The 72,089-nt window shown below is 32.7% G+C and overlaps 1 protein-coding gene across 1 annotated transcript; it reads left to right on the plus strand.

Moving 5' to 3' along the window:
• Window positions 1-17,255: 17,255 nt before the first annotated feature.
• LOC127878819 (uncharacterized) lies at window positions 17,256-39,899 on the plus strand. Its single transcript, XM_052425345.1, has 4 exons — window positions 17,256-17,302; window positions 19,221-21,775; window positions 39,386-39,546; window positions 39,591-39,899. The coding sequence occupies exons 1-4, from the start codon at window positions 17,256-17,258 to the stop codon at window positions 39,897-39,899; spliced, it is 3,072 nt and encodes a 1,023-aa protein (XP_052281305.1).
• Window positions 39,900-72,089: the final 32,190 nt, after the last annotated feature.

A 72,089-nucleotide genomic window follows, 5' to 3' on the forward strand; every position in this document is an offset into this window, starting at 1 on the left:
CTTAGTCGGTATAAGGTAACTTAACGTGAACCTTATAATAATAGCAAAATTTGGATTATGCCAATTTCGTAAACAATTGACGTCTTTTTATTGACACTTTAATTCTTTGTTCCTTAAAACAATTAGATTGCTCATTATTTCCTGATAAGTTGTGTTCAGTCATAGCAGACAACGTGTACATGCTCAACAATCTAGAGAACCAGAACATCAGGAATAAAGTAATTGTACATTATGAAAAGTCCCCCTCCCAAACGTCAGCATTTATATGTGACATAGCTGTGCGTTACATGGAACGTGTGTGTCAATTTAACCACTGAATATAAAAACAAAGCGAACCTTAACAATGCAGTATTTATCAACGACTGCATACCGAAAAATATGTTAAATATCGTAGTATTAAACGTATATTTAACAAATGCTAAATTCTAAACTGCATTCGTCTAAACGTTAAATCTTGAATGTCACAGGCTTAAACTGAAATTACCATATAATACGTGATCAATGACTTTCTCTTATATAAACGATCAATCCCGTGTATTAGCGGTCTTATAGTTTATGGACATTTTTAAATATAAGTTTACCGTATATCGACACGTTTTTGTTATATTAAACTTGAGCGATATGAAATCTTAGATCGATAATATAAATTAATCCGCAGATACGCATTAAATAGCCACGTGTTTTTCAGGAAAGGTAGTTTTCTACGTAGAGTCACGTGGTGTCACTCCCGTCCTATTAGCTTGAGACTATTTTCCATGTACGACAAGGCTCTTAACGAGCCGATTCGTCGTGACCATAGGTTTATCATTAATGACGACAGAAGTTGGCTACTGAAATAACACCATTAAAGCACAATGCCTGGCGATATCATTTGAACTAACCACGTACGTTCTCTCATAAGTTTTCGAGGTTAGTCGATGGTATAAAAGCGTAAGATTGGGAATGCTTTTAAAAAGATTGCAGTGCCAACCATATAAAAAAAAACCTTCAGGCGGTCGCTCGGGCAGGTTGGACTGTACATTTTGTCCATGTCGCGTCGCCAAACCAACAGTGGCTTATGTTTTTTTAGTAGGTTGTTAATCGATGTAAGGAAATAAAAGATACTTGGTAAAACATTTTGTTATCAAACCAAGCGGATATAATTGTAAACAATTACTTTGTGCAATATAAGACCCATTATTTCGCGATAGCTTGTGCAAAATGCACGAAAACAGTTTTTTGTCAGTATGTCGTTATAATAATCACTTGTTGCAAGAGGAAGTGCAACAGACCAATCTGGCAAACGCGTTTGATCTTGAAAAGCGAAATACAATTTTCAGACAGCACAATAACAAGTGGTGACAAAGCTTTACGAATTTCAGTAGCAATGCCAGCGGTGTATGTGCTTACTTTGCTTCATAGTTTTCCAACAAGCAAACACTGATATTCTAGACTAACCAATACCACACAAATATGACGTTTTGTAGTTTTATGTGTAAATAAGTGCACGTTTCACCATCAGTAAAAAGACATGACTTTTCAACGCTAAAAATGGGGTTGAAGTGCCATTTAAGTTAAGTGAATGTTAAAAATTCTAATGTATTGGAATATCAATTGAACGATATAACATTGTTTTTATTTCAATCAAGATGTGTTTATAAAGTAATTGTAACTAACCTTATTTAAATGACAATTATTTACTGTTGGATGTTGTTGACACTATATTCATTATTTCCTCGGTATACATTTAGGAAAAATACTTGCAGGATTCACACTGTATTTTTGACAAGTACTACTTCAAAATAAGGTCAATATACAAAATCTAAGGTTATTTTCCATGTCAACAGGATATATATTTATACTAAAAATAAATGGTCGTCACTACCAACCTAGGATTCGGACAATAGATTGCACACAGTTTTACAAACATGTTCTTTCTAAAATGATAAATAGAAAGTTATTTTGGTTAGGAATGTTTAGGAGCGATAACTAAAATGAAGATACTACATTAAAAATACTGTTAAATCAAATCAAATCAAATCAAGTTATGTATTCAAAAAACGTTCTCGTATTCATTTACAAAACTAATACTGGCAAACAACAGAGCAAAAATTGCTTTTGAAATACACACCATTAATGCTCATTCTATTTTATGTATAATCAATATTAAAACCAATGTAATAGGCTTTTAAACAATGGCGGCGCATCGATTGTCTGAAATATAAACCTAGTAATGGGAAACAAATATTAGTCTCCAATTTACATTTTTTTTTAAATAAATAAAATATCCGAAATTAGTGATGTTCATTAAATTATCAATAATGCCGGTACATTTAACAGTTGATGACCCTATAATTGTATAAGGCACAAAATGCATAAACATTGACGTTGTTTTGCATCGGTGTGATATTTTATTTCATAAATGTTTGCAAATATTGACTCAATAACACAAATATCAATAGCGATTGGTTATTAAAGATTATTCTAAAATTAATGCAATATTTTTTTAACAATACAGGTCTAGCCTGTTCAATGATGCAAAGCAAACATAACAATTTAAAAAAAGAAGTGCTGTTTCGTTTTCACATGCAATTTCTTACAGTTGTCGTTCCATTTTGGACTTCTTATGAACCAGTTTTGTTATTTAAAAGGAATTAAAGTAAGATATTAATTCGTTGATTTGCGAGACAATTATCTATTTTAATTTAATCTTAATTTTGTAACGAAATCCACTATAATGCCTGATGGCGTGAGAGAGTGGAAAACATATACTTCATATTTCAGTCAGTAGTGTAAGCAAATACATCTTGTTAAAACATGTTAAAAACTATGCGTTCATCACCAATTAATGCAAATGTATCATGATAACAAGGATAGACCATTAGCTTATTTTTGGTATATGAAAATGTACTCTATTTAAAACAATTAACTGGTCACTTGACCACTCGTTTGTTATACACATAACAATTATATTGAGTATACTCATCGACAATTGAATTATGTGTAAACAATTAACTCTCAACTATGTATGAGCTGCCACTATAAACTCGTATCTCTTATTTATCTCTAGGGCTCATTATTTAGCTTCTACGCATTACGCAGAAGCTTGACTTCATATTGAATTTAATTTAACCTAATATTGATGATGAAAATTATGTGTCATTCCGTCTTTTCCTGTCGAGATTTTTTTTATTCAACAATGCCTCATATCAATAATTAAAAGCTAGTGTATTGACCAGAATACAAAAAAAATGGAATACTGTTTTAGGACCACCAATCAAATTCCGAACACGTTTAAGTAAACCATAACAAACATTGCTGATGTAAAGCTCTGACGTTGTAACTATACCTAAGGTGTATAAATTTTAACTGATAAAAGAACATTCACAAGGATTTTTTCATTGTGGTGTTTTCAATTATTGTGTCCGTATTGTATTGTCATTTAGACGTCTAACAAGCATAACGAGATCGTGTAAACTATCGAGGCATGTAGTGATTCATTTTCTTGACATATTGGCGACTCGATATTAATAAAAGGTTAAAAAAGCAACAATATCAAGCAGAACAGTAAATTGAAAATATAAATTTTAAAAAGAGAACGACATCTGTGATTACACAAATAACACATGGCAACAACATATAGCAGAAAGCAATTAGAAACAATAATACAGTTAACAAATAGACACGTATCGTTGATTACTTAAATACTTATGATTTCGTTAAACGTTATTGAAGGGAAAATTGATACAACGTGTTCTTTTCTGTCCGAAAATGTTCATGAATGACACATAGCATAATCATGAAAAAGTTTGTTTATGAAGAAGTTGACCTTCTCTCGTGTTGCCTTTTTTCCTAAAAATAGAGACTGAGATGTGGGTCGACAATCCTCATTTTTGTAAAACAATAACGATAATCGAGTGGCGCTTTCTCATAATTCTCATTTCTGTAAACTTTTGACAGAAAGCCACTTATAAAAGAGAATAAGTGTTTTGAAAACAGTTTGGGGTTTTGTCCGTTTAATTTCCAAACCCGAGTTAATGTCAAGACGTTGTGTTATTTCAAGGAAAAGCCAGTATTTTGCAGTAACCCGAAGCACTGTCGATATTAATGGTAAGAATTGTGAAAGGTCAAAGTGAAGTTAAGCTGTACACATCAGTCATAAGCCAATGCTGCTGATACGGTTATAGAGTTTAACTTTATTAAGCACTGTCGATATTAATGGTAAGACTTCTTGAAGGTCACAGTTAATATGCAGTTTATCTGTACACGTCAGTCATTAGCCAATGCCGCTAAAACGATTAGAGAGTTTAACTTTATTAAAGTTAAATTTTAATACGAACATAAAAGGTTTCTTGCATTAAATAAATTGTAGAAATTATATATCGACCTCGTGTTTCCGGATTAATTACTGGTTATTGAAATTCCGTCACGCAAAGTTATATTTATAGTAGGTATATAACACGGTTGTTTTAAAAAATGAATGTTTGTTAAAGTCTGGTGTATTAGTATGTAAAGATTCCTTTAAGTTAACCATACCACAAAGCATTTCAAAATGGCCTTTGTTTTATTAAGAGAAAAAATACTAAAACGGCTAATTTGTTAACGTTGCATGGTTTAACTTAATAAGGAATTCTATTTCGTCAGTTTCAATCACAATTGTAAAAAGTGTAAACTAACGTATAAACATACAAAAAAACTAAATAGAAACCAAAATGCATCGAAGTAAACAAAACAACAAAACCTTACTGCGTTATTTGTGTTATGTTTGTTTATGTTAAGTTGATTAATTTTCAGTTTAACTATATATGAACCAAAATAAAGTCAAGTGCAGACAAAATTGCATCTTTTTCACATAAATAATAAACATTGTATAAACAATATACATCAACTGCTATTTTAATAACTGTTTTTTACTAAACAATTGTTTATACAAACTTTTAAATGGTTGCAACTTACAATTAATACAATACTTCGTGTGCTATTATTGTGTCCCATATGGAAAATAATAAACAAATGAAGTTATGAAGTGTTAAAAGCCCATAAACACTAAAAATCAACGAATATTTCGTAGAATCATTACAACTCTTATTCTAACAAATAAAAAACCAATGTTCCTTATATCAATAGCTAAAAATTCAACGCTAGACGTGGTATTGTAACATAGCTTTAACGCGATACAAAATGCTCGCTTTTAATTCATTATTGTCACAATATATTCCATGTGATGCCCTGCTACGACATCCAACATTTACGAGTGAACGCGAGATTTGCTTTGGGCAGCTTCGGAAGCTAGACGTAGTTCTCATGATCATAATTCTTGTTTTTACCACAAACATTGGCGGTTATTTCAGACATAGTTGGGTAATTAACCACTTTCTGACTCGCACGAGCTTTACATCATATCGATCGTAATTAAGAAATGTATATGCGGAAAAATTTATTAATTGTTAATCTCCGCAAACAAATGACGTCCCTGTTGTTTCGATTGCTGGCATTAAAAGTTTTATAAAAAAATATAAACAGTTGCGTCTTGTAAGGCTTTTTCAATGCCTGTGTGTATGAATAGCCTCATTTGGCGGTAATTCCAATTCCTTCGGAATTCGAAATAAGTTTAAATAACAAAGACGCATAAATGGGCTTATCCAATAGACTCATACTGATGGAAAATAAAAGGGTGATCTTTTAACCATTTTAACTACAAACATTAAATAAATAGGGTTTTTTTGTGGCAGAAAATTAAACATGATAATAATTTTAGCCGTAACTTGTATGTACACCAATAAAGGGGATCAATACACTGTACTACTTTGGCTTGCGGAAAGGAATAATGCACTAAAAAAGTAGAAAACAGCAAACAGCGTTATTGGTTGTTTGTTATGGTGACTTAAAAACCACAGGTGGTTAGCGTGTGGCTATGATATTATTTAGTGATTAGTTGAGGTATTCAACTCAAAATCACCATAAACAGGGTGCATCACTTTGAACAGACATAACTTCATCAACTGTGCAGCGATTTCCATGAGCTTGGTCTTATTCAACGCAGAAATTAATATTTTTTCTGGAAGTATCCATATATTGTTTTATTTTTTACAAATGCTGGGGCATTTTTTTAGAAATAACACAATACACAACTCGCGTGACCTACTCGTCAACGATTGGACCCGATAAATAATTGAAATCTTTAGGAGTAAAGACACACCTTCGTTTTGGACCAATGAAATTACTCATGTGTTTAAAATGTCGGCCAGTTAAAATGTATGTAAACAAAGGTTCAAACGGCGTAGGACAGTTAGTTGTGATGCATAGTGTAAAGGCAAGAACTGTTAGAATGTTTTTTCATACCTTTTATTGAATTATGGTACCTAGGTCCGTGAACTTTGCAGGGAAAATGCCCGTAACTCCGTGAAGAGTTCAGTCTTCGATCGGCTCTGACCGTTGACGAGTAGGTCACGGAGCTGTGTATCGTGTTATTTCTTAAAGGGACTTTCAACCACGAATGACGAAAAAAGATAAGGTCTTAAATACCGTATTTTTTACAATTGTTAGTGTATATTGATTAAAATATCACGACTGGTATGTTACATAACTTGAAAAAAGTTCATATTTTCAGTAAATTCGGTAAAAAAAATTCGCGATGTGAAATCGAAAGTACATCGCGAAAATAGGTGACATAACGATTTACACACTATAAATAACGCAAGTAGATTTATCATTTTATATGTAAAATATATACAATTCACTACGCATGCACAATTTGCATTTCTGGGTTTACCGGATGTCGATGATGATCAACCTACTGGCGTTATTTATAGTTAACTGGCAGTTACCTGTTAGACATACCAAGTAAAAATTATTACTAAATATACTGAAAATATGAAAACTTAACAACTTTTTTCAAGTTATGTAATATACCTAATATACCAGTCGTGATATTTTAATCAATATAAACTAGTAAATGTATAAATACGGTATTTTACAACTTTTATTTTCTTCGTCTTCGTGGTTGAAGACACAATTGGTTGTTTTATGTTATATAGTTATTTGATGTTTATTCTTCTATTTTGTGTGTGCACTTTAGTTTTCTTGATACGAACTTGATGCAAACTCTATATAAACTGTGTATATGCAAGCACGAATAAGACCATACATGTATTAATATTGAAGTAAAGTTAAAAGTTATTTTTTTTTTATTAGCTTCGACTGTTTACTCGCATTACATGTCCATATATTGTGCACGCAATGCACTGAATCATCTTAATTTATATGCGAGTTTCTAAATTGAATAACAACGACCTAAATCGCGCCGTTCTATTGGAAAGGCAATAGCATATCGAAGAATCCTTGAGGGAAATATCCGGTAACACACAAACACATTTGAGCTAATGATCATTTAACCTTTTCGTAAGTATAGCCAACATAATAGAACACGGCTTTACATTGTTACGACATTATTATATTTGTTTGAAATGTTCATAGATAAGACACCAAACGTTTTAAGGTCCGCGTTGATATGTTGAAAACATACCCAAAACTGTTGTTTGAATTGCGAATATATACAAGTTTTTCTCGTGATGTATAAATATTTGTTTTATACAGATTTACACATGCACTTTGATAAACGATGGCTTAAGTTATTAGTAAAATTATAAACATTTTTAGTAGAATCGTTCCTAAAAATTATTAAAGTCATATTCGTGATTATTGTCCATATTATTTTTATGCACCTTGAGTATTTATTAGGGTAATCTTGCGACGATCAAGATGGCGACGTCATGCCGAAACAGTAATTTTCGCCGTTTGCTCCACTTCATTACTTTTGTTTAATCTGTGAATGCCTCTAAATGTCCCGCCACATCAGTAAGAACGTGATTAGCGTTTATTTCGTATTAACATTCGCGTTATACCTCGCTTTTACCCTACGAATTTTTATAGCGAGAGCTGTAATTTTGTGAGCCCGCTAAGAAATTTCGTAGCGAGTAATATCGAGATATGGAGCCAATATTTATATTTAATAAATCACATTCTTGCTGATATAGATGAAAAGTTAGCGGCATAAAAAATGATAAAAGTAATAAAGGGTATAAACGTCGAAAAATACAGTGACGTCGCATATTGACCTCTTGTAGACCATCATATGACTACCCCCTCTAATATTTGTAGAATTTGTAAATCAAAATTCATATTTAAAGCGTTTTACAGTTGGCATGATATAGAATATTACAGTTATGTGTAAAAATGATAAGTAGTGTGTCCTACAGTTACGCAAATCTCACACAATTCGCTGCGTAATTAACACTAAATAGAACATCGGTAGTGTAACAATTTGCTAGTTCGTTATTTATAAATGTGATCTTCGACACCTTTTCGTGGATACGATACTCACAGAAGGGAAATATGTCACAATACTATTTCACAAAGCCATTTAGAATGCACTAAATATTGTTGTTAATTGTCATACTTATGCCATGAATTGAATGTAGTTACCCTAAGCATACCTATTAGCCGCCAAGGTGCTGAATCCATGCGTTGGGAACAACACGTTGTCGTTGGAAATGTAACAATTCTCTGATATTATTGTCTGCTTTGCTCTTGTCGTATAGTTGTGAACAATATTGTCGAAGTACTTCACAACATGAATATGCCGTTACATTTATGCTCATTTCTTGGGTAAATATTATCGACATGTTTTTTCAAACAGCTGATGCAAGTATATGTCATTCCAAGAAACGGCTTTGGAAGCTTTAGTGGCTGCTCATTTATCCCAGCAATCGGCTTAGTTAAACTATACTATAAAAGCAGACATCAATGGAACAATTACCGATGGTGTTAGCAAGATCAATTCAGAAGGTGAATGTTTTCATAAAGCAGAAAGTACTGATTAAAGGGTATCGACACCTTGATCATCAAAGCGGTTGTCATATAAATACTCGCTCTCAAACAATTAAGTACTATTGGATCAGTGTAATGTATATCGTTATAAAGTGCATACACAATTTTCACGTATATTAATGTCTCAATTACGTGAGTGAAAACAAAATGAAAAACAAAGTATTCTTATTGTTGGATTCATGCATTTTAAAAGTGCCAATTAACTGTTTGAATAGGAAATAGTTTGCAATAGTGTCAAATAGCACGATTCAAACATGACGTCGTGATAACTGATTTCATAGCCTTAAGTGTATGGCTTACGGCTTGATAATTAGTGCGAACGGCGCACTCGGTCGAAATATTTGCAGACCTGTCAAACGTTAATTATGAAGAACAAGAAGGCACCCACATAATAGGCCTAAAAGATCAACTGGCCACTAGAAATCATTTACACTAAACTGAATTAGTATAACGAGAAACAACCGACACTAAATACCATTAGTGAAAGTGGTCAAATATCTTAATCGTTTGAGCAGTGATAGACAATATAACCAATTGATTGTAGGCTACCTATATGTTAAAAAAAGGGGCAAACATGAAAATAAGTTAGTTTTTTGAGGTTCTAAGACATTGACTACTTTGAAAACAAAAACGTAAACAAACGCTGCCATCATTTCAATATACCAAATATTTTACAAATTATAGCTGTTTGTAAATATAAATAGAAAGTAATTACACTAAATTAAATATATATACCGATATAAGTTTAGACAAAACTAACGCAATATATTAACATGTATTCAAAATGCATACACAAAATAGTTTCTCCGTTACTTTATTTAACCATATTTTGTTGACTATTAAGTTCTCTTTGAGATGCAGGTTACTTATTTACATGGTTATTTGTACAAACAGCCAAACTGGCAAACGTTCATCGTGAAATATAAACGTTCACGGACCGCCCGGGTAGGACAAGTCTCGGTCAAGAGCTGGAGCGTGCACGTCGCGACCGGGGCGAGAGTCACCTGCAGAAGGTTTACTTGAAGACTTCTACGAAGAATCGCTAAGCAGTGTTTTTTTTCCGTTCAAATTTGGGTCCGGTAGTGGGACCCATTCCCAATAGAAAAAAGTATATATTTCTCCCAAATAGGACCTAAACATTCCCAATTTATTGTTTCAAAAAACAATATTTGTTTAACAAGTCTAAACACGTCAATTATCTCCAAATCCAGATTTATAAGTTGAATTTTAGAAATTATATTTATTTAATCACTTTTATTATCATTTTTATAGTATACGTTAGCATAAAATAAAAAAAACACTGCTAAGCAGAATTGTAATTGTCCGTCTGTGGATATTGGTTTCTTTTTTCTTTTTTTATTCAATATCATACATACAATGTAAACATGTATATGATCATACAACAAAGTGATTGTACAAAGCAATATAGTTCAGACATGTTATACAAGATATGCTAATATATATAAAAAAATTTAGAGAGAAAAAAAAGAAATGAACAACAGAGGAATAGTTATGAAATATGATAAATTGTATAAAGTTGAAAGAAAACATACTGAACTTGTGTGTTTTGTTGTATATTCACAATGATCTTGTCTGATTGAAAAAAATAAGAATAAAAAAAATAAAGAAAACTATTTTAGAGAGATAAACTAACATTAGAGTGAAATGTATATAATTGGACAAAACATTATGAGAATTTAATCCGATTCCATTTTTGTTCAAAGATGTGTAATGTGTCATTACTGAGGGCTATTTCTTTCTCAATCTGAATTTTTAGTTTAAGACTATGGACAAAACACTTGGTACTTGTTTTTTGTACTTCATGTTTAAGATAAAATATTTCATCAATATAACCATAAAATTCACAATATTATTACAGTCTATTGATTTCAATGAGTTAATTGCGAAACTAACATTTAAGAGAGATAGTTTAACGTTTAGTTGATGTTGTTCAAGAAAAGATATTAATTGATTCCAAATAGGCTGGATGTGTTTGCACTCCCAAAAAAGATGTTCTATAGTTTCAATGTTTTCACTGCAGAAGTCACACAGATTAGAGTTAGATAATTTACATTTAAAGAGATATTTATTTGTAGCTATAATTCTATGGATGTATTTATATTGAAAATTTCTCAGTGTGCTTTCAATAGTTGCTTTATATGGCATGGTAAATATGTGTTTCCAATTAAGTTCATTTTCTCCAAAAAGGACTTGCCATTTATTTTGGATTTTGGAGTTTTCTGTAGGGTTTTTAATTTGTAGTGTGTAAAATATTTTATTTGTTTTGTTTTTTCTTCCAAGTATGTTTTCTACAAATGTTGTTTGAGTACATGGCGTGTTATTTGTATTGGTTTCAGATTTAATATGTATGGGTATGCTGAGTGTTTAGTACTTCAAAAAATTATTTGAAGGTATTCCGTATATGTAGCATATATTATAAAAAGAGTACAAATCCTTAATTCTGTAGTCATATAATTGGTCGACATATTTAATGCTTCGTTCAAACCAGTCTTTATAGAAAAACGTCTTATTGTTTGAAGTTATGTCTTTATTGTTCCATAAAATTGTTTTACTGCTGGTTTGGGTCTCAAAGTTACGAGTGACATCACTCCACGCTGATAGAACATCAGACAGAAATATGTTTTCGTTTGCAATTTCATGTAAGAAAGTATTGCTGATGTTACATTCAAAGAGTAAGGAGTCACCATATTTTTTTAGATTTTCTGGTAGAATAATTTCCATTTACTCGTATTGGTATTATCTAGGTATCGTGTAACCCAGCTGCATTTGATTGCATTCAAGAATGAGTCAATGTTCGTTAATTGGATACCTCCATTTTCTACAGATTGAATTAACTGAGTTCTTTTTATTGTATCAGGCTTACCGTCCCATATGAAATTGAATATTGCTGATTTTATATCGTTAATAACATCACTTGGTGGATTTGGGAGAACTGTTAATACATATATTAATTTAGGAAGTGCAAACGTTTTCAATACTGTGTTTTTTTCCGATTAGTGTAAGTTTACGATGATGCCATGATTTTAAGCAGTTTTTGAAATTCTGTAATTTAGGTATTATGTTTTTAAGAACTGTATCCTTTTCATTATTTGTGAATGTAATTCCTAACGTTGTGGCTTTATCGGATGTCCAATTAAATTTCATTTCTTTTTTATATTGAACATTACTTTGTTTTTATTAACCTACTCGTAGCACAGTACATTTACTTTTGTTTAGTTTAAGACCCGATGTCATTCCGTAAAGGGTTAGCGACTCTATTAGGTTATGGAAAGAATCGTAATTGTTATTTAAAAAATAAGTTGCATCATCAGCAAATAGGGATTGTTTGATTTCTTCGTCAGGTTCTAGTGATATGCCTTTTATGTGTTCATTTGATTGGATGTGATGTGATAGATACTCGATGCAAATAATAAAAAGCGATGATGAGAGTGCGCATCCTTGTCGAACCCCTCGTTCGATGTTAAAACTGTTTGAAAAGAAGCCATTGTTGATGATTATACTGTAAATATCGGTATAGAATAGTTTGACCCATTGAATGAGACTTTCAGAGAAGTTCATATTTTCTAAGCAAGAGAACATAAATGAATGATCAAGTGAATCGAATGCCTTTTCAAAGTCTGCAAAGAATATCAGACCAGGATTATTTGAATTGTTGAAATAGTTTATGCATTCTTGGATAAGACGAACGTTTTCACCAATGTAACGTCCTTTTATGAAACCAGATTGAGATTTTGAAATGATTGATGGTAATATTTTTTTTATTCTGTTTGCTATACTTTTAGTTGCAATTTTATAATCATTGTTTAGTAAACTAATCGGGCGCCAGTTTGATAAGGATTCTAAGTTTTTTCCAGGTTTTGAAATAAGTGATATAATACCTTGTTTTTGTAGCGTAGTTAAGTTTTCGTTGTTAAATGAATAGTTAAGTGAATTAATTAGATGTGTTTTAATATCATTCCAGAATATTTTATAAAATTCGATTGTGATGCCATCAGATCCTGGGCTTTTGTTATTTTGCATTTCTTTTAGGGCTAATCCACATTCATATTCATTAAGCAATCCGTCGCACAGTTCTTTTTCTTCCTGGTTTAAAGCGTGATGTGTATTTTTAAAAAGAGTATTATTTTCAACATTTTTTCGTTTAGAGAGGGTTTCGAAAAACAAACGTTATTCTAGTATTTGAGTTCTGTTTGTTATATCTTTGCCATTGACTTCTAATTTGTGTACAGTTTTTTGTTCACTTCTACGTTTTTCAATGTTTGCGAAATATTTTGTATTCTTTTCATTGTGTTCAACATGCTGTGCCCGCGCTCTTAGTATTATTCCATTGAGATGTGTATGATAGATTACATCTAATATTTGTTTTTTTAATGTTATTTCATTTTCAATGTCGGTGTTGTCATTTGTGTTTGTTTGATGCAATTGTTTTTCAAGTGTTTCAATGGTTTTGATGGTTTCAGTTTCAAGTTTGTGTGTTTCTTTTTGTTTAAATGATGTGTATCTAATTGTTGTGTTACGTATATTTCCTTTAATTACTTTCCATAAGGTGTTTGGGTTTGCATCTTTATTATTTTGATCTGTATGTAATATTTCCTGTTTTATTTGTGTTTGATATTGTGTATCTAATAAGATGCTGTTGTTAATTTTAAAGTATCCTGGGCCTCTTTCCGGTTGTATATTGTGCAGTTTAAGTTCAACTAGAGAGTGGTCAGTCATAAATCCTGGTTTTATTTTACATGTGTTAATAATGTTGAAAAGAGATTCAGATATTAAAAAATAGGTAATCTACAAAATATTGTTGGTTTTGTGTTTGAGTGCCAGGTGAATTTGCTCTCGTTTGGGTATACTGTACGCCAGATATCTATCATATTGTAGTTTTCAATTATGTTATTTAAAATGTTTCTATTTTTAGTATGAGTATAAAGGTTTTCATTCTTTTTATCTATTAATGGGTTCAGGACAGTATTGAAATCACCACCGATTATAATATTTTTATCTTGGTTATTTATTATAAAGGATTGTAATGTTTCGTAAAATGTGGAATCGTCTATGTTAGGGCCGTAGACGTTGATTAATGTTATTTGTGTTTCGTGTATTTTGATATCTATACTTGCTTGTCTGCCAATTATTATTTCCTTAAAGTTATCGACTGTGACCCCTATATTATTTTTTATCAGAAAGGCAATGCCTTGTTAATTAGTATGTTCTCCACTGAGATAGATTTCTCCGTCCCATTCATGTTTTAAGGTTTGTGCTAAAGTAGGTGTCAAATGACATTCTTGTAAAAGGCATATACTTTTTTTTTTTTCGTCTAACCATTTTAGGATTTTTATTCGCTTGTCTTTATTGTTTAATCATTTAAAGTACATAATTTAATCATTTAAGTAGGTGGAGGGTGGTGTGAATCGTAATTTGTATGTGCTTGTCCAGTAAGTTTTTATTTTAAAATGTGTCCAGTTGGTTTCTCTTATAGGACATAAGATGTCCATACATACAAACAAAAATAGAAAACAAAAATTAGGAATACAAAAAGATAAATATTCCATAGACTTGAAGAAGTAAAAAGAGATAATCACACAAGAAGAGGAAAACACAATAAAAGACTTGTCCCTAGTAGAGACATAGAAAAAATAAAATAAAATAAAACATATGAGCAACCATAAAAAGCAACATGTGAACAAAAACACAAGCCAATGTGCTTATGCATAATACTCATGTATATAATTATACAACACAAATTGTGCACACGAAAAAACACAAGCCAATGAGCTTATGAATGATTCTCATGTATATAACTATACAACATAACATGTGCACAAAAAAGCACCAGTCAATGAGCTTATAAATAATACTCATTTATATAACTGTACAACATACCATTTGGAGAGAAGCACAAGCCAATGAGGTTATGAATAAAACACATGTATATAATCATACAACATAACATGTGAATAAAAAGCACAAGCCAATATGCTTATGAATGATACTCCTGTATGTAATCAAAAAGTTGTAAATAAGTATGTCATTTAGTATGCAAAGAGCATAGCACAATTTCTGGGTAGAGTTTGAGAACACAAAGCCGGTGTAAGTTATATTTAACCTCTCAGTATTACAATCCAGAGATTATGGGAAAAAAATCAAACACACAAACAATAATTTTCCATATCTGTAAAAGTTCTTAGTTACCTCATTAAAAAAGAACTAACTAACTACACTATGTGTCTATGGCATTGTATCTCAGATAGTATATTGTTATGTATTATTAGTATAACATTTAATATCAAGGTACCATAAAGTTATGATTTAAAGAGACAATTTTCAGAACACTAGTCATTTTGTAAAGTTAAGCTTAATAATACTAAATTCAGATCCCATGCCTTTAAAATATGATAACAAATAGCACATTGATTTTTCTGGAAATACATATACACATACAGCAATGCACACAATACATTATATCTTTGTTCAAACAATCAAACAGGCATACAAACAGAGTAACTATGAAACACAACATGTGAACAAAGAAAAACCACCAGCCTATGTGCTTATGCCTAATGCTCATGTATATAACTTTACAGCACAAAGTGCAAACAAAATGAAAACACCAACAAACTAATGAGCTTATGCATACTACTTGTGTATAATAAATAGGTGTGTCACTCAGCATACAAGGAGCATAACACAGTATCTGGGTAGAGTTTGAAAAACACAAAGTCAGTGCAAATGTATATTTTACCTCTCAATATTACTACCTACAGATTGAGGGAAAAAAGACACATACAAACAAAAAATGTCCATACCTGTACAAGTTCTTAGTTACATAACTGAAAATGAATAGCTAATTGCACTATGTGATTATGACCTTGTATTTCAGATAGTACATGTTTTTATGTATTTTAAGTATACAAATTGTATCAAGGTACCTTTCAGTTTAGAAGAAAAAAAGAAAACAAAACTGTTTACAAGGCATCTCTTAGTTCATAGGCTGTTTTATTGTGTGCAGCCTTTTCTTGAAAGTAAAAGGTGAAGATCATCCACTCAAGATGCTAGAAATTGATTACATAGTGTATATTATGAAAGATTAACCATATATTATATTTCTGTAATATTATTGAAGCAGTTCAATAAATTAATATGAATTTTGTGTCACAAATATATCAGCTCAACAAGATTCTGTATATAGCACATTTTGAGGAGTCACATTTGTCAAGATTATTTAGTAAATACAATAACACTTGTATAAAATAATCTTGTTTAAAGATTTGTTTTGATTAGTCATGAGTACATATTTTAGTCATGAAAGTTATAAAATAGGCCTATTGGTATTTATTTAGTATTAAATTTACCCCCCAAAAAAGGATCACCTATTTATTTGAATAGGTGATCTATGGGGAAATATATATAATATATATATATATATATATATATATATATATATATATATATATATATATATATATATATATATATATATACACATATATAGTACAATATTATTATAAAAAAAAATTTATGTTCACCAATGAATGAATAAACCCATATGCGACATAGATGGTTTGTAGGGATAAGATTCATAGTGTATATCATTGTATTATAGTAATATTCATACAATTAAAGATAATAATAATGTATATCATTGTATAATAGTAATACTCATACAATTAAAGATAAACAGTTAGACAAAGTATTTGAAAAAGACAACAACTATTGTATTTCATCGCATAACAGTTATACGCATACAATTAAAGATAACAACTATTGTATATCATCGTATAACAGTTATACTCATACAATTAAAGATAAACAGATGAACAAAAGTATTTGGAAAAGACAACAACTACTGTATATCATTGTATAATATAGTAGTACTCATACAATTAAAGATAAACAGTTGAACAAAAGTATTTGAAAAAGACAACAGCTACTGTATATCATTGTATAATAGTAGTACTCATACAATTAAAGATTGGATATTGGTTTCACTACATCGTCTGGGAGGGTCGGATAGGGGAACTTCTGCGGCGGCTCTGCTAATCCAGCGAGTACCGTCATCCCTCGAGTCGGACGTCCTCTCCCGCTGACTTCACTGACTCCCAGAACTTGGAGGAATTGCACAGCGGAATGGCTATTTTCCTTAGTCGGATAGTGGTTTTAATACATCGCATGAAAAGGGACAAGAGCAGCGGGGCAGCGGTGTTGGCAGCGTACAGGACGGTCGGATGGACCTGAGGCAAAGATTCAGACCAAGATTTCGAGGGGGTGGCCCTATGAAGATATACAGATGTCTTAGGGACGGCGGTACTCAGGACGCTTAAAGTGCATGGGAAACCGTTCCGGTGTTCAGGTAGACGGCTTGTGCTCTAGAGATGCCTGTAAGGCGGCGCAGCGCACGAGGAGAGGGAAGAGTATCTGTGTAAGTTGTCAGCACATCATTGGCGGAGTAACAATGTCCTTTTAAGGGAAACCAGATAGGATTTGTTCTAAAATTATCTTTCATTGCCCATTAAGGTCCGAATGGCCACATTGCACTGGTCTATTTGAATCAAAATCATTTATTTTGCCTACTTTAGCTCAAAATTAAATACTAAAAGGTCACATGAGCAGGTCTGCACATTACGTAATCGTGAAGACGCATCGATGACCTATAAATATACTTCTGAATTACACACACCTACTGGGTAGAACATGCAGTCGGCGTCTCTTTAAAGGAGATTTTAAGAGCGCTTTCACAATAAGGATCGCACTAATCCCTCGGGTTTTCAGTTAAAAGCTGATTTCTTCCGTTGAGCTGCTTCGGATGTGAAACTTTTTTTGTGATCATTTTCATCGATCTATGACTTTTCTATGTCATTTTTTATCTGACTTTCGGCAATTGCTATAGTATTTTAAAGAACGCATAAAGGCTTCAAAACTGACATGTGCTCCTGTTTATTCCAATAAATACAATATATGCTCCGATAACGATTTTAGCACATATATGCAGCACGTAAACATGATAACATATGCAATCATAGTTATGATGTGTTTTGAATTATTTAAAAAAAATAAAGAATTGCGAAATAATTTTTACGAAGATTACATCATTTTGATGGTAAACTCTTTTAAGAAAATGGTAATTACCAGACACTTGAAAGATATTGGCAAATATGCCTGACCATAAAAACAAGATTACAAAATAACCTGTTTTTAGTATATCCTTACATAAACATACAAACGAATCTAGCCACTATCAACACACATACAATTTATGGTCAATATGAGTAAAATTACAGCTAAAAAATAATAACACAACTTGGGTATTGTCAACGTCTGCGTACTATAAAATTTGTATCAAATAAGATACAGTTTGAGAAAATATTTGCTCATTAAAAACAGTCTCAATCTTGAAGCCGGCAAAACATACCATTTTGAGTCTTTGTGGTTAACTTTTTTTTCAATTTAATAATATTGCCTGACAATATGTATGCTCAATTTCAAAGCAAAACAAAAGCAAAAATATAATTACTAATGTGCACAAGATTTTCAGTACATGTACTTGGGGAAACAATCATGTAAAACAATGAACAGTCTTCCAACACCTACTTACCCGCGCGACGAAAACAGTGATTTAAGTACAATGTTTGTGGGGGTTTAACACTGAGATTTAGTTTATAGGTAGCCCATACAATTTTATGTTTAAACAACGAGTGCAAACTGTTTCTTATTGCTTTGCCATTGAACATACGACGCGTAGAATAAACGGTGTCATAAACAGCCTTAAAATGAAACTGTATGTGTGTAATCGAAACTATCATAATGCTATATTTTTATCCTATTCTGTTTTCTTTGTGTTTGTCTTTTTATTTAAAAAAATAACCAAGATAAATTTGATGAGAGATGTCTTTGAAAACACTTGATCGAAATGACGTCGTAATTTGATTTGGAATTTCATAGATACACAACCTGTTACTGCACAGTCGAATAATTTAGTATGTTAAAAAGGAATATTTTCTGGTAAATATTTTATAGTGTTAAAGACACAATCGATGCAAATTGATAACTTACTTATCATTACATTTAAAATACACCGTTTTGTTTTCAAGCACACGAAGACAACGTTCTGTATTAGTTGAATCATTCCACAAACGTGTTACATTTGTATCATTTCAGCAGCTGGCTATAACATTTGTAGTTGATTTTTTAATTGATTAATAGGATTGTTAATAATAGAAACTATAATGCTTTTTTCGATCTACAATTTCAGATTAAATGAAATTGGCGTAATGCGCAATTTCCCAAGGCAATATAAGGTCATTCTGATATTGAATTCTACAGTAAGATATTCCGTACAGAGTATACAAGAACTGCCCCAAGATCTTGCTACGGTTGTGGAAGCTTATAAAGGTTGTTTGGAGGAAAGGAGAGCTTTGCAGAGAATGGCTGAAGGCAGAGGGATGTTTTATTCCTAAAGAAGAGGATTCGTCAAACCTTGGTCAATTCAGGACTATCTCTTTGCTGAACGTGGAAGGGAAGATACTCCTCGCTGTCCTTTCAAAAAGAATGACCTCTTATTTGCTTCAAAACAAGTACATAGATACAGCTGTGCAGAAAGGAGGAGTACCCGGTGTATCTGGGTGCATCGAGCATACCAGTGTCATCACCCAAATCATCAAGGAAGCACGCGAGAACAAAGGAGACATCGCAGTGATCTGGCTTGACCTAGCAAATGCATATGGTTCTGTTCCGCATCAGATGATACAAAAGACTCTACAATTGTATCATGTACCCGTTCGATTTCGGCAGATGTTGCGGCACTATTTCGACGGCTTCATCATGAGATTTTCAACCAGGGCAATAACCACTGACTGGCAGAGACTTGAAGTAGGAGTCATTACCGGGTGCACAATTTCAGTGGTGCTGTTCGCAGCAGCCATGAATCTGATAGTGAAGTCAGCGGAGAAGCCATCAAGAGGACCCAAAATGACTTCGGGGTGTATCCAACCACCAACGAGGGCATTTATGGACGATATGACTATTACAGCAAAGTCGTACGTCGAGGGAAGGTGGATGCTGCAAGACATTGGCGAACTTATCGAGTGGGCCAGAATGAAGTTCAAACCCCAGAAATCAAGGAGCATGGTTTTGAGGAAAGGAAAGATTCAAGAGAGTGCAAGATATAGAATCAAAGATCAGCTCATCCCTACTGTTAAGGAGCAACCAGTGAAGTGCCTCGGGAAGTGGTTTCGAGACTCACTCAATGATAAACAGAGTATCAATGACACGGTAGTGCAAATGGAGAACTGGTTGAAAGATGTGGACAAGTGTGGTCTGCCAGGAAAATTCAAGGCCTGGATTTACCAACATGGCATCCTACCACGCCTATTGTGGCCGCTGCTTGTGTACAGTGTACCGTCATCAACAGTGGAAGCAATGGAGAGGACAATAAATTCATTCCTCAGGAGGTGGATGGGGGTGCCAAAGAGTTTCACCAGCCTCGGTTTGTACTGCACAGGCAGCAAGCTGCAGATACCTCTCAGATCACTGACGGAGAAATACAAGGTCACAAAGGCTCAGAAAGTCATTATGCTACGAGACAGTAGAGATGAGAAGGTTAGAGAAGCAGGAGTGCAGGTCAACACCGGGAGAAAGTGGAGGGCTGACAAGGCAGTTGAAGAGGCTGAGGCTCGTCTTCGGCACAGCGACATTGTCGGTAATGTTGCACACGGGCGACTAGGCTTCGGATGCGTCCCCCGTTCGCAGTGGAGCAAAGCCAGTGCAAAAGACCGACGCACCCAAGTGCAGGAAGAGATTCGCCGAATGGAGGAAGAATCCAGGCTCACCAGAGCTGTTACCCTACGGAAACAGGGAAAATGGCTGAACTGGGAGGGAGTACCCCAGAGAAAGCTTACATGGAATGCGATCTGGACCATGGAAAGCGACAGACTTAGTTTCTTGCTCAAGTCTGTCTACGACATGCTGCCAAGTCCAACAAACCTAGTGACTTGGGGTCTTGCCGAAAAGCCAGATTGCAAGCTCTGTGGAAGACCAGCGAATCTGGAGCATGTCCTGAGCTCATGCAGGACAGCCCTGTCTGATGGTCGATACAGATGGCGTCACGACAGGGTTCTTGCTTCAATCGCCGATCATCTAGATCAAGCACGAAAAGCGCAGAAGACGACCAACAAAGGCCCCTCATTCATTTCCTTTGTCAGAGCCGGAGAAGAAGGGGCAAAGGCCAAACGCGCATGTGGGATTCTTGGAACGGCAACAGATTGGAGAATGGAAGCAGACTTGAAGAAACAGCTCAAGTTTCCACAGGAGATCACCGTGACAAACCAGAGACCCGACATAGTACTGTGGTCAGCTGCATCAAAACAGGTTGTGATGGTGGAGCTCACAGTACCATGGGAGGAGCGGATTGAAGAGAGCTTCGAACGGAAGCGCGAAAAGTACCAGGCCCTCACAGATACCTGCACAGAGAAAGGCTGGAAGGCATGGTGTTTTCCAGTGGAGGTGGGCTGCAGAGGTTTCCCAGCACAATCACTGTGGCGCACTTTCAGCAGACTGGGGGTTACAGGACAGGCCCGGAAACGGGCCATATCGGTTGTTGCACGTGAAACGGAGTCTGCTTCCTTGTGGCTATGGCGGAAGAGAGAGGAGAAGTGGATAGGGGGACACAGGGCTGTCGACCAGGGACTGGCCACCGAGACCTGGCAGATGTGGAAGTGTAGCGGAGGCTTACTATCTCCTGGCCGGAAATTGATCACTTCCGGTCGGCACACCATAGGAGGACGTAGTGGGACAGTGCCGAAACGTCCGATGAATATGGACCCACCTGATGAAGGAGATAGTAGCAGCATCACGGCTGTATCTGACAACTTCATTAATATTGTGCGAACTGTCGTTTGTAAAGTGCACGATAAAGCCGTCCGTCTGAAATGTGATTTTGAGATAACCAACAGTACTGCAAATATAATGTTAACACTTGGTAAACATAACAATTGTATGTAATAAAGTATTCTGCAAGATCGTCGTGCGTGTTTTTTTAATCAAAGAGAGATACGTTTTCTCTCAGACTGACGTATTTTTCATGTGTTATTTTATCCATACATATTTCAATTCGTCCGTATGTGTCAGATATAGATATTTTCAAAATAAATTAATGCACCCTAACAAGTTTAGAAAATCAGCTTTTATTGGGATTTGTTTCATCACTTCTTCCCTATTTTCCATACAAGGTCCTAATTATTGTGCATATTCATATTTTCAAAACACTGAGTGATTTTTTTCTGGTTTTTATAACAAGAGTAACAGGTCGAATTTTCCGTTCAATTGTAATATTTCATAATAATATACTTAGCATTGCTAATAGTTGTTTTATGTTAACAATCTCCAAACGATTGTACTATGGTGTAAAAATGAGGTGCATATTACAGTCGTTTTCTTTTCATGTGTTTACAAAGTTACATTATCATTTCATTTGAACATTTCGAAAGATTGTATTACTCCGTGGAATGCTATTGTGATAGCAGTCGCCTGATATTTTACATCAGCGGAAAAAGAGGAATATGTGTGTTTTTAATGATATTGTCATTACCTTTGCTATATGGCGGGAGCGATACGGCCTTGCATACTCACATCATAGTCCTTCACCAGTACACCAAGGTTCGTTCGTTCTAGAGTCTTCCCCTTTGAGAAAATGTTGTATCAAGGTTGTATGATTTGTCATTTAATAATTTTATATTTGGTGGACTAAGAGATAGACATGCGGATAACCGAAGAACGAAATCGACAGACATACATGTGGGACACATATATAAAGAACATTATGTGAGTTTGGGATAAAGATCAAGTTTAGTATGCGAGCCTAAGAACAATGGTAGCGCGAGGTTTGTCAATAAATAAAATAACATAAAATCATAAAAATAAAACATACAAAGAAACGTAGTCCACAACGCGGTGATTATATAAACACATAAACACATTTAAGTATTAATCGTGCCTATAATTTTTACGCGAGTACTACATACAAATGCTTCATGCTTACAATACATTCGACGGCAGCTTTGAATTATTTAGCAAATAACCCACTTCAATAGGTTGCCGAGGCGTAATCGATATGGTGTCCGCCTAGCGACCGAGGAGTCACGGGTTTGATCCCAACTGTGTGAGTGTTATTTATATCTCACCCATTGACACCAAGTACTGGTTCTAGTCCCAGGAAACGGACTCGAGAACGTTCCAAATACACATGTATGTAAAATAATGTATCGTTATCAATAAGGTTTATGACTCCCATGTTGACAAGATCTTAGTGGTGCAGAATTATTCGGGCCAAGCTTTAATGAAAATGTATCAAATTTCAGTTTACTCACTTCTGCATACTGTTTGCACAATTATTAGTCTTTTATTTTTTTTATAGTTACTCTACAGCTGATTTAATCAACCTTATTCGTTTATATACAAAGTGTAATTGCTAATTTATTGCAATTTTACACCGAACACGAGCGCTAATTTCGTGATTTTAGGCATCGTAAAAATGTGTTGTTTTGTTACATCATTATGCATGTTTATCGAATCAATATTTTTATGTTTCATATCATTATTTTTAGTTGATTCAATTACTTTAACATTTCTGTATTCACTTAATTGACTGCTTTAGTTCAAAACATGTGCATATATATTGCACAAAACAAACGTATGTATCCGAAGTTTCACAATAAAATAGCAACGGCCTAAATCGCCAATTACAGACTGATTGACAGTAGCGCAGCGCAAAATCCCTTCGGGAAATATCTGGTCACACTCATGCATATATGCTCTACTGATTTATGACCCATATAGTATTTATTGTAGACAGAAAAGCGCCTTGTATGATATTTTTCACAAATAAATGTGTTAAAAGCTTACTCTTTTATTTCATGTAAAAATGCTTAGTGATCTTAATCCATAAAACATGATTTAATCTTTATCAACTTACACATGGTTCAGCACATGTTGTAATTTTTAAATTGGTCAACATTGACATTATCAGGGAAATTGTTAAGTAAATGCAAACACAAATCATAAACGTCATATTTCCCCATTCGTAGATCCTGAACGTTGAGTTCCTGATGTATTAAAAAAAGCATATTTATCTGTTCATGCATGTTCATTTTGGGAAGAGGTACATGATGAATATGTATGTTGCTAAACTTATAGAATATGTCTTAAATTCATGGGCACATTATATAATCACTGATTAAATCATGCCTATTGGAACATTGGTCGTCATTTGTTATATACGTTATTTATGTATGTGCCGTTCAGCAGTATAGTGTGGCTGCAACAGTTTTCCAGATATATTACCATTTATAAACCATTTATAATGCCCGGGATAACATTAATTACGTGTGTGTGTGTTTTGATGGTCGCATTTTTGAACATTGTTTGATGCCTTATGTTCATCAAAGGGGAATGACAAAAGATTTAACATCGCGAAGGTCTTTATATCAATGCCCTCAAACACTAACATTCAAGTAATGTTGTTTATGTGTAAATTTTCGCATAAATTGCATCTTTTTTCAATATATATATATATATATATATATATATATATAAATATATATATATATATCAAAAAGCTGTTTATATGCTTTAATATTTGACTTTTAAGAGAACACATATGACAATTATTCAATTAAACAAAAAAAACTAAACAAATGTATTTCAATAATGGACACTGTTGATGAATTTCAGTCAACGTGTTTAAAATCAAACATTTAAAATGTATATTTATATTTTGATATTGTAATACGTAGCACGAAAAGAACATACTAGTATGAATGACGAAATAATTATTGGATGCTTAAAATAGGTATATAAAAATGTTGCCCATGGTTTGAGAGTCTCGACTTTATAATTAACTAACCAGGAACTCGGTGGCTGAAGCATACATTCAACTGTCAAACGTTTGTGATGAAGCACAAATCTTAACAAAATACAGCGACGTAATAAATCAACTGTCTGCTAGATTTCATTTACAGTAAGATAAGTTAGAAAATCATGAATCAGAACACCCCATTAACTGCAACTGGGCGAAGATCTGAGTTATTTGACTAGTGATTACCAGTACGTGTATAACGTATTATTAGTAAACTCCTAAAAAATATGGTAAATATTATAAAAGTAAAATAGTGGAAGTTAAAATGCTTTTCGACTGTTGTGAGACACACATTGAATACGTTAAAAAAAATCACACTCAGAAAAAATACATTTCGTTGGAAGAAGATTTTCCAAAAAATTTGTTATCAGCATGCTTCAATGACTTATAAATATAAATGGTGATTGTTGTGTTGGTAAATGTAACATATTTCTATTGTGAGAGCTCAACAAAAGCAAATCAGATACTTGTTTATCCGGCAAAAAAACTGGCAGCGTTTACGGATAGTGGCGTTTTTTATTTCATATAATAAGAATGGATAACATGACAGTTGAATTTATAATTTCTATATGAAACTGACATTCGCGATCGCCATTAGGTTGGGCACAATAATATAAATTAAAAATTATTTACCATAAACAATCCAGTTTCATATAACGCTATTTCTTTAAACTGGACGCAGATTGAGAGAACAGAACAAGACGGTAAATTATATTAACTGTATTCTTGTTCACTGGAATATTTCATCAATATTGCTAGAAGTTGACAAGATTGCTGCCACAGGCCATAGTAAGTGTGATGCAGATTCTGACATATAACAAATATGTTCAATCACACGCAGGATTAAGTTATTGTTCAACTAGGAAGCTAATTACCGCTGCTAGGCTATGTAGAAGCTTATGCACTGATGATTTTCATCGGAATGTGACTCTCATGTATCAATGTTGATGTAACTTACAGAAGGTGATTAAGTTTTTGGCATGGGGCGAAGCCCCAAGGTCATAGTAATGTTACAAATTTCTGAGCCTATCTGAATTGGCTGGCTGCCAAAATCCAGATTTCCAAAAGTCCGATTTACCACGTAATTAATGCGCAATAACATTAGTTCTTCGCAGATCTCAATAACCCGTCTTGTAAATACAGAACATCACTATATAACATAACAATGTCATAAACAGTGTAAAAAATATTATTGAAGTAAAATTGCTAAGCATTGGCTACGACATAGTTTTTATTGTTCAAATATTCATGCGAAAATATGTTCCTCACTTGACGGTCCAGGCCGAAAAGATACGAGTGTTTACGGAGACAGTAAGAATAAAAAATTTCTGAGACATTTTTGAAGACATAATATTTGATACTAATAAAAACTTATTTAAAATATTGTTGTTTTATTTTGCGTTAACAAGACATTTCAGAAAAAAGAAAATGGAAAAAAATTATTCACGATTAATTTCTGAAATAGACGAAGTAACCGGATATGGTATTTCATTGCGCAGATCGAGAGCGCAAATCGAGCGCGAAAAGGTTTACGTGAGACAAATAATACAATCTGTACACCGTTCTTTATTCGAGAAAGTAGATTTTCTTTTGTATACACATTGCAAAGGAAGTATGAGTGGTTTCTTGATCTGTTAATTATGTAATAAAACGCTATTTTAGGCTATTGAAAGTGATTTATTTGACGCCAACAATAACAGTTTTTGCGGCCATGTTGTTGGTGGTGATGTTGTTGTATACCTTCACCGCCTATGTAGAATAACCTCTACCAGATCTGTTGAGTTAAACAAAAGATTATCGTTCCCACCACCACTATCGTGTAGTCCTGAACCGTCTTTGTACACATGAGTATATACATAAATATTGTCTTTTTTACAGTCTCTGAGCTTCTGCACTCAACCGCTAGGATCAAGCACACTAAATCTAACCTCAGGCCTTTAGTGCCTACAGTGCTTATATTTTGAAAGAAATCGTCAAGGCTATCAAAATGAATTACGTTCCTGTTTATTCTATTGATTTTATATTCAGATCTAAATCATTAAACGTGTCTATGTATATTTTAACACGTTGATACGGTAGTAAAACATTAATAATTATTGTATGCATCATTTTTTTATAAAACAAGGCTTAATGCATATATGACATGACTTAAACAAATATGCATAAAGTTTAAGAACATTTGAAATACAAAACAGCTATCTGCAGCCTGGTTAACTTATATCAAGGTTACATTAACTAGAAAGCTGGTCATAAGAAGTATTACTGATAAATGTGTCTCGGCAAGGAAATGAAAGAGAAAATAACGGCGAAAACAGGAATAGCTGTAACGAATTAGAATCAATATCTTAATATAGACACCAACACATGCACACATTGAACACAAATATAGAACTTAGTCGGTATAAGGTAACTTAACGTGAACCTTATAATAATAGCAAAATTTGGATTATGTCAATTTCTAAAACAATTGACGTATTTTTATTGACACTTTGTTTAGTGTGTTCCTTAAAACAATAAGGTTGCTCATTATTTACTGATAAATTGTGTTCAATCATAGTAGGCAGCGTGTGTACATGCCCAACAACCTAAAGAACAAGAACTTCAGGCAGAAAGTCATTGTACATTATGAAAAGTCACCCAACGTCAGCATTTATATGTGCCATAGCTGTGCGTTACATGGAACGTGTGTGTTTTTTAACCACTTAATATAAAAAATATAGCGTACCTTTACAATGTAATGTTAAACAACGATTGCTTACAGAAAAATATGTTAAATATCGTAGTATTAAACGTATATTTAATAACAAATGCTAAATTCTAATCTGCATTTATCTAAACGTTAAATCTTGAATGCCACAGGCTTAAACTGAAATTACCAAATACCACTTGATCAATACTAGATCGATAATATAAATTAATTCGCAGTAACGCATCGAATACCCACGTGCTTTTCGGGAAAGACAATTTTCTACGTAGTGTGGTGTCACTCCCGTCCTGTTAGATTGTGACAATTTTCCAAGGCTCTTAACGAGCCGATTCGTCATGACCATAGTTTTAGCATCGGCTCATACCACTTTATCGAACAATATTAGTAGTCGGCTTTATTATAGTTTATAGTTTTTCAAGTCGATTCGCATATGGTCGCTGCTATAGGTGCATGGGGTATAAACAAAACCATAGTTCTCTGCGCCTTATCATCTATGACGAAGTAGTTGGCTACTGAAATAATATCATTAAGGCACAATGCCTCGCAATATCATTTGAACTTACTACGGCGTTCTCTCATAAGCTCTAAAGTTGTCGCGGTTAGTTGATAGTATACAAGCGTCACAGTGGGAATGTTTTTAAAAAGATTGCAGTGCCAACCATATAACAAAACCTACAGACGGTCACTCGGGCAGGTTGGACTGTACATTTTGTCCATGTCGCGTCGCCAAACAACATTGGCATATGTATTTTTAGTAGGTTTTAAATCGATGTAAGGAAATGAAAGAGATTTGGTAAAACATGTGTGCTATCAAACCAAGCGGAAATAATTGTAAACAATAACATTGTGCAATAAAAGACCCATTATTTCGCGACAGCTCTTGCAAAATGCACGGAACAGTATTTTTTTCGTCATGAGGTCGTTATTATTATCACGTGTTGCTAGAGGAAGTGCAACAGAACAATCTGGCAAACGCGTTTCATCTTGTAAAGGGAAATACAATTTTTCACACAGCACAATAACAAGCGTTGACAAAGCCATACGAATTTCAGTGTCAATGCCAGCGGTGTATGAGCTTTCTTTGCTTCATAGTTTTCCAACAAGCAAACACTGATATCTCAGACGAACCATTACCACACACATTTGGCGTTTTGTAGTTTTAAGTTGGTCGCGTTAGCGGCCGACTTAATGTACAGAGCATGTTTTGGAAATCAGTATGTGCTTAGCTAGCTTAGCTACGCTAAGGACTGTAACTCACTATGCTATGAACGATTACCGATGCCTGTCAGCAATGCAGGCGACGAATGCTTAGGCGCGTCTGCTATACTACTGCAGTGGATGTATTTACCAGCTTGTATGTCGGCATTGGCCAGTCTATTGTGTATCATTGAAATCTGTACATATAGGCTGCTTTCAGGGAAAACTTGGCTACATGCATGTCAAATAAGATTAGCCTGTGTACACTGTGTACATTTATGTGGAGTATACTCATCGACAAAGTAATTTGTGTAAACAATAGACTCTCAACTCTCTATGAGCTGCCACTATAAACCCGTGTATCTTATTTATATATTGAGTTCATTGTGTACGTTCCACACATTACACAGACGCTTGACTTCAGATGGAATTTAATTTAATATAATATTGGTGATGAACATTGTGTGTCATTTTGTCTTTTCCGGCTGAGATTTTTTATGCAAGAATGTCTTAATGTAAAAATGTTTGAATACTATATTTGCAAACCACCAATCAAAATTCCGACCATGTTTAAGTAAACCATAACATATATTGCTGAAGTGAGCTCCGAAGTTTTTAACAATACCTTATGTGTTGATATCAATTTAAACTGATACAACAACATTCACGTTGATTTTGTCAAGGTGGTGTTTTCAATTATGTTTTTCTCCATATTGTATTGTCATTTAGACGTCTAACAAACATAACGACATCGTGTAAACCTTCGAGGCATGTAGTGATTCATTTTCTTGAAAGATTGGCGACTCGATATTAATTAAAGGTTAAAAAAGCAATAACATAAAGCAGAAAAGTAAATTGAAACAATAAATTTACAAAAATAAACCCGTCTTTTATTGCGTTAAAAAATAACACATAGCAACAACATATAGCAGAAAGGTCAATAGGAAAAATAAAAAATATATATATACAGTTTACAAATATACACGCGTGTTTGATTACGTTAACACATAACTAAAGTAGACAGTTCTAAATTCATGCTATTACTGGTACGTCTAGGACGATTGTAAGGACGCGACTAAGTTAAATATTAATGTGTCCGATAAACGTTAATGAGGGAAAAGTGGTAACAACATTTAATGTTCAGTCCGAAAATCTTCATGAATGACATAGAGAATAATCATGAATAAGTTTGTTAATGGAGAATTTGACCTGCTCTCGTGCTGCCTTTTTTTCTAGAAATAGAGACTGAGATGTGGGCCGACAATCCTCATTTTTGTAAAACAATTAACGATAATCTAATAGCGCTTCCTCATGTATCTCCTTTCTGTCAACTTTTGACAGAAAGCCACCTATAAAAGAGAATTATTTAGCTGAAAACAGATTGGATTTTTTACCGTTTAATTCTCAAACCCGAGTTTATGTCAAGACGTTGTGTCGTGTGAAGGAAAAGACAGTATTTGACAATGACCCGAAGCACTGTCGATATTAATTGTAAGACTTGTGCTGTTGTGGAAGGTCGCAGAGGATGTGCAGTGTTTCTTTATACTTCAGTCATTTGCCAATGCTGCTGATACGGTAAGAGAGTATAACTTTAAATAAAATTTAAATACGAATATTTACGTACTTCATTAACGGTTTTTTGCATTAAATAAATTGCAGAAATTATATATCGAACACGTGTCACTGGATTAATTACTGTTAATTGAAATTCCGTCACGCAAAATTATATCTCTAGTAAGTATATAACATGGTTGTTTTAAAAAATAAATATTTGTAAAAATCTGGTTAATTAGTACGTAAAGATTTCTTTAAGTTAACAATACTACAAAGCATTTCAAAAATGGCATCTGTTTGATCAAGAGAAACAAATATTAAAACGGTTAATTTGTTAACGTTGCATGGTTGAACTTAATAATGAATTCTATTTCGTCAGTTTCAATCACTATTGCAAAAAGTGTAAACTAATGTATAAACATACAAGAAACAAAATAGAAACCCAAACGCATCGAATAAAACAAACAAACACAACCTTAATGCATTATTTGTGTTATGTTTGTTTATGTTATGTTGATAACTGTTCAGTTTAACTATATAATTTTTATGAACCAAAATAACGTCTAGTGCAGACAAAATTGCATCTTTCTCACATAAAATATAAACATTGTATTAAAATAATACATCTACTGTTATTTTACTTACTGATTTTTTAACAATTGTTTCTATTTTTAAATAGTTGCAACTTTAACAATTAATAAAATACTTCATTTGCTATTATTATGCCCCTAATGAAAAATATTAAACAAATAAAGTTATAATGTGTTAAAAGCCTATAAACACTAAAAAATCAACGAATATTTCGTAGAATCATTACAACAATTAGTCTAACAAATAAAACAAATCAATGTTCCTTATAGCAATAGCCAAATATTCAACGCTAGATGTGGTCCTGTAACAAAGCTTTAACGCGATACAAAATGCTCGCTTTTAATTTATTTTTGTCACAATATATTAATGTGAATGTCCTGCTACGATATCCAACATTTACAAGTGAACGCGAGATTTGCATTGGAAAGTTTCGGAAGCTAGACGTAGTTGTCATGATTATAAAAAAAATTAACACAAGCATGCACCTGTTTGTACCATCACGACTGTGGTATTTTTGGTGCTGACACTCATTTACAAAACGGCTATAAATGTTCCTTAATCAGTTGCACAAACAGGATGATAACATTATCTGAAATAATATGCCGTAGTCAACTATAATTTAAAGTGTTATTAAAAGTGCAAGAGCTTTTCATCATATCGATCGTAATTAATAAATGTATACATGTTGTATTCGGTAAAACTGATAAATTGCTAATCTCCGCAAACAAATGACATCCCGGTTGTTTCGATTGCTTTCACTAAACGTTTTATAAGAAATATATATAATTGCGTTTTGTAAGGCTTTTTCAATGTCTGTGTGTATTAATAGCCTCATTTGGCGGTAATTCCAATAAACTGAATCTCTTCCATCAATCATGGTGTGTGTATGAGCCGTTGTGGCCTTGTGGATGTCACAATGAAGATTTTAGACGATATTGCTATGTCAAGTGCACAGGTACTTGAAAAAAATGTTTGGTCCTTATATATATAATAAGAGTAAAGGTACCCAATGATGATTTCACAGGTGTATTGAATAACACAATATAACAGCATAAAAGATCAAACAATGCACACATATGTCGTTGTGGTTGCCAGCAGGAAGCGTCCATCTATGATAAAACACCTTTTATTTGATGAAAATCGTCCAAGTATGTCCAAAACAGCCAAAAGTTTCACAAATAGCACCCCAAAATCAAAGTGTGTAATTCCTGACGTCCAGCTGTCACTAATGAATGAAGGTGATTTTCGGTCGATTGTTCACAATTAAACAAGAACTTTGCTATTAACTCCACGTGCGTTTGTCATTTACTCAGTTTGCCATCGAACTACGGCGTTCTTAAGACCAGTTGAACGGTAAAAAGTCGGAAATTCAGAAGAAACAACACATTTAGTGTACTTTCACTTTCACGCCCATCATTTTGAGGCAGAAATCGGTGTTACGGACAGAAGACGTTTCCATTGGTCGAAAATAAAATTGGTAAACTTGTTCTATAATTTACGACTTATTCAACCAATCGATAACAAGATAAAAATTTACCGCGTTCCATAAATAAAATGGATTCAGTTTGCACATAAAATATAATATTTGGTGTATTTTCTACTTTTTCTGAGTATTTTTGTTGTGCCGTTACCAAAGAACGCCGTAGTTCGATGGCAAACTGAGTAAATGACAAACGCACGTGGAGTTTATAGCAAAGTTCTTGTTTAATTGTGAACAATCAAAGTTCATCCTTGTCTTCAACACTATGGTGACAACAAATAATACATGGATGATGAAGTAATTAATAAGTATTATACTTTGTATTATTTTTTTAATTTAGAACATTGACTATTTTCTGTTCTCTGTGCTTGTCTGGCAAACATGGCGAAAAACGGTCACAATTTACAGGCCAGACTGGCCTATGAGGAGAAATAATTTACAGGCCAGTTGTTAATTTCACATGCCTCAATTTTAAGTGTTTTATCCTGGAGGGACATTACATAGTTAATTCAAAAAGGGAATGTTAACATGCGGTTGATTTATGAAAGGGCAAAAATAGTGTGAACAGCCTGATTTGAAGAAATAAATGTGTTTTTTTCAGTTTGGGAAAACTATTTACACATATAAGCATACACAATTGAATTTTGATGATGTATTAAAGACAGATTTCAGAGAGAGTTATGTACAAAAACAATATTTTCATCTTGATGATATAAATTTATTAATAATTTGTTATGCTATTTTCGCAGAGATAAATTTTAAAAAGAAAAATAACGATGAAGACTGACAAATATTGCATGTTATATTGAATATAATTTCAATAAATTGTGGACAAGTATGTGGTCTCCATTCTGTGATGTTTTATTGATGTGTTCGTAGAAGCTTGCTTATAAGTAATCAGTTATTTATGTATTTTTTATCATTGCAGATCTTCGAAAATGCATGTTGCCAATCCTGGTGCAACCTGAGCTTACCAAGTTTACATCTTACTGTCAGTTTGGATATTGTGTAGATGATAATATTGACAATATATTGTGTTGTGATTGACTTTTGTTAACAGATACAGTGTTTTAATCCAGACATAACACATCATTTTTCATCAAGGAATAACAAAAATACAATTTGATTGATATGCATGAATTTGTAGTACATAATATCAACAATGTGTATCTTATGTTTTTTTTAACAGTCTGCCATCCATAAGTAAACATATTAAGCATGTTAAGTATGTTTATGGAATATTATGTATACATTATTGTTGTTTCTGCAAACTAAGTCAGATACATGAAAATCTGTTTTATGATTAATAATGAAAAACTCACTCATAGTGATCTCACGATAAAATATTCTGTCAAGTATGATAAATATATTGTATTGTATGCCTGGTATGGGTTCTAAAAATAAAATCACAAATACTGTTGTAGTTCATACTGACATCTCGATATGTGATGTAAACACATGTAATCATGTTATCTATACATGTATATTATTTTTACCGGTAAACAAACATTGTGGAGTGTAATGTTCAATCTATGATGATGTGTGCCATTAAATATGTCTTGCTGATTGCTATAATTTTGTTTAAGTTAAAAATCATGTTTTTGAACCTCTACATATGAAATCAGTGAATTTTGTTTTCTTTCTACACTTATGCTAAGTTTTATAATATATTAACTATACATATATTGTTGATTACACATAGCATGTATATGCAATTGAAAATGCACTGTTTCCATAGCAACTGTAAAGTAACTTAATTAAATTTGTCTTATTTTATCAATTGTTTAATAAGATAGAATTGCTAAATAAAAACATGTCTGGCAGTATAGATGCAAAACACAAATTGTATCATGAGCAGGTATTCATTTTAGTTTCAAATTTGTAGCTATACAAACTGTTCAATTTCTGAATACACGCCTATTTCAAGAAAATGTGCAAACATTTTTTTTAGTAATTAACATATTTATGATGTTCCATATTTGTCTAGGGCAATTTTTTTGTTTTGCTGTTATGATTTTGTCTTAAATTATTTAAAATGGTAATGCATATAAAAAAGAACATGTTTGTTTCCATGGCAACCACGAGTATTTATGATTTATAATACTTCAATTAATTCTGTATTTTGTTATCTATTATGTACATCGACATATGCGAATAATGGAGTTATTATCAACTCGAACTGATCAACATAACATGTACTGATACTTATTGAATTAAGGCGTCATTTGATACTTATTGAAGTAAGACGTCATTTCATTCAAAATGGTGCTATTTGGCGTTTATGACATGAAACATAAAAAATGACATAACTTCGTAATTTTTAGGAATTGGATGCTCAAATTTCAGATTTTGATTTGTCAGATATAGCACTTTCATAATATATGCCTAACTAAAAAAGTCATTTTTTGACAAGATGGGTCAAAATCTCGTTCCCAGCCACATATTATTTTCGCAAACATAATGATAAATCCCGAATGTTGTTTACATGTCGTGACGTCATTTGACGTTGCAACGTCATTTCAGCAAAATAACAAAATGCGATTGGTCAAAAAACGAAAACTAAGCCAATGAAAACGCCTAAAAAGTATATTACACATGTATAAGATAAAATATATGTAACTGTTATATTTCATGGTAAACATGGTATAGCATGTGATAAATAGGTTTTTGTGTGGCATAAAATTAAACATGATATTAATTTTAGTCATAAATTGTATGTACACCAATGAAGGGAATAGCTACTTTGGCGTGCGGAAACGAATAATGCACTAAAGTAGAAAACAGCAAACAACGTTATCGGTTGATTTGTAATGGTGACTTAAAAACCACAGGTGGTTAGCGTGTGGCTATGATATTAATTAGTGAAAATATCATTTTGAATGAAAAATAATCAAATTATAACAAAACATATTTTTCTCTGAAAAAAATACAACATGTTTTCATTATCAAATATATATATATAACAAGATATTCAACTCAAAAGCACCGTAAACAGGGTGCATCGTTTAGAACAGCCATAACTTCATCAATTGTGCAGCGATTTCCATGAGCCTGGTCTTATTTAACGCAGAAACGAATTTTCTTTCTGGAAATGTACATAATTATATTGTTGTATTTTCTACAAATGCTGTGTCAATTTTTTAGGAATAACACGATGCACAACTCGCGTGACCTACTCGTCAACGATCGGACCCGATTAATGAATGAAATCGTCAGAAGTAAAGACACAATTTCGCATCGTTCCAATGAAATCTGTGTTTAAAACGTCGGCCGATTAAAATGTAGGTAAACAAAGGTTCCAACGGCGCTGGACAGTTAGACGTGATGCATAGTGTAACGGCGAGAACGGTTAGAATATTTTCATACGCTTTATTGAATTATGGTGGTTCCTAGGTCCGTGAACTTTGCAGGGAAATGCCCTTTACTCTGTGAAGAGTTCAGTCTTTGATCGTGTCTAATCGTTGACGAGTAGGTCACGCGAGTTGTGTATCGTGTTATTTCTTAAAAATTGACCCAGCATTTGTTAACATTTTGACCCTTACAATTGTAAGTATTGTTTTTCGAAGTTTAAACTTCATTCGAATTATCTCATTCACATATATTTGTTCAATATTATTTATGTAGAAGAGAAAATATTTTTTAATGTGATAAGTTACGACAGGGTAAAATAATGATCAACACAAGCATTTTATCGGCAACTATTTATACAAACGAAAATACAATTAAAACTTAAATTCCTGATGACGCAATTAATGGTTTTATGTTATACATTTAATTTATGTATATTATTCTCTTTTGTGTGTGCACTTTAGTTTTATCCCATCATCAGAAGTGCATGGTCGAAATAAATCACTGTGGAATATATTTTCCTTTATTTCGGCAATGCTGAAATATAGCAGTCACGCGCGACGGACTCTTATATCAGTCATGGTCATATTACTCGGAATCAGCTATAAAATAATCAGTTTGAGTAAAATCGAATCATATTCAACAAAACAAACAATTTGATACCAAGAAACACAAAATGCAACACAAAAAGCAATAAAACATTTTTTACAAATATTAAGTGCGCGTACTCATGACGCCATTATTAACACGTCAAACGACAAAAGTCATATTCTTTCCCGCTAAAGCTGCAGTATTTAGTGTTTTTTTATTATTTCTTTAAAATGAGGGACATAGAAGTATGATAAACAGAAAAACAGGTTAGTGCCTGATCTTCTTGTAATATATTAGACTCGGCACGAATAAAATAAAAATAAAAATGTTTTCTTAAAATAACTTTCGGATTTTCCGTGTAGTTCTATTTTCTTATTCTATTTTTTTTTAATAGTTGACCACTAAGAAAATTGATGGGATAAATAGAATACTAGGTCGGTGCCGAATAAAGCTTATTTTGCTCGGCCCGAAAATCTGAACCACTCGCCACAAGCACGAACAAAACCATACATGTATTCATATTGAAGTGAAGTTATAAGTTTAATTTTTCATATTAGCTTCGACTGTTTACTCGCATTACATGTCCATATATTTTGCACGCAATTCACTGAATTATTTTAATGTATATGTGAGTTTCTAAAAAGAATAGCAACGACCTTAATCGCGCCGTTCCACTGGAAAGGCAATAGCATATCGAAGAATCCCTGAGAAATATCCGGTTTCACACAAATACATCTGAGCTACTGATCATTTAACGTTTTCGTAAGTATAGCCAACATAATAGTACACTGCTCAACATTGTTACGACATAAGTATATGCGTTTGAAATTTTTACAGATAAGACACTAACCGTTTTAAGGTTCGCGTTGATATGTTGAAAACATACCCAAAACTGTTGTTTAAATTGCGTATATATACTAGTTTTTCTCGTGATGTATGAATATTTGTTTTATACAGATTGACACATGCACTTTGAGAAACGATGTCTTAAATTATAAGCAACATTACAAACACTTTTAGTAGAATCATTCATAGAAATAATTAAAATCATATTCGTGATTAGTGTCCATATTATGTTCATGCACCTTGAGAATTTCTTGGGGTAATCTTGCGACGAACAAGATGGCGACATCATGCCGAAAAAGTATTTTTCGCCGTTTGATCCACTTTTTTACTTTTGTTTAATTTTTTAATGCCTCTTAATGTCTCGCCACATCAGTAAGAACGTGATTAGCGTTATTTCGTATTAATATTCGCGTTATACATCGCTTTTACTTGCTACGAATTTTTATAGCGGGAGCTGTAATTTTGTGAGCCCGCTAAGAAATTTCGTAGCGAGTAATGTCGAGATATGGAGCGAATATCTATATTTAAACAAAATCACATTCTTGCTGATATAGATGGAAAGTGAGCGGCATACAAAATGATAAAAGTAAGAATGGGTATACTATACAACGTCGAAAAATACAGTAACGTCGAATATTGACCTCTTGTAGACCATCATATGATTACTCCCTGGAGTATATGTAGAATTTAAAATTCACAATTTAATTTTAAAAGCGTTTTATAGTTGGCATGATAAAGAATATTACAGTTATGTGTAAACATGATCAGGAGTGTGCCATACAGTTACGCAAATCTCACGCACATCCCTGCTTTATTAACACTAAATAGAACATCGGTAGTCTAAAAATTGCTAGTTCGTTATTTATATTTGTGATCTTCGACACATTTTCATGGAAACGATACTCACAGGAGGGGAATATGTTACAATAATATTTCACAAAGCCGTTTAGAATGCACTAACTAATGTTGTTAATTGTCATACTTAAATCATGAATTAGCAGCCAAGGTGCTGAATCCATGCATTGGGAACAACACGTTGTCGTTGGAAATGTAATATCCCTCTGATATAATTGTCTGCTATGCTCTTGTCGTATAGTTGTTAACAATATTGTCGAAGTACTTCACAACATAAATATGCCTTTACATTTATGCTCATTTCTTCGGTAAAAATTATCGATTTATTTTTTCAAACAGCTGATGCAATTATATGTTATTCCAGATAAAAGGCTTCGACAGCTTTAGTGGCTGCTCATTTATCACTGCAATCGGCTTAATTATATTACACTATAAAAACGGACATCAATAATGGAACAATTACCACTGTTGTGAGTAAGATCAATTCGGAAGGTTAATGGTTTCATTAGGCAGACAGTGGCGTGACAATACTTATCAAAGGGTATCGACACCGTGATCATCAACGCGTAGGTCATACAAATACATGCTCTCAAACAATAACGTAATATTGGTTCGGTGTAAATATATCGTAATAAATTGCATACATACTTTTCACATATATTAATGTGGCCAATACGAGAGTGAACATAAATTGGAGTATTTTTATGGGTGGCTTCATGTATTTTAAATAGTGTCAATTAACTGTTTGAATAGAAAATAGTTTGCAATAGTGCAAAATATCACGAATTTAACATGGTTTCGTGATAACTGATATCATAGCTTTATGTGTATGGCTTACGGCTTCATAATAAGTGCGAAAGGCCCACTCAGTCGAAATATTTGCGACCTGTCAAACGTTAATTATAAAGAAAAAGAAGGCACCCACATAATAGGCCTTTTAAATCAACTGGCAACTTGATTTCATTTACAATAAACCGAATTAGTATAACGAGAAACAACCGACACTATATACATTTAGTGAAAGTGGTCAAATATCTTAATCGTTTGAGCAGTGGTAGACAATATAACCTATTGATAGTAAGCTACTTCTTTATTTTAAACAAGGGAAAACATAAACACAAGTTTGCTTGTTGAGGTTCTACGACATTGACTACTTTGAAAACAAAAACTTAAACAAACGCTGACATCATTTCAATATATCAAATATTGTTCAAATGTTAGCTGTTTGTAAATATAAATTGAAAGTAATTACAATAAATGAAAATATATATACCAATAACAGTTTAGACCAAACTAACGCAGTATATTAACATAAAATGCATAAACAAAATAGTTTCTCCGTTACTTTCTTTAACCATGCGTAGTTGACTATTTTTTTCTCTTTGAGATGCAGGTTACTTATTTATATGTTTTTTTGTAAAAACAGCCAAACTGGGCAAACGTTCATGGTGCTATATAAACGTTAACGGACAGCCTGTGTATGACAAGCCTCGGTCAGGAGCTGGAGCGTGCACGTCGCGACCAGGGCGAGAGTCACACGCAGAAGATTTTCTTGAAGACTTCTACGAAGAATCGCTAAGCGGAATGGTAATTGTCCTTAGGTGGATATTGATTTCACTACATCGTCTTAGGAGTGTATGATAGGGGAACTTTTGCGGCGGCTATTGGAAGAACTTGGAAGGATCGCCAAGCGGAATGGTCATTTGCCTAAGTCGGATAGTGGTTTCACTACATCTCCGGAAGAGGGCAGGAGCAGCGGGGCAGCGGAGTTGGCAGCGTACAGGACGGACGGGGCGGACCTGGAGCAGAGATTCAGACCAAGATTTCGAAGAGGTGGCCCTAGAAAGATATTGGAAGTGTCCCAGGACAGCGGTACTCAATGTGCTTTACGTGCTGGGAAAACCGTTCCGGTATTCAGGTCGACGGCTTGTGACGTCTAGACATGCCAGTAAGGCGGCACAGCGCTCGAGGAGCAGCAATGTGCTTTTAAAGGGATCATTTCGCGTTTTGGTAAATTGAAAAATTAACAAAAAATGTTTCAGATTCGCAAATCTTCGTCTTAGTTATGATATTTAATACGAAACAGTAATACTGAACATCTGCCATGCTTTTAAATATATATAATATGCATGTTTTGAAGATTGGAACAAAATCCATGGAAATTAAAAAGCGTTCCAACGCGAAACGATTGAATAATTTGGAGAGATCTATTGTTGTCATATTTTGTGACACTACGAGGATTTATCCCATTTTCACCGCGACATTGACGGTATAACACGTTGTGGAATATACTTGCTTGTATTCAACACTGTGGAATATACCTGTCGCGTGCACGGACTACTTTTTAAATGACGTCATGCGATATGCGCGTATATTAGGTCGATATTGTTTGGTTCATTGATCGAATTTTAAGGTCACCCATTAGAAGAAAACGTGCATATTTTGCAGAAAAAAATATATATTACATATTCGCCAAAAGAAATGTTGAAATAAAATATAAAATTACACGATTTTTGTTTTGTTATTTTTTTATTTATATTTACTTAACCACTGAATGATTTTTCATAAGAAACAAAGTCGACAAAACTTAAGCTTCAAAATTATACGACCTTCTACCTTTAAATCTAGTCATATGACATAATTTTTCGCCATCCGTATAATGAATCAGCTGATTGATGGCGTCATAAAATGACATACTTATTGCGTCGTTTTCCCCATTTTTTTGACGATTTATTATAAACGCGACTTATTTCACATGTTTTCTACACGAACTGTATGTCGACATATCTGAATTGTCAATTGATCACATTTTCCTTATTTCGTGCAATGTGCATTGTTTATAACCAAAGCATATACTGTTGACATTTAACTTAAATATTAAGAATGTACAACAAGCCATACACATATCGAACAGTTCATGAATAATCTGCTATGTTTGCTCTCCTATTGAATTCACGTTAGGCATAGAGCTGTGTAAAGTATAAGATGGTAAAAATAGCACCACACTGGAATTGGGAACGTCCCACTTTGTACACGGGTATTTTCAACTCATTTATCTGTTGTGTACTGGAATGTTTTCCATTCTTTGTGTATTAATTATTAAATTATTTTCTCGTACAATAAGGGCATTTACCATAAATAAATAAAACATTGTGCAAGTTTTAACATAATTATGTTTGTATGCAGAAATCTGCAAATGCAACCGAGTTTACCAACGGCTATTATTAGAAATAGAGAATACTAGGTTAGTGTTGAATACAGAGAAGTTTATGTTGCGAGGCTTAGAACGCCGGAAGCGCGAGCCTTGGCGAGCGCTTTCGGTGTTCGAGCCGAGCAACATAAACTTCTCTGTATTCAACGCTAACCCTAGTATTCTATTTATCCCATTTGATTTTTTTCAACGTGACATTCAACATAAATAGATCTAATAACCTTAACAATAATTTTAATTCAGTCATAAAAGCGCTTAAAATCTAACACATGTAACCACGCGTAGTGATATAGGCCTACATGTATTTGTTCTGGTACGCAAAATAGTCTTTAAAAAATTCACACACAAACTGTAAAACAAGTAAAAATATCACCATATGCCTACATTCAATTTTACGCAGTATGCACATTTTAACACATTACGACCGAATGTGAAGAAGAAAGTTTATCGCGTTCATAGACTCATTTGAATAAAGTGATAGAATGGCATAAGGGTCTTTATTTAACTATGCTAAAATAATTATTAAAGACCCTAGATGCCAAATCGTCAATTATTGAGTTAAATGGATTATTAGATGGATTTAAAAGGATAATTAAAGGTAAGATACTAGTTCTTACGTGTTTTGATTTTTGTTTGTACTTTTGTCGTTCCCTGTTCTCGGGGAAATGATTTTAACATGGGCGCCATTAATGCATCGGATCACACACGGCATACCCATAACATTATATAAAAAACACGTTCTGCGCGCCCTTAAATTCGTCGTCCGAAGTCGGAAAACGTATTGCCCTGTATATTTTGTCAAATAAAGTGTCAGTCGCTGCAATTGTCTGTTTACTCGTCAAAATTGTCAAGGTCTTCGATAGCTAAAGAAACTTCAGCGTAGATTTTATTTAGTATTGACAACCTGTACAAAGTCGCGCCAGTCAAATATCATAAAAAGCGACATTTAAAGTTATGGTAGCCAGAATTAGATCGTCGATGGTGTACATGTATGTTGACATCGACAGCATTTTGTCAGGAGCAATCGCCGCCATATTGGATTTTGATCATTTTCTTTCGAAAATAAAATGAATTATAGTAAAGTAAAATCTTCTTTTCGCGGTCGTAATGTGTTAAAATGTGCATACTGCGTAACATTGAATGTAGGCATATGGTGATATTTTTACTTGTTTTACAGTTTGTGTGTGAATTTTTTAAAGACTATTTTGCGTACCAGAACAAATACATGTAGGCCTATATCACTACGCATCGTTACATGTGTTAGATTTTAAGCGCTTTTATGACTGAATTAAAATTATTGTTAAGGTTATTAGATCTATTTATGTTGAATGTCACGTTGAAAAAATCAAATGGGATAAATAAAATACTAGGATTAGCGTTGAATACAGAGAAGTTTATGTTGCTCGGCTCGAACACCGAAAGCGCTCGCCAAGGCTCGCGCTTCCGGCGTTCTAAGCCTCGCAACATAAACTTCTCTGTATTCAACACTAACCTTGTATTCTCTATATCTTATATAAAGTATAAAATACAGTACTCATTGTACGAGCACTGATGGCAGAGTGGTCTCAGCATAAGACTTTTACTCCAGGGGTCAGTGGCTCGAGCCCAGTTGAGGGTTACTTTGTTTTATACTGGAGCTTTTAAGATCTAATGTTTACATTTATCAATATAAAGCATTCTATGACAAACTTCAATACATGCCAAGATCTGTGAAAAGGTCCTTTATGGGAAACCAGACATGTCTTGTTTTAAAAGTGTCTTTCATTGCACATTAATGTCCAATTGGCAACCGTGTACTGGTCTTTTTCAATCAAAATTATTTAGTTTACCTACTTTAGCTCAACATCAAACATTTTCTTCTTTAAGATTACAAGGGCAGGTCTGCACATAACGTTATGGCGAAGACGCAGCGATGACCTGTTAAAGTGATCTTTTCACGTTTTGGTAAATTGACAAAATTGAAAAAAGTTGTTTCAGATTCGCAAATTTTCGTTTTAGTTGTGATTTGTGAGGAAACAGTAATTCTGAACATTTACCATGGTCTAATATAGCCATTATATGCATCTTTTGACGATTTAAAAACCTGAAAATAATAAAGCGTTGCGACGCGAAACGATTGAATAATTTGGAGAGTTCTGGTGTTGTCGTTTAATTTTGTGAAACTACGAAGATTGCTTATATAAAGTATAAAATACGTCTGTTTTACATACTTGGCATGATGGCCGAGCGGTCTAATTGGATTTTACTCCAGGACTCCGGGGGTCACTGGTTTGAGCCCTACTGCGGGCTACTTTTTTTTTACCATTTTTTTATTTTATTCTTGATTTTTTACTGGAGCTTTTTAGATCCAATGTTTACATTAATCAATATCAAGCATTTAATGACAAAATTCAAAACGTGCCAAAATCTGTGAAAAGGGCCCCTTTAATATACTTCTAAATTACACACACCTACTGTTTAAACATGCCCTCGGCGTCTTTTTCTGGAGATCTAAAGAGCGCTCCCACATTAGGGATCGTACTTATCCCTCGGGTTTTCAATTAGTAGCTGATTTCTTCCGTTAAGCTCATTCGTATTTGAAGCTTTTTCTGTGATAATTAGCATCGATCTATAACTTTCTTATGTCATTTTTATCTGACTTTCGGCAATCGCTTAATTATTTCAATGAACGCATAAACACTTCAAAACTCACATGTGCTCCTGTATGTTCCAATACAATATATGCTACGATATTGAATTTAACACATATATAACATATGAATCAGCTTTTGTTGGGATTTGTTTCATTAATTCTTCCCTTTTTCCCATACAATGTGTTAATAATAATTCATAATATATTTAGCACTGCACATAGTTGTTTTATTTAAACAATCACCAGACGATTTGACTATTGCGTAAAAATGAGGTGAACATTACCGTTATTTTCGTTTCATGTGTTTACAAAGTTTCTATATCATTTCATTTGAACATTTCGAAAGATTGTATTAGTCCGTGAAATACTATTGTGGTAACGGTCGCCTGGCATTTTACAACTGCGGAAAAAGAAGAATATGTGTTTTTTTAATTACAGTGTCCTTGCATTTGCTATATGGCGGAAACGATACGGCCTTGCATAATCACGTCATAGCCCTTCATCAGTACAACAAAGTTCGTTCTAGATGTTTCACCTTCTGAGAAAATGTAGTATCAAAGTTGTGTGATTTGTCCTTTACTTCTTATTTTAGATTTGGCGGACTAAGAGATAGACAGACGAATAACCGGAGAACGAAATCGAAAGACAAACAAGTGGTAAACATATAATAAGAAGATTATGTGAGTTTTGAATAAAGCTCAAATTTAGTATGCGAGGCTTAGAACCATGGTAAACCGAGGTTTGCGATAAAAATAAAACAAATAAAATAATAGAAATAAAACATACAAGGAAACGTAGTCCACAACGCGGTGATTATGTAAACACATAAACACATTTAAGTATTAATCGTGCCTTAATTTTACGCGAGGACTACAGACAAATGTTTCATGCTTACAATACATTCGATGGCAGCTTTGAATTATTTAGCAAATAACCCACTTCAATAGGTTGCCGAGGCGTAATTGATATGGTGTCCGCCTAGCGACCGAGGAGTCACGGGTTTGATCCCAACAGTGTAAGTGTTCTTTATATCTCCCCCATTGACACCAAGTACTGGTTCTAGTCCCAGCAAACGGACTCGAGAACGTTTCAAATATATGTAAAATAATGTATCTTTAACAATACTTTTACCACTCCCCTGTTGATAAGATCTTAGTGGTGCAGAAATAATCATGCCCAGCATTAATGAAAATATATCAAATTTCAGTGTGCTCACTTATGAATACAATTATGAGTCTTTAAAAAATATATAGTTACTCTACAGCTGATTTGATCAATCTTGTTCGTTTATATACAAATTGTAATTGCTAATTTATTGAAATTTTGCACCGAACGTGAGCGCTAATTTAGTGTTTTAAGGCATCGTAAAAATTTGTTGTTTTGTTTCATCAACATGCATGTTGAACAAATCACCATTTGTATGTTTCATATTAATATTTTTATTTTATTTTATTAATTTAACATTTCTGTATTCACTTAATTGACCGCTTTAGTTCAAAACATGCGTATATATATATATATATATATATATATATATATATATATATATATATATATATACGTTTCTATTATTTTAATTATTTTTGCACAAAACAAATGTATGTATCCAAAAGTTCACAATAAGATAGTTACGGCCTAAATCGCCAATTACAGACTGATTGACAGTAGCGTAGCACAAAATCTTTTCGGGAAATATCTGGTCACACTCATACATATATATGCTCTACTGATTGATGACCCATATAGTATTTATAACAGACAGAAAAGCGCCTTGTATGCTATTTTTCAGAAATAAATGTGTTAAAAGCTACTCTTTTATTCCATGTGAATTTGCTTATTAACTTAGACATGGGACAGCACTTGTAATTTTTAAATTGGTCGACATTGACATTATAAGGAAAATTGTTAGGTAAATGCAAACTCAAATCATAAACGTCATATTTCCCCATCCGTTGATCCTGTACGTTGAGTACCTGATGTTTATAAAAAAAGTATTTATTTGTTCATGCATATGATGAATATGTATGTTGTTAAAATTATAGAATATGTCTTAAATTAATGTGCACATCATATTATCACTGATTGAATCATGCCTATTGGAACATTGGTCGTCATTTGTTATGTACGTTATTTATGTATGTGCCTTTCAGCAGTATGTTGTGGTTGCAACAGTTTTCCAGATATATTACCATTTATAAACCATTTATAATGCCCGGGATAATATTAATTACCATGAACATATCAGTTAGTGTTCTAGGAGTTGAATCCATGCGTTTAGAGCATGTTTTCGTTGCATCTGTCCGAAAATATATTGCGATGCGTGTATGATTAATTATGTGTGTGTGTGTGTGTGTGTGTGTGTGTGTGTGTGTGTGTGTGTGTGTGTGTGTGTGTGTGTGTGTGTGTGTGTGTGTGTGTGTGTGTGTGTGTGTGTGTGTGTGTGTGTGTGTGTGTGTGTGTGTGTGTGTGTGTGTGTGTGTGTGTGTGTGTGTGTGTGTGTGTGTGTGTGTGTGTGTGTGTGTGTGTGTGTGTGTGTGTGTGTGTGTGTGTGTGTGTGTGTGTGTGTGTGTGTGTGTGTGTGTGTGTGTGTGTGTGTGTGTGTGTGTGTGTGTGTGTGTGTGTGTGTGTGTGTGTGTTTTGATGGTCGCATTTTGGAACATTGTTTGATGCCTTATGTTTATCAAAGGGGAGTCACAAAACATTCAACATCGCAATGGTCTTTATATCAATGCCCTCAAACACTAACATTCAAGTAATGTTGGTTATTTGTAATAGTCGCTGTAAATTGCATCTTTTTTAATATATATCAAAACACTGTTTATATGCTTCAATATGTAGGGGTTGACTTTTAAGAGAACACATATAAAAAAATATTTCAATGAAACAAAACAAATAAACTTAACTAATGTGTTTCAATATGGACGTTGTTGTCAACGTGTATAAAATCATACATTTAAAATTTATATTATGATATTGTTATACATCGCACGTAAAGAACACACTGGTATGAATGACGAAATAATATCGGATGCTTAAAATAGATATATACAACTTTTGCCCATGGTTTGGGAGTCTCGACTTCATAATTAATTAACCATTAACTCGGTCGCCGAAGCATACACTCAACTGTCAAACGTTTGCGATGAAGCACAAGGCTTAACAAAATACATCTGCGTAATAAATCAACTGTCGGCTAGATTTCATTTACAGTATGATAAATTAGAAAATCAAGAATCAGAGCACCACATATACTGCAACTGGGCGAAGATCTTAGTGATTTGACTAGTGATTGCAAATTTAACGTATTATTAGTAAACTCCCAAAATATATAGTTAATATTATACAAGTAAAATATTGGAAGTACAATCGCTTTTCAACTGTTGTGTGACACACATTGAATACGTTGAAAAATTAATAATAAATTCACAATCAGATAAAATACAAATCTTTTGAAGAAGATTGGCAAAAAATATGTTATCAACATGCTTCGATTACTCATAAATTATAACTGGTAATTATTGTGTTGGTAAATGTTACATATTTCTATTGTGAGTGCTCAACAAAAACAAAGCAGATAAATGTTTATCCGGCAAAAAAGCTGACAGCGTTAACGGATAGTGGCGTTTTTTATTTCATATAACAAGTATTGTTAACATAACAGTTATATTTATAATTTCTATATGAAACTTACATTCATGACCGTCATCATGTTGGACACAACAATATAAAAATTATTTATCATAAACAATTTGTTTTCATATAACGCTATTTCTTAAAACTGGACTCAGATTTAGAGAACAGAATAAGACGGAAAATTATATTAACTGTATTCTTGTTAACTGGAATATTTCATCAATATTGCTTAAGTTTACAAGGTTGCTGCCACAGGCCACAATAAGTGTGATACAGATTCTGACATATAACAAATATGTTCAATCACACGCAGGATTAAGTGGTTGTTCCACTAGGAAGCTAATATCCGCTGCTAGGCTATGTAGAAGCTTATGCTCTGATGATTTTCATCGGAATGTGACTCTCATGTATCAATGTTGATGTAACTTACGGAAGGTGATTAATTTTTTTTTTAAGAAATCGTCGAGGTTTTAACAAATGATTTACATTCCTGTTTATTCCATTAAATATATAAAAATCTTTACATTCAGATGTAAATCATTAAACGTATTTATGTATATTTTGAACATGCGATTACCACGTTGAAATGATAGTAAAACATTAATAATTATTGTATGCATCATTTTCATAAAACAAGAGTTAATGCATATATGACATTACTTAAACAAATATGCATAAAGTTTAAGAAGATATGAAATACAAAACAGCTATATGCAGCCTGGCTTACTTATATCAAGGTTACATTAACGATAAAGCTGGTCATTAGAAGTATTACTGAAAAATGTGTCTCGGCATGGAAATAAAAGAGAAAATAACGGCGAAAACAGGAATAGCTGCAACGAAATAGAATCAATATCTTAATATTGACACCAACACATGAACACATTAAACACAAATATAGAACTTTGTCGGTATAAGGTAACTTAGGATGAACCTTATAATAATAACCAAAGAACCAAAACTTCAGGAAGAAAGTTATTGTACATTTGAAAAGTTCCCCAACGTCAGCATTTTTATATGCAACATAGCTGAGCGTTACATGGAAAGTGTGTGGAGTTTTAAGCACTGAAAATAAAATACATAGCATACCTTTACAACGAGTGTATACCGAAAATATGTTCAATCTAGTGGTATTAACCGTATAATTAACAGATGCTTAATTCTAAACTGCATAAATCTAAATGTTAAAATCTTGAATGCAACAGGCTAAAACTGAAATTACCACATAATCGATCAATGTCATTCTCTTATTTAAACGATCAATCTCGTGTATCTGCGGTGTCATAGTTTATTTACATGTATTAATTTACGTTTTCCGTATATCGACACGTTTTTGTTAAATTACAATTGAGCGTTATAACATTCTAGATAGATAATATAAATTAATTTTCAGTTACGCATTGAATAACCCCGTGCTTTTTTTGAAAGACAATTTTCTTCGTAGAGTCACTTGGTTTCACTCCAGTCCTGTTAGTTAGTATATATTTTCCATGTACGACAAGGCTCTTAACGAGCCGATTCGTCGTGGCCATTGTTTTCGCATCGCCTTCTACTACTTAACCGAGCAATATTAGTAGTCGGCTTCATTAGAGTTTGTAGTTTTTCAAGTCGGTTCGCATATGACCGCTGCTATAGGTGCCTGGGGCATTAACATATCCGTAGTTCTGTGCGCCTTATCATCAATGACGACAGTAGTTGGCTACTGAAATAATACCATTAAGGCACACTGCCTGGCAATATCATTTGAAGTGAATACGTACGTTTTCTCAATAGGTGTCGAGGCTAGTCGATGATATAAAAGCGTCAGATAGGGAATGCTTTTAATAAGATTGCAGTGCCACTACATTTTGTCCATGTCGTGTCGCAAAACCAACAGTGGCAGAGTTATGTGTAGTAGGTTTTTAATTGATGCACCGGAGTTCTCGCATATGACCATCGCCTCGAGAATTTAAATTCAAGAAAGTGAACACGACTAAAATTGATATCCCTCAGTTATCTTCCAACTAATCAACATAAGTGTTCACTTTCGTTACGCCGTATTTGACGCAAAATGGTTTTAAACAAATCTTTTCTCTCATTGGTTAATAAAGGCGTTTGGGTTTTCCTTTCTTTTATAAAGTATCGAATGCCATCTAAACTGTTAATAAATTATGTCATGTTGATGGAAATCATGTTCAATGAGACACAACTTGAAAGTATTCATCGCATAATCTGCGTTGAAATGCCGTATTCTCGAACCATGTAATACTGCAACCGTTTAATTAAATTATGAAGATCATACTGAAATAACTTGAATACAGGAATGGCGCATTTATGGACCGCAAATGTCAGTTTCAGTTTTTGCATAATGATTCGGTTTACAATGGTAATGATGAAACAATTTTGTTTTTTTTGTTTCAAAATTATTTCTTAACTTCAATATACTAAAACGACGATACTGATGCTCCTAGCAAAGCAAACCGAGCTTTATTTAAAGTAGATACACCCTTAGTATTGACATTTTATCGCCCATTATTGAAGAAAACCCAAAATACGCAAACAACACTGACCTTATCTCGAGCAGCAGGAAAACATGAATTGTCGAATATTGAGACTAATACACAAATTTCTGAAGCTTTAGGGAAAGAGCTATATAACAATATGTACATGTGATATTGTGTGTTCAAATAAATGTATTGTTAGTAATGTTATGTTAATTACACAATTTGCAAATACTCTGTTCATGTGCACATATACACATATTTACAAAGGCCTGTACTATACAACTTTCTATCAGCTCAAACTAATGTATAAAATATGATTTAGTTTTGTAATTTGTATATGCTATTTTATGTAATAAAGAAAGCGACTGCACTTTTATAATGTAAACCGCTTGTTATCTTTCCGGGTGCATTTGTATTCGGTGCGGCAGTTTAAGGTACAGAAATAAAAGAGATATGGTAAAACGTTTTTGATATCAAACCAAACGGAAATAATTGTTAACAATAACATTGTGCAATCTAAGACCCATTATTTCGCGACAGCTTATGCAAAATGCACGAAAATCACGTGCTAGAGGAAGTGAAACAGACAGGCAAACGCGTTTCATCTTGCAAAAGGAAATACAATTTTCAGACAGCACAATAACAAGTGGTAACAAAGCCATACGAATTTCAGTATAAATGCCAGCGATGTCTGTGCTTACTTGGGCTTCTTAGTTTTCCAATAGGCATACACTGATATCTCAGACGAACCAATACCACACACATTTGACGTTTTGTAGTTTTATGTGTAAATAACTGCACGTTTGACTATCAGTAAAAACATGACTCTTCAACGCTAAAAATGGGTTGGAGTGCCATTAAAGTTAAGTAAATATGAAAAATTTTAATGTTTTGGAATGATTTAATACCCATTATTTACATGTGGATGTTGTTTACACTCTAGTCATCATTTTCTCGGTATACATATAGGAAAAATACTGGCAGGATTCACACTGTACTTTCGACAAGTATAACTTCAAAATAACGTCAATATACACACTCTAAGGTTATGTCCCATGACAAAAGGATATATATTTATACTAAACATAAATTGTCGTCACTGCCAACGTAGGATTCGGTCAATAGATTGCGCAAAGTTTTGCAAACACTTTGTTTCTAAAATGATAAATAGAAAGTTATTTTGTTTAGGATTGTTTAAGAGCGATAATTGCAATGTAGATGCTTTATAAAAAATACTTTTAAATCAAATCAAAATCAAGCTAGTTATTCAAAAACTCGTTTCTCGCATTCATTTACAAAACAAATACTTGCAAACAATAGAGCGAAAATGGCTTTTGAAATACACACCATTTATGTTCAATTTATTTTATGTATAATCAATAATAAAACCAATATTCATAGCTGTTTAAACAATGGCGCTGCATTGATTGTCTGAAACATAAACCTGGTAATGGGAAACAAATATTAGTTTGCAATTTACATTTTTTTCCTTTTGTAACACAATATTTACAAATGATCCGTTCCGTAATAAGTGATGTTCATGAAATTATCAATAAGGCCGCCACATTTAACAGTTGATTACCCTTTAGTCGTATTAGGCACAAATGCATAAACATTGACGTTGTTTTGCATCGTTTTGATATTTTATTTCATATATGTTTGCAAATATTGACTCAATAACTAAAATAATATCAATAGCGATTGTTTTAGATTATTCTAAAATTAATGCAATTATATTTTCTTAAACATAAAATATTCTATATTACTTAAATATGCTCGCATACGCAAATCATCCCGTATTACCTTTGGCCAATTTATTTGCAACAATACAGGCCACGCCTGTTTGATGATGCAAAGCAAACATAACCATTTTCAAAACAATTGTTTTTTCGAGTTCATATGCAATTACTTACAGTTTCCACGTAGCATTCCGTTTTTGTATTGTTGCAAACCAGTTGTGTAGATTCCATTTTGTTTCAAATAGCTCTTATGTATAAGCTGCTGTAATTATGGTGGATTAAATGGCATGCATGGTTTGGTTTTTGACATAAAGGGAATAACGAAACATATTAATTCATTTATTTGTGAGACAATGGTCTATTTGAATTTAATCTAAATTTTGTAACGGAACCCAAGATGATGCCTGATGACGTGAGAGAGTAGAAAACATATACTTTATAGTTCAGTCAGTAGTATAAGCAAATACACCTTGTTAAAACATGTTATAAACTATGCGCACATAACCATTTTATGTAAATGTGTCATGATAACAGGGTAGACATCTCGTTTTTTTGTATATGAAAATGTTCTCGATTTATATATACATAATTTACTATTCGCTTGACCACTCGTTTGTTATATACATAACATTTATGTGGAGTATACTCATCGACAAATGTACAAACATAAACTCTCAACTCTCTATGAGCTGCCACTATAAACCCGTATCTCTTATTTATCTCTAGAGCTCATTATGTACATTCAACGCATTACTTCAGATGGAATTTAATTTAACATAATATTGGTGATGCAAAAATGTTTGAATACTCTTTTTAAAGACCACCATTCTAATTCCGAACACGTTTAAGTAAACCATAACCTACATTGATGAAGTGAAGCGCCGCTGTTAACAATACCTTAGGTGTTGATATAAATTTAAACTGATAAAGCAACATTCACATGGATGTTGTTAAAGTGGTGTCAAATTATTTTTTCTCCATATTTTATTGTAATTGAGACGTCTAACAAGCATAACGAGATCGCGTAAACCTTCAAGGCATGTAGTGATTCATTTTCTTGACATATTGGCGACTCGATATAAATAAACGATTAAAAAAGCAACAACATAAAGCAGAAAAGTAAATAAATAAAAAAAAAATAACAAATAAAAACCATCTGTCATGACGTGCACAAATAACACATAGTAACAACATAAAGCAGAAAGGTCAATAAGAAAAATATAATATACGACGAAGTTAAATAATAATGTGTCCGTTAAACGTTAATGAGGAAAGTGGATACAACATTTAATTTTCAGTCCGAAAATCTTCATGAATGACATAGAGAATAATCATAAATTTTGTTAATGGAGAAGTTGACATGCTCTCGTGATGCCTTTTTTCTTAAAATAGAAACTGAGATGTGGGCCGACAATCCTCATTTTTGTAAAACAATTAACGATAATCTAATAGCGCTTCCTCGCATATTTCCTTTCTGTCAACTTTTGACAGAAAGCCAACTATAAAAGAGAATTATTTTGCTGAAAACAGATTGGGTTTTTTACCGTTTAATTTCCAAACCCGAGTTACTGTCAAGACGTTGTGTCGTGTGAAGGGAAAGACAGTATTTGACAATGACCCGAAGCACTGTCGATATTAATTGTAAGACTTGTGCTGTTGTGGAAGGTCGCAGAGGATGTGCAGTGTTTCTTTATACTTCAGTCATTTGCCAATGCTGCTGATACGGTAAGAGAGTTTAATTTTTTTTTTAATTAAATTTGAATACGAATATTAACGTACTTTATTTACAGTTTCTTGCATTAAATACATTGTAGAAATTATATATCGACCACGTGTTACCGCATTAATTACGGTTAATTGAAATTCCGTCACGCAAAATTATATTTATAGTCAGTTTATAACATGGTTAATTAGTACGTAAAGATTCCTTTAAGTTAACAATACTAAAAGCATTTCAAAAATGGCCTTTGTTTTATCAAGAGAAAAAATACTAAAACGGTTAATTTTGTTAACGTTGCATGGTTAAACTTAATAATCTATTCCATTTGTCAGTTTTAATCACGATTGTAAAAAGTGTAGACTAAAGTAAAAACATACAAGAAACATAATAGAAACCAAAACGCATCGATTAAAACAAACCAACACCCTAACAAATATGCCTATATCGGCCCGATATTGGCTAGATGATGGCATATCGGCAGAGGTTTGCCGATGTTGGACCGACATCGGACCGACGTTTACGTAAAACAAAAATTATTTTTCTAAAAGATAAGACCCTTTTTGTAATGTTCAATTTTAGTGAATCCATGTGGTTTAATAACGTTTGAATAGGTAGCATATTACACAATATATATTTGTAGGACAATGTCGGCCCGATGTCGGCCCGTTTTTATAAACACACTCGACAGTTTAAAGTATGATATCGGCCCATCATAGGCCCGATATCATAATTAACACTCAAGAGAAAAGGTGACGTTGATTATTTCGTTTTAAATTACTTGTTGCGTTAAATTTAATTGTATATGTCTCTTTTAAAAAGCGTGATGATACTTGGTATAAAATATAAATATAACGGTGTGTCCAGGAATAGTAACAGTTGTCAAAAGAAATTACCGTGGTTGTTTCCATTTGCATTTAAAATTTGCAGTAAAGATCTGTGCCGGCGTTGGAAGAATATCCAAAATAAAGTATGTAAACCATCTAAATGTATATAGATAGACAGACAGACAGACAGACAGACAGACAGACAGACAGACAGACAGACAGACAGACAGACAGACAGACAGACAGACAGACAGACAGACAGACAGACAGACAGACAGACAGACAGACAGACAGACAGACAGACAGACAGACAGACAGACAGACAGACAGACAGACAGACAGACAGACAGACAGACAGACAGACAGACAGACAGACAGACAGACAGGACAGACAGACAGACAGACAGACAGACAGACAGACAGACAGACAGACAGACAGACAGACAGACAGACAGACAGACAGACAGACAGACAGACAGACAGACAGACAGACAGACAGACAGACAGACAGACCAGACAGACAGACAGACAGACAGACAGACAGACAGACAGACAGACAGACAGACAGACAGACGACAGACAGACAGACAGACAGACAGACAGACAGACAGACAGACAGACAGACAGACAGACAGACAGACAGACAGACAGACAGACAGACAGACAGACAGACAGACAGACAGACAGACAGACAGACAGACAGACAGACAGACAGACAGACAGACAGACAGACAGACAGACAGACAGACAGACAGACAGACAGACAGACAGACAGACAGACAGACAGACAGACAGACAGATAGATAGATAGATAGATTTATTTCGGAGATAGCATACATACTCACAATGCATTGAAACAACATGTACATAAAACAATAGGAAGTAAAAACAATCATAATTGAAAAGTACATGCATAGAATGCACTATGGCATGCACATTTACGCCAAGGATTACACAAACAAGAGCAATATCCCTCATTTCCATAATTGTTCTTATTACATTTAATAAATATATTTTTCATATTAATATTTCTTTAAATATGCGTTTAAAATATTTTACTTTAAAATATATTCAGTCCTGTATGATCATACAAATATGCGGGGGATAGCTGCATTGAATTATTTTGAAATTATCAAGGTAAAAACACTATGCCCTGAACATTTTTATATATTCAGGTTAGGAATCAATTTTTATTGTTTATCCACAAGATTTGACAATGTTTGTAAAAGCTGTTTTTTTTTCTGAAATTGTAATCTGTAATTTAATGACACATGTTTTCGCGATGTTTGTTTTATTTCTAATGTTTGTTTTATTTCATTGCATGTCAAATGAGGTCGCCAAGCCGTATAACAGGCATGAAAAGAAACGAAAGGCAGCTTATGTAGAACTTCGATTGTCTGTTGCTGCGCACAGTAAGTTTTCATAGTATTTGTAAAAAGACTAGGTCACAGTTCAAAATATTTATATATACAAAATAACATCCGGCTTGAATAAATATGTGTTAATGATACAAATCCTTTGGCCCTACCACATTCACCTAAATTTAATAAACAAAAGCTCTGTAAATTGCTTGAAGACTTAAAATCTAAATTCGTCTTAGTTCCTGCTGATAAGGCTGCTAATAATGTTATAATAATATGACGAGTGTTTTATGTTCAAACTATTTCACAAGAACTTTCACAAACTACATCATATTGTGAGTACAATAAGCAACCTAAGGAAATTATTACCGACCATATTGCCCAATGCATAAAATTAAATGTAATGGTCAATATTACTGACAAGAAATTGCCATCACTTTACTGGATACCTAAATTACATAAGACGCCATATAAAAGTCGTTTTATCGCTAATTCAGTGTCTTGTACCACCAAACAATTATCAGTGTATCTTACATCTGCATTGAGTGCTATTAGATATCATATAGCTAAATTTTGTACTAAAGTTTATGAAAATAGTAATATTAACCTATTTTGGTCAATAAAAAACACCTTAGAAGTTATTGATAAAATTGAAAATAAAAAATATCAAGTGTCACAGGTAAGTACTTTTTTTACACTATATACAACGCTTCCTCACGCTTTAATAAAATCCAAACTTGTTTCTTTGATTGAAAAAACTTTTGCTAGAGAGAAGTGTTTGTATCTAGCTTTAAACACTAAGACAGCTTTTTTTACTAATTAGATATTAGATAATTATATCATTTGGACTGGTCTTGACTTTTGTGCAGCACTTACTTTTCTTCTGGATAACTTGTTTGTTAAATAAAATGGTAAAATATTTAAACAAATTATTGGCGTTCCTATGGGTACTAATAGTGCGCCACTTATAGCTGACCTTTTTTTATATTGTTATGAAATTGAATTTATGTTAGAATTATCTAAAACTAAGCAAGTAGATTTGATTAATTGTTTTAACCTTACTAGTAGGTATATTGATGACATACTTGATTTAGATAATCCATTATTTGAACAATATATTCACAAAATCTACCCAAAAGAACTAGTCTTAAATAGATCGTGTATATCCAATACAGACGCTGCGTATTTAGACTAACATTTAATTATTAATAATAATTTGATCAAAACTAGTTTATACGACAAACGGGACGATTTTAACTTTGAAATTGTGAATTTTCCGTTCCTAGATGGCAACATCCCTAAAGGACCTTCCTATGGTATTTACATTTCGCAGTTGGTACGTTATGCCAGAGCATGTTCATGTATTAAAGATTTTAATGATCGTAATCTAATATTAACAAAAAAATTGTATCATAACCTAAGAAGTAAAATTGCTAAATTTTACTCTAAGTATGGTGATTTCATTTCAAAATATAATGTTTCTTTAAAATGGCATTTAAATAATGGAATCTCCCATCCATCATTTTACGGAGATGTTTTGAAGCGTGTCCGCAAAATAAAATATGTTAAACCAAATGTTCTTATTTAACTTTTCAATTTAATTAACTTGTTTTTATCAAAAGGATACGATGCTTATGTACTTAAAAACAAGTGTTTGATGGTTTTCGATTCACAATATCTTTCTTCTCTTAAAATTTGGAATCATTAGTGATATTATATGCATTTTTCACTGTTGAGCAAAATTGTGTCTTTGTGTCGTATAAACAAATCTGCATGAAAACTACATTTGGACTCAAATCGTACATCAAATCATTTCTGTCGTCAGGTGTCAAAACACCTATATACTGTTTGATTCCAATAATGTCGCTTTAATGGAATTACTATTTTTATATATTTGATTTTTAATATTTAATCAACTAAACTTGTTTTATTAGTAATACAATTTTGCAGTAGCCCCCCATTAATAGTTTTATTATTACTTTACAGTACTGCCCCTGGATTTTGTTCACGTCATTGTGTCTTCGCCTGTCAATTACGTCATAACTCTTTCTCTGTTCCTGGGTACATGGATTTTTTGACGTCATACGATCAACTTTCCAGTTGTAAGCTACATGCATAGGTCATTGGGTTTATAACGTTCAATTTTATTTATATTATTTCTCTGATAGGCGTTTCTTTTTTTATTTAATTATTATTAATTTAATTTTTAGCAGTCACATAAACAACCAAGCAATGTAATATGGAATTTTTACACCCATTATTGCTGCTTCTTCCTGTATTTGCGCGATGATTATCTGAAATATTAACTTAATGACGCTAAGTTCTTAAATCATTTTCTATAAAGAAGGAATGTAGTTGACACTTGTTTGTAGTTTCATTTTATCGTTCGTCAAAAAGTTGTAACTCTGTTGCTCTGGTATCTTCAATACCATTGAGTAATTAAATTGTAATTAAATTGAATGCGTTTTTTTAATTCCCTTTTATTATTGTTTGATTTGAGTTACAATGCTATGACGTTAAATTTTATTTACTATTAAATGTATTATGAATATTGCTGGGCCAAATGTGAGGTTGAGTGCTCTATAACCGGTTTAAACCCCCAATGCTTTGCATTGACCGTTCCAAGGCGGTGCCCCCAGCTTTATTCATATTTTGTGTTTATGTTGATTTGTATTGTGCTGTATTGTGCTGTTTTGTACTGTTTGGGCAATCGGTCACTTGCCTTAAATTAAGGACCAACTAATTGTTTTTAATGAGAATTCAATACTGCTCCAGCAGCTGGAGTTTCACTTCTTTATATTGTTTCCTTTTTTTTTCAGAAATGGTCTTCATTGAAATGTAAAAAGTGTTAAGAAATGCTATGAGTTAAACTGCCCAGTATCGTTCATTCTTGCAACCCTGTTTGAATATAGAATGTATATCGTAATAATACGAGCTTATGTTGCATAGCCATTTTCATAATCTGTCATGTGTTCATTGAAATGCTGCAGACGTTGAAATTGATTCAGAGAATTGTTTCAAACAGCCTCTGATCGTGACGTTGGCAGAAAGGCAAGGGCGGACAAAAAAAACGTGATGAAGCATCGCAATTTGTTATATCGTGTGTGTTTAAACTGTGAATTATGTCTTCTTCTGGTTTCATTTATTTTGTAAAGGTCTCTTTGAACTTGTAATTACTGATTTTACACAACTTTTATGCAGAGTGATGGAAGCAGTGTTTTATTATTATTATCTTAGCCTTTATTACCTAAATAGCTTTAATTTTGCATATGTTACTTTTCAATATATTCGTGTTATAAACATTTTAATTTGTAATTTTTATTTAAAGAAAAATCAGTCGATTTGTCATTTAGCAGTTTGTTTAATATGTTAATTTTTTAGTTGCTGTACCAGTAGAATTATATAGACTGTTTACATAATTTGTTTTACATTTGTTGTTAGTTTTGGTATATAAAAATATGTTTTACATCATTAGAATAAAAATGTTGGAATGAGTAATGCATAAATATATTGATTTACATTTTCAGTTAAGTCAGTAGTATTATTAACAAATACTGTAATTGTTCCAGTTTGGTTGAATAGAATGTTAAAGTAAAACGGTTTTCTGTAAAACTGAAGAAAGTTTTCTTTAATTTATCTGAGAAACTGGTTTACTGGTAGGTTCTTAACAATACCAACAACAATTAAAAATACTTGAGGCTAGACAGGGACTGGGGAATGGTTAAAAGTATGTCGGCACCATACTGGCTGAATGACGGTATCGCCGATATCGGGCCGACATCGAGCCGTGTTGCACATCCTATCTCGGGCCGATAAAGATACCGATGTCGGGCCCATATAAAAATAAATATCGGACCGATATGAAATGTTTGCTGGGGTAACCTTAATGCATTCTTTGTGTTATGTTTGTTTATATTATGTTGATTAATGTTCAGTTTAACTATATATGAACCAAAATAAAGTCAAGTGCAGACAAAATTGCATCTTTTTCACATAAACTATAAACATTGTGTTAAAAAAAACCATCAACTGTTATTTTACTGTTTTTTACTTAACAATTGTTTCTACAAACTTTTAAATGGTTGCATCTTACAATTGATAAAATACTTCGTGTACTATTATTGTGCCCCATATGAAAAATAATAAACAAATAAAGTTATGATGTGTTAAAAGCCCATAAACACTAAAAATCAACGAATATTTCGTAGAATAATTACAACACTTATTCTAACAAATAAAAAATCAATGTTCCTTATAGCAATAGCTAAAAATTCAACGCTAGACGTGGTATTGTAACATAGCTTTAACGCGATACAAAATGCTCGCTTTTAATTTATTATTGTCACAATATATTCCATGTGATGCCCTGCTACGATATCCAACATTTACGAGTGAACGCGAGATTTGCGTTGGGCAGCTTCGGAAGCTAGACGTAATTCTCATGACCATAATTCTTGTTTTTACCACAAACATTGGCGGTTATTTTAGACACGGTTGGGCAATAAACCAATTTCTGACTCGTGTCAGCGGAAGATCACATAAATTCCCTTGACACATGCCGCCTATGCAGCTGTTTGTATAATCACGTGTGCGGTATTTTTGTTGCTGACACACATCTACAAAACGACTATAAATATTCATTAATCAGTTGCACAAGCAGGATGATAACGCTCTCTGAAAAAAGTAGTCAACTATTATTTAAGGTGTTATTTAAAGTGCACGAGCTTTACATCATATCGATCGTAATTAATAAATGTTTATTCGGAACAATTGATGAATTGTTAATCTTTGCAAAAAAATGACACCCTTGTTGTTTCGAAACCTGGCACTGATAGTTTTATAAAAAAATTTATAAATAGTTGCATTTGTAAGGCTTTTTCAATGCCTGTGTGTATTAATAGCCTCATTTGGCGGTTACTCCACTTCATTTGGAATTCCAAATGTGTTTAAATAACAGAGGCGCACATATTGGCTAATCCAATAGACTCATACTGATGGAAAAGAAAGGGTTGTTTGTTTACTATTTGAATAACATATATTAAATAAACAGGGTTTTTTTCGTTGGTAGAAAATTAAATATGATAATAATTGTTGAAATAAATTGTATGTACACCAATGAAGGGGATAAATATCAGTACTACTTTGGCTTGCGGAAACGAATAATGCACTAAAGTAGAAAACAGCAAACAGCATTATCGGTTCATTTGTAATGCTAACTTAAAAGAAAATGAGTTGTCATAAAAAGCTGTTTGCAACAGTATTGCATGTTACATTATTATACATGAAATGTCTGGTATAAAACAAGCATTCACTATCTGTAAAAGATGAAACATGAAAGGAAACGCATGACATGTTGTCTCCTTGTAAATTATTAAAGAAATAAAAACGAAATGTGCGCCCTTCTGAATTAAAGTGACAATTATAGTGACAAATCAAACAGTAACAAATTGGGTTCATAAATCAGCAATATAAACAGAAACATCTATTTATACTCGTGTATTTGCATATTTAAGTAGTTATCCAATTTTATTGAATCATCATTTGTTTCATTTGAAATTTCAATTAAGTTGAATTCCATCCTAATGAATTTTTTTTTCGTATTAATGTATTTCCTTTTAAAAATTAAAAAAAAAAACGCTCATATCATTTTATCAATAAAAGTCACGTAGATACGCATATGTATATATATGTATATCATATCGTGTAAAATAATGAAATACTATATGCACTACCAATAAGAATAAACCATTAAACCCTATCACATGTCACAAAGAGCAAGCAAGATGAAAAATGACATTCAATTCATTTAAATATGCCATGTACAATCGATACATTAACTTTAAGACCAAGTCTTAGTTGTACGTTTTAATCCGAACTCTCTTACTCTAACTCGAATAAATTAAAGTACCTACCTACAATATGAATATGCAGATATTTATGAAAACAAATAACTTATATTGTGAACGTGTATATTCGGCTAACCCAAGCATACATAAAAGAGTTCGTGATAACTGATCATGTTTGACGATCTACTTAATTAGCAAGGCCATTTAATTATCACGTAACCATTTTTAGTTTCCAATTAAGAAAAAGATAGTATGTTACATTTAAAAAATAACAAATACTTGTACATTAGGATAACGTAAAATGCAAATACAAATGCAAGCTTGTTTGTGTTTGTATTAGAATTCTCTTTATGTGTTCCGTTTTACAGAAGTAAATCTTTTAAGCGTCATTATCAATTTAACAACTAGAATCAATTGAAATTTGAACACGTGTAATATTGTAAGGCAATCGCTGAGTTGCTTTTAAAATGTTTTATCTTTATATTGTATATAACCAACAATACTTTAGTGTTAAACGGACGAATCGTTATGCAGATGACAGTATTAATGATCACGATTCGCATGTTTAATATTCATCATAATTATATTTCACCTTCGAGTACTTACATAATAGTTAAACTCGACTTCGATTATTGGTATCTAGATGTGATTTATTATCAAGTTTAAAGTCACACTTTCTTTTCATGACATCGTAATATGGACACGAACTATTTCTACAGTCAATTCAACATATACTGTGCATTATAATCTTTGTTTGGCAGCAACACGATAATTGCATTAATCACATTGAACCAGGCCAAGAAACGTTCATGTAATTTCGTAGACACATCTAATCAGGTTGATTTATAATTGGTTTGCTGCTCTGAATGTCCTTAGATCATAAAGAAGGGTTCAAACTGAATGCCAGCTATCGTAGTATATCGATAATGTATTATTTTTCTCATACGTTACAGGCATAAGCGATGACAATGGTTAAAATCAGTGTTAACATAATTATAATGACGGATCAGCCTTTCTCAGTTCAAAAAAGCAACTAGAGATCAATATTTAAATTTGTTAAGTTATTAACATTTTTAGTTAATTTTTTTCTAGATGTTTTGCAGTACTGTGATATGATTTCGTAAGTAAATATTGTGCCAAGTCGTCTTGTGTTTCTGTCAGTATTAATTAGCATTGTAGTCTTTTAAGTCTTTCATCTAAGCTAATTTAAAAAAAAATAATGAAGGAATTTTATATGTGCTTTTTGTTCCATATCAATTACTTTTTATGAAAGTGTAAAATTACTTTAAACCTCTCTACGTCAGACCACTATTGAGGACCACAATGAAAAATAAGGGGTGTATTTCCCTTTCTTGTGTTATCCTTGATATTGATGTGACTAATGGTATATAATAAGTCATTTATTTATTAATTATTTATTTTTTTAAATCTTTATATGTATACATTATATTTATATGTATAAATCGATATGTTATATTTTAATTGTATTGTTGTTACCATTGTTGTCACCATGTTATTTGCACATTATTAAAATAAATCTATCTATCTATCAAACATACAAAAAATTCAGACACTAAATTACTTTATCGATTTCAATCTAAACTTAAATATTAAATTTGTACTGCATATGCATCATTGGTTAGCTGTTTTGAATGTTATTTGCTCATGGTCATACAACAGGTTCCAACTGAATACCAGAACTTGCTGCTTATCGATCATTAATTATTTGTTTCGTACATTAAAAGCATTCCTGAGCTTTAAACCGATGTCAGCTCGAAATCAATGCTTACATTTACATTTCGGTAAATAATAAACTACAGGTTGCACAGACCTTAACGACTTTATCGATTCCAATTTTAGCTTTTATATTTTATTTTTTATTTTGCACTAGAATAACTCGCTTTATCGTGTATATACATATAGTAAAATAAAAATAGTATCGATGCCATTGGAACTCAACAACCCTGAGGTTTATACCACAAAATTACATGAGGCGCAATCAAATAGAACTGTCATGATGCGAATATTCATGTGCATTTTACAGTATCAAGTGTATGTACCTGGCAATTTCTTGAGAACCGGAAAACATCTATTACGTACAAATTACTAAGTACCGGCATTTCTAAAAACGTATTATTGACAATTCAATTACTTGGATAAAACATATCACGTACTCAACTGGACCAAGAACATCATAGTAAATAACCCTTAGTCAACCTAGTATCTGTATAATTTACATGCCACTTAACATGGGCATACATGTGTGTGTTGGTGCGTTAGACTTGAACTTATTTTTGTAACAAACATAATAGTATTAAATGCTCAAATAGTTTTATAATTGTCACTGATGCAATTTTAAATTTCGATTACCTTTATATAATACCCAACTATTATCTATTTATTTGCACACTGTATTAAACAAAATATATTTTATTCTAATGACATCATCTTATATATTTCTGTTATAGTAATTCTCGAGTTCTAGCAAAATTTTCAGGACAGTTTCAATCTGCTAGTATGATACATTTTTCACGCGAGAATTTGGTTGTGCTTTATTAAAAAACAACATGGCTAATTATTTAAAAAGCTTTTGGGACAAAGTCAGGATATTAAACTTAAAGCATCTTCGACATATATAAATTATTTGATTACGCCATAGTATTGGGTTAATGCTATATCCCGAATTGTTAATTTAATAGAAAGTATTTTACGTTGTCCAAATACATATATGTAGACTGCAATAAGAGATAACAGAGTATTGTAAGTGTAAGTGTACGAAAATAACTTTGCATAGGCAAACACGTTTTTTTCTCAACACATTCGACGGAAGTTAAATAACTTTTTAGTGCCATGTTACTCTCTCGCCGTTAAATTAAAAACATAAGTAAGTCAAACGAGTTTAAACAAATCTTAACATAAAGTATGACATAACATGCTCATATTGTTTGAAACTTGTAGTTTTCTTATTTAATGACGAAGGACGTGTGACGACAATAATTAATTTTTGGAGGATACCGATTTAATGTAAAGAAAAATGCACCGTAAACTGGATTATTTGAATGCATAAATCTAGCTTTTACTTGATATTTTTTTAAATATTATCAGTTATAAATTGACATAGAGCACGTTTGTTAAAAAGCTTTAGTTAACTTATACAAGCAGCTTTAATTACAGATAATTAATATTATTTGATGAAAACGTATCAACATATTTTATATCGAAAGATTTTTTAAGATATAACACAATAAGTGTCCCATTCATTAATAATTTATTTAAATATGGGCAATAGTTAACATTTTAACGAATCTGTTTTTGATTAGTCAAATAAATATATAAAACATGTGAAACATGCTGATATCCAGCGCAAAAGCCATGCCCTTTTTATGATTAAGAAAGTATATTGTTACCTTTAGTAAATGGGATTCCGTTTATTTAGTAATTCTTGACTATCTTCCAGTTTGTGTTGTTTAAGTAAAAGAAGTAGTTATTATGTGTGTATTTGTGACTACGTGAGTAAAATAAAATCTATATTTTCAATTTGTATATGCTTTAGTTAACACAGCATCATTTAATCAAGCTAAAGGTTATTAATTATGTAGGCGTGATTGTTGTGGATATATGTATACATTCAAAGTGTGGTGATACAGAATAATCACATTCTTAGCATGAATAGTAGCTAAACAACACATAGATTAATAATATGATGTCCACTAATTACGGATTATTCACACATCGTCGTTATCGACTTATGGCTCACAAATTAATTGGGATCTCGCATTCGAAAAATACCATTCTAACTTTATAATGATTTTGTTGATAACGGGCTAGAATACACATGAATTGTTTAAATAGAAACGCTTATAATGTATATATATATATATATATATATATATATATATATATATATATATATATATATATATATATATATATAATCGTACATGCAACAATTTAAAGATGCGCCCTCAAATCGGATAAATGTAATCAACTAAAAAGAACGCTAATTAAATGTGAGAAAAACAGCGTATCACTTATACTTAACTGCGTCGCCTTTAAAGTATAAATAGGTTAATTCACTTACTGCCAAACTTGCTCAGATGCCTTCAACGAGAGTTGTTGACACACCAATCGTTTATGCCAAACGCAAAGTATCACAATGATAACATCAACCACATCAGAAGTGCATGTTTGTTCATCGTCGAAGTATTAATTAAAAAGCTGCTATTGTTCACGAATGTTTTGAATTAATGGTATATTTAGAGGTATTGAAACTAAAGTTCGTTTTCAGACTTTCAATTTTAACAGATTGAATTTTTTGGAATTTTGCATGATATATAAAAGAAGACATTTAGATATAAATTAGAGTAAACAAATTACAAAAAGAAGTTCATGACAAAATCTTTAGATTTTGTATTGTTGCCTATAATTGTTTCTACAATCAGAAAGTTTGCAAAGATAAAGGGGAAGCAACAAAAGAATCTAACTTTAAAAGTGTTAATTGTTTTGTTTTGTTGATTATTTTTACAGAACAAAAAATGATATGCGATGCAAATTAAACAAATATTTTAGTTATACGCAACGTATAACGGGGAATGCATTATTGTTGGTTGAATAACTAATTTAAAGGATATACAGTTGATTTGGGTAAACTGCAAGTGCAATGCTTGTTCAATGCTCAATTCAAACATAACGTACAAAGTAATATTAATAAATTTGTTAAACTGAGCACGTATTTAAGATCTTAATGTAGTTTGATGCAAGAAACGAAATGCCATACATTAAGAAGCATGACATAAAATGTAAAGAACATAACACACAATTGCACAACACTGTTTCACGCTTTGTTTTTTTTTCTTCCGAAAGGTAGCTTATGTTTACTTTTGTTAATAAAATATGTCAATACGGCATTATATGTGCTGCTGAAAACATAAGTATGTGTTAAATTTGAGTTATTGTTCTATTGTAATCAAAGAAAACAGATGAAACAGTAAAAAGAAGTAAAGCAGTTATGCAATATCACACGAATAAATTTTTTTATTTGCAAAACTAATCCGTTACTTACTGTTCTATATTGCTAAGTGAACAAAATCAACTAGAGCTTTGTCACAGACGTGACGAATACCCCCACATGAAGAGCGGATGAAAAGTACTTTAAATAGGGAACACCGTGTTAAATGTGTAAAACGCACTAAGTGACCCCGTGACCTAGTTTTAGGCCCGGCATGGCCAATGTTCGAACATGGCATAGACATCATCTAGATACAACTTCTGACCAAGATTGGTGAAGATCGGATGAAAACAGCTTGAATTAGAGAGCGGACACTTAATACGGACCGACCGACAGACAAGTTCACTCCTAAACTTCGCTTGTGTGGGTATAATAACTAAAACAATAACTTTTGTATTGATTATATGTAACAAGCTAGAAACTCTATGGTTGACGTGATCTACAACATGGTCTGTGAAGGAAGAGCTAAAATTATGAAAGGCACTCTTCAGTAGGCATAACCTTTTTATGTAAATAAACTTGAATAGTGTAATATACATATGTACACGTATGACTGATATGTAAACAATAAGTGATAGTATTTTAAAATCAGTTGTTAACTGTTTATTTACTTTTTATTCTAAGCATGGATTTATTTCAATTACGCGTTTCGCCGTAGAGAAATTTAAATCCTTTTGATCGTTAATAAGTTCGTTTTTGTATACGGATACCAATGACTCAATCATGCTGAATCAATTGCTACGTTGTCAATATAACTATTTTTGCTATTTAAAGTAATGCGTAAAACTCATAAACTAACCACAGGTGGTTAGCGTGTGGATATGATATAACTTAGTAAAAACATCATGTTCATTGAAAAATAATCAATTTTCAAGGAAAATTCAACTTCTCTGAAATACCAATCACAATTAAATATATATATATATATATATATATATATATATATATATATATATATATATATATATATATATATATATATATATACACCTACTCGTCATCGATCAGACCCGATCCAAGACGGAAATCGGCACGGCGTTAAAGGCATTTTACCTGCAAAGTTCAAGGACTTCGGTACCACAATTCAATAAAACGTATGAAAAACACTTTCTTACCGTTCTTGCTGTTACATTATGCATCAAAACTAATTGTCCAGCGCCGTTTGAAACCTTTGTTTACATACATTTCAACTGGCCGACATTTTAATCACACGGGTGATTTCATTGGTCCAACGCGAAGGTGTTTCTTAACTCCTGAAGATATTCTTAAATCGGGTCTGATCGATGACGAGTAAGTCACGCGAGTTGTGTATCGTGTTATTACTTAAATGTTGACCAAGCATTTGTGAAAATATAACAAGATATGTACATTTCCAGAAGAAACTAATAACAACTAATAACAACTTAATTTTTTATTTTATTTAATAATGTATAAATCCAAATCTGCGTATCTAACTTTCAGAATGTCTAGCATAACTTTTTGTGAATGCTGATTGAAACAAATATAAAAATAAAGTGGCAATTTAAATTATATTTAATAATTGTGTTACCTCGTTTTTCATGTAATTTGCGTTGGCATCATTCCCAATGCTTGATTACATATCGTGCAGACAAATCACGGTGTTTTCTTTCCACTTTCACTTAGTTTATTTAGATCTATGGAAATTTAAGTGGCATTGTCATCAACGAGCGATGCAAAAGGGAATCAACCTGTTGTAAAGTACTTGCTACGTAAATGGTCGCAATTGTGTACGTAACGTTGGCATCATCACTTTGTTTTTCGTCTTGATGATAAAGGGGTAATTAAAGGAACGTCTACGGCATCATTTACATCCGTCTGCAACGATGAGGGAACATTTACAATGAAATGATGCATATTGCTCATTACATTTGTAGACACACATGGCAATAACTTTAACTGCAGAAATGTAAAACAATACCAGTTAAGCTTTTTCTGTAAATATGCTGTTAATGTTGCTTTTCAATTGTTATTTAACATTACATGAGTTTGGTGGAAAAAAAACATAATCGCACCACAACATATGTTTATTATACCAGAAACAAGTATCTTGGAGTATTTCGTTTTCGTTGAATGTAATAATGATAATAATAACAATAAATATTATGTGCCTAAACAATAAATGAGCTGATACCATGTACGTCGTGTCCGTTGGATAAATAAAACAAATAAAGTCAGTAGGATTGCATCTGCCGATGAACTTATCTGGTACATACACTTGTGTTACTTCTTTACCATTCCATGTGTGGCTAATTGGTTTTGTCAACAAACAAAACCACAGTGAGAGAGTTGATTGGAGTTGATATTCAATCCTCTCATTTCAATGTGCCAACTGATAAACTGGGAGACTGTTCGGTTATAATCGACGTCAAAATGAAATTTAAAAAAAATGAAGAGAAAATGAAAATATCATTTTTGGGACCGTTTCTGTGATAACTATCTAAAGAAGATGTTCGATTATATTTTCTAGCTATGTTTTGTTATTTTGTTCAATTTGAGGGAACATGCAGCTCGTTTTGTAAACTCATACAAAACTATTTCAGTTGATATTTTTAATAACATCACAACTTAAAGCCTTTGTTATTTATCATCTTTATATTAGTGCATTTATATTAAACATTTTAAATACAATTGTTTGAATAATTAACCTTTGACAGCAACCAATAAACATAATATTTATATACATCAGCATTCAGGTTCATATGATCTCAAATTCAGATGATGAAGTCATAAATTTGACGCAGGAGTTGGAACATAACATGTGACATGAAAGACGCATAACAGATAATTAGATTTAGACATGTCATTAGTAGATTCAGGATATAGTGCACACATTGAAACACCGTTAATATAACGCTATAACGCTCAAAATCAACAAAAATTCGTAACGTATTTCGTAAAATAAATTTAACACCTAAACAATTAGTGTTCCTTATAACAATTGCCACAAGTGCAACGCTAGATGTGGTATGATAGATTTTTGTAGATACAAAATGCTCGTTTTTATTCATTTGTGACACAATTTATTCCATTTTAATTTCCCGCGAATATATCTATTCATACGACGCACGAACACTAAAATGGTACCATGTTAGTGTTCATTTGTCGTATTAATAGATATCGTTTCGGAAAATTAAAATGGAATTAAACATGCAAAACAATAATTAAAACGAGCACTTTGTATCTACAAACATCTATTTTACCAGAGAACATCTGTCGTTTAAATTTCGGCGATTGCCATAAGGTACAATGATTTTTAATTGTTTAACTTTATTTTACGAAATACAGTACGAAATTTTCGTTTGTTTTGAGTAGTAATGGGGCTTTAATAACATACATCATAGTGATGATCCTAATCTAGTGCGTGACTGCATAAAACATGGCAATTACTCTCCAACGAAAGGATTGCAAGCGTCAAGTAAAACAAAACAGAGTATCACACTAAAACACATGATGCGCCATATCGTTCGCCGATTGACACAAGAGAGGTGTGAAGTGAGAGGGGAGGGAGGTGGGGTAAGAGTGAAAACTATTGAACTTTGGCATCGTTATATAAAAGCAGTCACATATTATTTTAAATGTTGTTAGTACATGTCCACTAAAGTTATTAGAAAGTGATCTGATATAAAACGTATTTTACTTCGTTTAATAAAAAACAAAACTATGCAAAGTTTTTCTTCCTTTCGAGAACTTGCAAATTAAGCTTTGACCCTACTACTAAACTGTTATGATCAGTATGATGCTAGAGTATTGAGTTGGCACTTACTATAAATAACAAGAAAAAAAATCGTATGAAATCATTCGTTAAAGATAAAAAAAAATATTGAAATACAAACTTTTTCGATGCAAGAATAAACTGGGCACTAAACACGTGTACTTGTAATTTCCACTCACTATAGAGCGAGATGCTAATAAAACGAATCATGCAACGAATCACGTTTTACGTCGAGTAGTTGTAAAACAATATAACAGGAAAAAACGACAAGTGAAAATCAAAAAAATCTTATAACAAAGGAAGATTAATATACAGAGGGAAACAAGAATCTACTCTTACAAATACAGTACAAAACTTCACAATAAATCAAGAACATTACGCAATTGTACTAGAAACAAATCAAACAAGACTATTGCCAAGCAATATATGTCCCCTAGCGGCTCCGCCATTGTCAGAATTGTTTTAATTTGTTGTTATAGCAACCAGATTTTTTGACGTAGGAACAAAATGAAATGTCGTGCATAATGACCATATTGCCATCTATCCATATTTCAAGTTTCATGAAAAAATATCAAGAATTTTTAAAGTTATCGCAGGATTCCGAAAAGTGTGACAGACAGACAGACTCACAGACAGACAGACAGACAGACAGACAAACAGACGCTCAGAGCGCAAACCATAAGTCCCCTCCGGTTAAACCGGTAGGGAACAATATCGATTCCAATAAGTAAATGTATTTCTAATCCAATTTAGAATCAATACAAGACAGTTCCGTTTAAACAGAAACGACTGAATTACAACATACAGGAAATCTGAAAATTTAAAAAGAATTCGTGTATATATCAGTAGTATAAAAAGTATTACATAACAAGACTATTGCCAAGCAATATATGTCCCCTACTGGCTCCACCATTGTCAGATTTTTGTGTTGCCATAGCAACCAGATTTTTTTACGAAGGAACAAAATGAAAGACGTACATAATCTCTATATTGCCATCTGACCATGTATTTAGTTTCATGAAATAATATGAAGAACTTTTAAAGTTATGGCAGGATCCAGAAAAGTGTGGCAGACAGACATACAGACTCACAGACAGAAGCACAGAGCGCAAACCATAAGTCCCCTCCGGTGAAACCGGTAGGGGACAATAAAGAAAGATATACGTTGATTGAGAAAAATTTCAAAGATTTTAAAGAGACAACACATCTTATTGGAAAGAGTCTTAACAGCTTTGCATTAACATTAACATAATTTTGCGTATATTCTAGACGTATAAAACGTTAAAAGAAATTCAACACACATACAAAGGGAGAGAGTGTCGAATGAATCGAGGAAGTAAATTATAATGGGTAGTTTTTGTAAAAAGGACATGAGCAAATAGTTTTTTAAAGAACATTATTTAAAACTGATTTATAAAACAAAAAAACTATTTAATTGTATACACACAAATGCAGCTATTAAACGAGAATTTCTTTCGCAGGTAATTGGTCACAAACCTTAAATAAAATATAAGCGGATGTTTATAAGAATTTCTTTCCTGAAAATGTTTCTACAAATTTATAAGTCCTATATAATTCTACAAACATATTCAACAATAAAATATAATATCAGTTTCTAGTTTTAATGAATTGATTTGGTAGCTCCAGTATAATATTACGTTATGACATTTTTCTAATTGCGATACCTGTCTTCCAAATCAGTAAATAAATAAATGCAAAATTAAGTTTCTTATATGAACATGTAAATAATAAACACTTCTTAAACGTGACTCAAATAATTTAATCAGATAAGTTGCTGTTGCAACTGCAGTAGCACTCATTGCTTTATTAGAACAGTGTAAATGCTTCATTGCAACCCAACATTTACAGTGGTTTGTATGAAATGAAAACATGCCATTGGAACATACTATTTATGTTATATATTTTAATTTATAATTTTA

Source organism: Dreissena polymorpha, chromosome 4 (genome assembly GCF_020536995.1).
Source record: "Dreissena polymorpha isolate Duluth1 chromosome 4, UMN_Dpol_1.0, whole genome shotgun sequence".
Lineage (NCBI taxonomy): Eukaryota > Metazoa > Mollusca > Bivalvia > Myida > Dreissenidae > Dreissena > Dreissena polymorpha.

Bases quoted from the DNA above. Each gene is read 5' to 3' on its own strand.
- LOC127878819 (XM_052425345.1), top strand. From the start codon at position 17,256: ATGCCTGTAAGGCGGCGCAGCGCACGAGGAGAGGGAAGAGTATCTGT. The intron at 21,776-39,385 runs GTAAAGTGCACG...TTGTAAAAACAG, and splicing joins TATTGTGCGAACTGTCGTTT to CCAAACTGGGCAAACGTTCA. The intron at 39,547-39,590 runs GTAATTGTCCTT...ACATCGTCTTAG, and splicing joins AAGAATCGCTAAGCGGAATG to GAGTGTATGATAGGGGAACT.